This window comes from Aquarana catesbeiana, linkage group LG02 (genome assembly GCF_042186555.1).
Source record: "Aquarana catesbeiana isolate 2022-GZ linkage group LG02, ASM4218655v1, whole genome shotgun sequence".
NCBI classification, from domain to species: Eukaryota; Metazoa; Chordata; class Amphibia; order Anura; family Ranidae; genus Aquarana; species Aquarana catesbeiana.
The window spans coordinates 463,096,488-463,168,576 of record NC_133325.1 but is presented as its reverse complement, the minus strand read 5'-3'; the positions used below and the strand labels follow the sequence as shown (position 1 = coordinate 463,168,576).

Sequence of the window (72,089 nt, the reverse complement as noted above, 5' to 3'; positions counted from 1 at the left end):
GCCAACTTTATTAATATACAAAAATGGAATAAAAGTGTCTAGAGAGACAAGGCAAACATGTACAATCAATAATTGGTATCTATATAAAAAAGTATCAATGACATATAGAACATGAATAAATAGTGTCACCCAAAGCCAGCAACCCAAACTATCCACCTAAGTAAGGTAGATCTAGTAGGGGTGGGTGGCTATTGCAAAATTCCCAACATGTTTCGGAGAAGACCGTAGTCACATTGGTATATTCCTTCTTCAGGGGAATTGTTTTACATATAGATGGGTAGAATTTTTTCTTGTCTCTGGAACATAGATATAAACATCAATAAGTAACATAGCGAAAAAACGGAACCACATAGATGGTCTATTTTATAGCCATTTTTATATCACAAAAGATCATTGAAAAATCGTAGTACTTACATATATTCATGTCATGGAAAAAGAAAAAACAAAGGAAAATGTCAACATGCTGGTTGTAGGGGTCAACAGGTGACAGCGAGAAAGCCAGTGGTAATACGCAGAGCCGCGGGGGCACCTTCACAAGGTACGCCTAATCCACCCTGTAGCGAACAATGTCAGCATTAGGGGGAAAAAAACTGCACATGGAGAGAGGCCAGAAAGGGCATGTGATTATAGAAAATCCATAGATGTGTAAGGGCTGACCCTTTAGAGTGTTAGTTTAGTAAAGTGCACATAGTTCATACCTGAATCAGTATGGTACAACAGGGACATTTGTTGCTGACAGTCAAATATCTGTCAAGTCAAGAGGTTGAATCAGGGATCTCTGCTGCTGACAAACTGGTGTCTGCCACTGTATTGGCTTGAGACATCCGGAAGTAAGCCAAAACAAAAGCATATATATAGAGGAGTACTTGGCTAGAGAGGATTACTAAACACAGCGCAGCTGTGTGTAGACTCAGCTGGGGAGATTGAAATCAAAGGTGTGTGGAAAGGTGGCCAATCAGAGGCAAACCCAGGGGCTGTCCCAGCCGCCGCGTGATCACGCCTGGCAGGCGGGGACATTCCTCAAGGCGCGTACCCCAGGCACAGGGGCGCGCGGCGCAGCCGCACCCGTGCCTGGCGCGATGGCGTCACGCGTCAACGTGCCACCGGCGGGGAAGCTCCGCCGTTGTCATGGAGACGACGGTGAAGACATGTAAACGCTCCACCCCCCCGCAGCCAATCCAGGACGGGAAGAGAAAACCGTCACCGTCCTCGGCCGTGAGAGGGAGAGCCCACCCGCCGGGTGTCAGTGCACCAGCAGCACCACGGGGACCACACGCGTCCAAGCATGTCACCAAGTGGATAGGTGTAAAGGGAACAGCCAGAATGTTAAACAATCACAGTGTGTCATGTAAATCTGAACATGAGTGGTGAAGCGAACACTGTTAACAAGAATTGAAAATGAAAATAAAATTGGGGAATATGTACATAGTAAAAAATTAACAAAAAAGGGGGATACAGAGTACAATGTGGGAGGGAAAGGAAACACAATATCATAATAAATACATGAAAAATAAATAAATAATAAACGGATGTGCAAAATGGGGGGGGGGGGGGAGACAGGAAAAACAGAGCAGGGCAAAACTCCATAGCAATACATAGCAGGGAGACAATCGTGATGTAAAAAAAAAAAAAATTTTTTTGTAAATATAAAGTAAAGTAAAGGGGGAAATCAGGACCGGATCAGTGACCTACATATTAAGTTCACATACCCCTGATGAAAAACCTGGGAGGAAGGGTCTAAAATTGAAAGCCTCATTCAATCCTGGTGGAAAGGTGGCTCATAAACTGTAGATCCACTTGAGTTCACATTGAAGGAGGCTTTTGTTAAAATCACCACCTCGTGAACTAAAGTGGATGCGGTCCAATCCCAAGAAGTGAACTTTGGGGATCGAGTTGGGGTGTGCTTGGGCCATATGGCGGCCGATAGTTACATCAGGGTCATGCTTGGAAATGGTTGAGATATGTTGGTATATTCTCTTCCAAAGGAGATTGATGGTCTTTCCAATATAATAGCCTCCACACTCACACGAAAGCAAGTAAACAACCCCTGGGGTCTTACAGTTTATGAAGTGTCTTGGATGGAAAATCTGTCCATTAGGTAGGTGAATGTCCCTACGCCTGTCCATATACTGGCAGTAGGGACATCCACCACATGAGAAGGTACCCAGGGTTTTGCAAGTATCACCCCTGTGCGACCGGTACTCACTTTTAACTAACCGGTCAAAGGAATGTAGTCCGCTGCTCTGAACCCCATGAAAACTCAATGTTTTTCCTAGTGACATTATATATAGGCCTCAGGACCAGTCCAAGATGTGGGATGAATGATCTCTAGAATCCCACAACTCCAATGAACTTCTGTGCCACCTTTTTGGTATTAGGGGGCGACAACCCTTGGATAGTTTGCACAATTGTCTCTGGAATTTTCCTCTGTGACCCAGTCCACATCATTCCTAGGAATTTCACTTCTGTGGCAGGTCCTTGGACTTTGTCTCTGTTGCTAGCCCACCCTCTGTTCTCCATGTGCTGTATCAGCAGGTGCAGTGCCTCGGTTACATCTTCCTTTGTCCCAGAGATCACGATGTCATCAATGTAGTGAAACACAGTGACTTTCAAATTTAGGGTACTTAAATCTCGGGCAATCAGTCCATGAAATTCATTGGAGAATGAACATAATGTTCAGAAAGCATGGTGAAAGTATACTGGCGGTCGTCCCACACAAAGGCAAACTGGTTCTGACACTCTGGGGTTGATTTACTGAAGGCAAATAGACTGTGCACTTTGTAAAGTGCAGTTGCAGTCTGCAAGAGCAGTTGCTCCAGAGCTTAGTAAATGAGCAGAAGCTCACCTGACTTCCATCATCCAATCATGTGCAAGCAAAAATGCTTTTTATTTTTAATTTTCTTTGCATGTGATTGGGTGTGCTTTGTAAAGTGAACCTTTACCTCATTTACTAAGCTCTGGAGCAACTGCACTTGCAAAGTGAAACTGTACTTTGCAAAGTGCACAGTCTATTTGCCTTTAGTAAATCACTGGGTCTATCAAAATCAAAAAGAAAGCATTAGCCAGGTTTATCACAGCATGATATTCTCCTGCCTCTTTAACAATTTTCTCAACAATTGATATCATATCAGGTACAGCTGACTTCAATGGAGGTCCCACTTTGTTTAGACCTGTTTAATCCACAGTCATTCTATATGTTCCATCAAGTTTTTTTTACTGGGAACACTGGAGATGAGAAAGGACATATAGCAGGCCTAAGGATCCCTACTTTTAACAGTTCTTGAAAAGTCTCCCCAATTTTTTTGTGGCCTCCAAGAAGTCTGTACTGCTTGAGACAGACTGGCTTCTCTGGTGGAGGAATGTAGACAGGGGTCCATTTCCATGACCTCTGACCACAGCCTTCACCACCCTAACCAGATACACTTTTATAAGGATACCCAAATGTGAATATACCCCATTCAGTGTGAATAGACTGACCTTAAAGTGCATCCATCTCAAGAATATTTTTGGGTAACTCTAATACCAAAACATTTGTCCAAAACCCTGGTGCCTTGCCAATAGCCAATTTCACCCGTGTCCCAACTGCTGATGTGGTTTGCCCTCCCAAACCTTCTACATAAATCAATTCTCCTTTGTGATGGGAAGGATTTCCTTGCAAAAGTGTAACTTCAGCTCCAGTATCAACTAAAGCCATTACATGTGTAGGAGAAGATGGCTTCCCCCACCATACAGTGACAGGTGCATATGGGCGTCGGTCTCCTGCTGTCACTGTCCTTACTGCTATTACAGGAGACCCACCTTCCCTTCATAAAGGACAATGAACCTCTCAATCCCCTTTTCTGAGTATCTCTAACTCCTCCCTAGGATAAAGGGATTTGGGTTTGGGTTCATGTGCAGTGTTGGGAATTGGTTTGGGGCTAACAGGAGCAGTCAGTTCTATTTTCTCTAAGTCTAGGCTGATGTTATCTAGTGTCCTTAACCCTGACATTTTCCCCCACTAAATGTTTCCACCTCTTCAGCAATTCTGCAGTAGAAATCTCATCTATCTCATCTTTAGGTACTCCTGCCTTTATTAGGTCCACCCACATTTGTTTCCTAGCGATAACTAGCCTGGTTTTCTCTTCACACCCTGTCTTCTCTAGCCCATTCCTTTTCTTCTCTGTTCTTTTCTGCTTGTTTTCTTCCTGTCTGGCCTTGACCTTATCTAGTGCCCTGACAGGTTTTGTTTTAGTCTCCTCTAGTTTCCCCAATTTGTTTAAGAGGGTAGTGGCTTCATGAATCTTGCTGTTTAATCCCAGGCCTCCCAGCAGAAACAATAAAGGAGCCCTGAGATTAAATGGTGCAGACTTCATCAGCTTAGAGCGCAGAGAAGACGTAAAGGGTTCCCTATCCGGACCCATCCATTCTGGAAATGTATTTAATCCGGTTATACGACCCATCTCAAGTAACCTGGAAATACTCTCTCCTATTGTTCTCCATGAGTAGGTATTTTCCAGGTCATTAGGACTAGCGCATACCCGGACTATTCCATCTCTCACGAGATCTAAAAGTAAAAAATTCACACTAAACTCTTGGGCTTTTCGCATGGCCTGACATAATTGTGGATCATGGGTTAACACTCCCATAGCCATAGTTTCTCCAGCTCATGACATTCAGTTTGTGTAACCTCCTGTACTTCTTCAAATTCAACCATCTCTGGGGTTGCAATAATTCATCTCCACATCTGCCATATTCTCTCTATCATGTTGCCTTTTCCTATGTTTAGTAATGAGTGGTCTGGCATATTTTTTCTTCACAATCCCAGTTTTGGGATGTGACAATGGCACATACCCTGGCTTTACTAACAGGTTTATCGTCCTTCCTTTTCCTTAAGGCGTTAGGGCTGCACACTGCCTTTGCAAATCATCAGCCCGACTAGCAGTTGAACAAACACACTCTGAAGCAACTGCTAGCTGGTCTTTTAATGCCTTCATTTCTGCTTCTGCATTATCCCTTCTCTGTGATTCAGTATAGAGAGTATGAAGAAAGTACCAACCCACTGTGGACACTGTCCTCTTCTCTGCTTTACTTAAATCCAACCCCTTAAGGCTAAAATCTACAAAATGATCTGAGACTTTATCACCCCAAGTCTTATTAAAGGAAGAAGCATAATTTACAAATTCTTTAGCAAGAGGCTCCCACTCTATTGGGTTGATTTACTAAAGGCAAATAGACTGTGCACTTTTGAAAGTGCAGTTGCTCCAGATTAGTAAATGAGCAAAAGCTTTGCTGACTTCCATCATTCAATCATGTGCAAGAAAAAATTATGTTTTTTTTATTTTCCTTGCATGTGATTGGGTACTCTTTGCAAAGTGAAGCTTTACCTCATTTACTAAGCTCTGTAGCAACTGCTCTTGCTGAGTACACATGCACTTTCAAAAGTGCACAGTCTATTTGCCTTTAGTAAATCAGCCCCATTGTCTCTGGCCCAGATAGGTAAGCTGCACACTCCCCTCTGGACACCAGAACCCTCTGCTGCCTTGCTTTTCCTAAACAGCTTACACAGAATTTTTACCTAGCACAAGCTACACAACACACCACAGATACCCAATTTCCAACAACTGCTTAAGAAGCCTGAGTCCTAGTTGTCAATTGAGATCATGAACACGCAGTAACCAGAGTTAAGTTACTTTTAAGCTTATTTCTACTGTTTGCAGACCATAGTTTCTGCTTATTTGCTAGGCATCTTGCTTGATATACTGTATCTGTCAGTCTTGATCTGTATTCCTAATATTGTAATAGTTTTGTATGTACAGCATTTTTGTATAGCAAAAGCATATTTACATATTGCAGAGGTCTCAGTTTGTGTAGCCTTGCTAGATAGATGCAAGCAAAACACCCCCCAAACACATCACTGCCCCTTACAGCACTCCCCACACACACAGCACCCCCCCCCTTTACATCACCACCCAAACACACAGAACTACCCCCCTTTACATCACCCCCCAATACACACATCACTACCCCCCTTTACATTACCCCTGTCACACACATCACTGCCCCCTTTTCATCACCCCCCCACACACAGTACTGCCCCCTTTTACAACAACCCCAAACACACATTACAGGACAATTCTGGACTGAGAGCAGGAGGTTAACGTCTTATATTAACAAGATGGTGATTGGTTGCTATGACCATTCCCTGCATCCCCAATCACTTGCTGTTTAGCTTGGAAAGTTAACTCAGGCAGCTCCCACTCCTGCACTCCATCCAGTGCCCCCTGCCCCCAGTCCAGAATTGTCCTGCCTCCTGCTCTCCTCTCTGCACAGCTAATGACAGTGGTGGAGGCTGGGAGAAAAAAGTGGCTCCTAAATGACACAATCGCGGTGAGCTGGATGGGACAGTGGCACTTTACTCTTCACATCCCCCGCACAGCACTCCCCCCCTTACATCACTCACCCACACACATCCCTGCCCCCTTTACATCACCTCCTACACATGCCCTCATTTACATTACCCCCACACACACATCACTGCCACCCTTTACATCACCTCCCCATGCACATCACTGCCCCTCTTTACATCACCCCCAAAAACACACATCACTGCCCCTCTTTACATTACCCCCCCCACACACACACACACACACAGTACTGCTCCCTTTCACATCTCTCACATTGTACATTGTACCCCCCCACAGCACTGCCCCTCTTAAAAACACCCCCACCCCCTCATCCTTCACAGCTATGTCCTCTGCCTCACTCTCCTACCTTACACAGAGTGGATAGCAGAAGGTGGGACAATTCTGTACTGAGGGCAAGAGGCACAGCAGCACTAGATAGAGGGCAGGAGTTCTGGGGTTAACTTTTCATAGTAACAAGTTGGTGATTGGTTGCTAGGACTACCTCCTGCATACTTGCAACCAATCACCTGCTGTTTAATTTGAAGTTAACTCAGGCAGGTTCTGCTCCCACCCTCCATCCAGTGGTGCTCCTGCCCCCAGTCCGGAATTTTCCTGCCTCCCACTGTCCGCTCTGCTCTGTTAATGACAGTGGCAGAGGATATGGGAAACAGTGTCTCTTAATAAATTGTGGCGATCCAGATGTGGACCACAGTCCACCATTTAGAGTTGCTTACACTAGAAGCTGGACCTACTATAAATACACATATTTTTGTACAGTGACTTCACATCTTTAGACCACATACAAACCATACAAATGATCTCTGTTTAAATTATTATTATTAATTATCTGACTTTGGAAAAGAAATAGCAGCATCAGTGAAGATTTAGGTTTTATCATTTAAAAGGATGTGCATATTTACATAAATCTTGTTTTTTTTGTTTTTTTGTTTTTTTTTTTTTTTGGAATCAATTTAAATCACTTAGCAGAGATCTTTTTTTCACCTTGACTGTAACAAGTTTATTTCTGTTTATCTGTTTAAAAATTTTCGTAAGTGTAAAAAAAAGTACGATTCAATGTTTAATGACAATAAAAATGAAAACTTAAAGTGGTTGTTGAGCCACTTAGTAAATTACACACAGTCCCCTCTGTTAGAAAGAGCCATATGCTGCAGTGTATGCACTTTGTAAAAAATATCCCTATTTCTACCTGAATTCACAGCTCAGCGCTCATGTGACTCCTCACTGCTCCCTCTCCCAATCTGATAGCTAGAGCGGGAGGGGCCAAGAATACCCCACTGATGTCAGTCGGGAGGAGCGGAGGAGAGAAGAAGAGAGCCAAGATGTCAGCCGGGGAGGGTGGGAGCAGCGAAGAGTCAGGTGACACAGATAGCCTTTGTTCTTTTGTTCCTGTTCAATTTCAACATGTGGACAGGGTAGTTTTAGAAGGACTTTACATAAGCAACTAACAAATTAAAACCTAATTCCATCCAACATTTGTTAAGTTACAGAAACAGTTTGTATTTCCTTTTTGGATAAAGGTTTTACCTAAATAAATATAAGCTGCCAATTGTAAGCACCCCTTTCAGTGTTAAATGGTTTGCTTTAGTATGGGGGATGGACGCTGCCCTGGGGAACATGTACCAATGCAATAAAAAAATATAAAATACATCAATTCATCCACTTCAGTACTGGATACTTTCACCCCCTTCCTGACCAGGCCAATTTTCAGCGCTGTTACAGTTTAAATTTAAATTACTCAGTCATGCAACACTGTACCCAAATTCAATCTGTATTCTTTTTATATATATAGCTTTCTTTTGGTGTTATTTTGCAAATAAATAATCTTTCCTTATAAATGTATGCCAAAATGTATTCTGCTACATTTCTTTGGTAAAAATAACCCACATCAGTGTTATTTAAATTTTAGACTGTGAAAGTTATAGTCTACAAATTATGGTATATACAGTATCTCACAAAAGTGAGTACACCCCTCACATTTTTGTAAATATTTTATTATATATTTTCACGTGACAACACTGAACAAATGACAGTTTGCTACAATGTAAAGTAGTGTGTACAGCTTGAATAACAGTGTAAATTTTGTGTCCCCTCAAAATAACTCAACCGCTAACTCTAAACCACTGGCAACTCTAAACCACTGGCAACAAAAGTGTGTACACCCCTAAATGAAAATGTCCAAATTGGGCCCAATTAGCCATTTTCCCTCCCCCGGTGTCATGTGACTCATTAGTGTTACAAGGTCTCAGGTGTGAATGAGAAGCAGGTGTGTTAAATTTGCTCATATCGCTCTCACTCTCTCATACTGGTCACTGGAAGTTCAACATGGCACCTCGTGGCAAAGCACTCTCTGAGGGTCTGACAAAAATAATTGTTGCACTACATAAAGATGGCCTAGGCTAAAAGAAGATTGTCAAGACCCTGAAACTGAGCTGCAGCATGGTAGCCAAGACCATACAGCGGTTTAACAGGACAGGTTCCACTCAGAACAGGCCTTCTCAGGATGAGAAGTTGCGTGCATGTGCTCATTGTCATATGCAGAGGTTGTCTTGGGAAATAGACGTGTGAGTGCTGCAAGCATTGCTGCAGTGGTTGAAGGGCTGGGGGGTCAGCCTGTCAGTGCACAGACCATACGCCGCACACTGCATCAAGTTGGTCTGCATGGCTGTCGTCCCAGAAGGAAGCCTCTTCTAAAGATGATGCACAAGAAAGCAGGCAAACAGTTTGCTGAAGACAAGCAGACTAAGGACATGGATTAATGGAACCATGTCCTGTGGTCTGATGAGACCAAGATAATTATATTTGGTTCAGATGGTATCAAGCGTGTGTGGTGGAAACCCGGTGAGGAGTACAAAGACAAGTGTGTCTTGCCTACAGTCAAGCATGGTGGTGGAAGTATCATGGTCTGGGGCTGCATGAGTGCTTCCAGCACTGGGGAGCTACAGTTCATTGAGGGAACCATGAATGCCAACATGTACTGTGACATACTGAAGCAGAGCATGGTCATTATACTGCCCTAGGCCGCAGGGCAGTATAATGACCCCAAACACACCTCCAAGACGACCAATGCCTTGCTAAAGAAACTAAGGGTAAAGGTAATGGACTGGCCAAGCATGTCTCCAGACCTAAACCTTATTGAGCATCTGTGGGGTATCATCAAAATTTACTATTATTTTTTCTTTTTTAAATATTGTGACACTAACTATACTGCTCTGGGGAGGTGAACAGGATTTATTTTCACTATGATTGCTTGATACAGTGATGATCTGATCACTGTTATAGGCAATCATTTTTATGAATGGCATCCATTCATGTGCCATTGTGTATTATTGTAATAGCTGTGATTGGCCCCTGTACCATGTGATCACTGTGACCAACCACACAAATCACAATAGTATGCAATTAATGGCTATGAATGAAAGCCATTGTGTACTATTGGCTCGTGATTGCTGTGATTAGTACAATGATCTATCTTCCACTGGGGTTGATTTACTAAAACTGAAGAGTGCAAAATCTGATGCATCTGTGCATGGTAGCCAATCAGCTTCTAATTTCAACTTGTTCAATTAAGCTTTGCCAAAAAAAAAAACCTGGCAGCTGATTGGTTTCTATGCAGAGCTGCACCAGATTGTGCACGCTCCAGTTTTAGTAAATGAACCCCACTGTGTCTGGTGAAAAACAGGGTGACATATTACACTGCTCTGTGCCCCCTATGTCATATGACGGCCTCTCAGGATAATAGTGGAAGTGGTTAAATGGTGAAATATTAAAAATGTCCAAATCCTTTAAATGACATGCCTGGGGGGTGCCCTCATACAGCCTGTAACGGGGCAGATATCTGTGATATACAGAAAGTAGACACGTGCAATTTGTTTTGGTCTGAATATAAATTTGAATGAATTTTTAATTATTTGGAGATTCGTATGTATTCGTTGAAATTCGTTTAATTTCGTATATTCATTTTCTAAAGAATTCCAAATTTTCAGAACGATTCAAATTTGGATTAGTCAACAAATGATTGATTGATTTGAATTCCTTGTGAAGAATAGCTGGTTGTTAAGGAGAGGGCCAGGAATCCGGCCACCGTGTCCTTAGCAATCGATGACTCATCAGCTATCAGCTGGCTTCCCTGCTGACAGCTGAATGTAAATGTAGAATTGCCGGCAAATACAAATAAAAAAAAAAACAGGTGCATCCTTAACAGGCTCTTATCCAAGCATGCAATCTGGCAGGACAGGAAAAGGGGGGAAGTAGCAAACAGCCCCCTCTCTTGAACTATACCAGGCCACATGCCCTCAACGGGGGGGGGGTGCTTGATGAGGACAAGAGCCTCTTCCCCACAACTCTGGCCTGGTGGTTGTGGGGGTGAGGGGGGTTACTTATCAGAAACTGGAAGACCCCTTTAACAAAAAAAGTGTAAAAAGTAAATAAAGACACAAAAACTGTCCCCCGAAGTAGATCCAATGTCAGTCATGATGCCTGCCTTGTAATAGAGGACTTGTCAAAAACTGTTGTGTTTTTATTTACTTTTTACACTTTTTGGGTGAATGAGTAGGGGTACTATGTACCCCTACTCATTCACATGGGGGGGATCTGAGCCTCCGCACCCCCACAGCCATGGTTGTGGGGAAGAGGCCCTTGTCCATATCAACATGGGGACAAGGTGCTCTGGGGGGGAGAGCTCCCCTGCCCCAAAGCACCCCCCATGTTGAGGGCATGTGGCCTTGTCTGGTTTGGGAGGTGCTCGCTCATTCCCTCCTTTCCTGGCCTGCCAGGCTGCATGCTCGAATGCTGGTATGGACTGGGGGGACCCCATGCTGTTTTTTTTCAGAATTTTTATTTCCTGGCAATTCTGTTTACATTCAGGTGTCAGCAGAGAATCCTGTCATTGCCAGCTTTTATGTTTTTAAAAAACAGCACACAGACTCCTCCAAGGGTCTGCTATGTATTTTGGGGAATGTTTAGATAGGGTTGTGTGTTTTTTTTTTTTTTTTTATAGAAGTTGTCAATGTATGTAATTTGCTCACAATTTAAACTGTATCATTGTTTCTCAATTTTTTTAATGTCATTTTGCTGTAGCATATCTTACAGCACGAGTGAAAGAAATAGCATAGACTCTGCGCAAAAATACATACCAGTCATGCAAAAAAAATCCATATGTTGATGAGGACAAAGGTCTCTTCCCCACAATCCTTGCCTGGTGGTTGTGGGTGTCAGTGGGTGAGGGACACCTTACTCATTCACGAAAGAAGCTGTAACCTGTAACCTGAAGCTGTAACCTACACACATGATTTAAAAAAAGCAGAGTGGAACTATGAAAAAATTCTAAAAGTTTTTAACTTTATTCACAAAGCTTAAAAATGTTACCATACATAAAAAAGCTAACAATCAAATACATAAATGGTTATCTGCATCATACATATTTTCCATCAATAAAGACGTCTTTAATGGCAGTTTGAGAAACCTCAACGTGTTTCAACTTGTAAAGAGTCTTCATCAGAGAGAACAGTCTCTTCTGAAATGTAAATATACATGAGTACCAATATCAGATATTACAGTCATATACATGGCGGCCTGGCGGGACATTCATTGTTCTAGGTGGATGCTATATGACATCCTACTGGAATGCACCTTGCACATGCCTCACGGGCTGCGTTGCGGCACAGTCTATCGCTGGCTGTGTCCACCAGACACAGTCAATGACTGATCAGTGTACTGGCCCGCTGCTAGTACCATGTGATCGTTATGACCAATCACAGCAGATCACATGGCAATTGTAAACAATGAATGGCTTTGATTCATGCCATTCATTGTGTACAATTGTGTTGCTAGCTGTGATTGGTCACAGTGACCACATGGTACAGACTGGGCCATTCACAGCCCATCTGTACCACGTGATTAGTTGTGGCCAATCACAGCCAATCACAATACACACGGAATGAATCAATTTCATTCAGAAAAATGGTTTCTTAAACCAATGAAATTCACTGGTACAAGCTATCATAATGTGTAAAAAAAAATCCTCAAATTTTACAACAGAAACGACAACTAAATGTTTTTGTTTTTTTCTGTCTAATTTGGTTTATTTAGCAAAAAAAAAAAAAAACAAAACCCAGTGGTGAATAAATACCACCAAAAGAAGGTTCTATTTGTGTGAAAAAATAATTAAACTATTTCATATGGATAAAGCATGCCATGACCGCACAAGTGTGTGATTCCCACTATAAAATAAATATTTTCCTTGTGTAAAATAAATATTTTGTAAAATGTTTTGTTGCTTCTCTTGAAGACTTTGTCTCAAGTCACCATTTGTTGTTTAAAGAAATACCCTTGGTTATTGGCTGTCCTCTCTGAACTTGGTTTCCTGAACCTAGCGCATAGGGAAAATATGTGGCCACAATGTGGTGTGTGAAATTAAATCATATTAAAATGTAGGTCTTTCTACTTGTTCTTTCTTTTTTATGATCACAGTAAGAACTTGATGACCCATATGATATCACTAAGTCATTTTCAGCTCACCAAAAAAATGCTTTAAAGCAAAGTTGTGGATTACATTTGGTATACCTCATATATACTAGCAGCTTAATGCAAGCTGGGAAATATATAGTTAATTGCTGCTAATTGAATTTGTGGCACCCTGTCCTCCCATATTACCTGGAAAATGCATCCTTTCAGAAGGTTATGGATAGTGATGACCCCGATGTTCGAGTCAAATGTAAGTGTGACTCGAACATTGGGTGTTCACCCGTTTGCCAAATTTAGAACATTATGGGGCGTTCATGGGAAATTTGATCACCCATGGAACACCACACTTTAAGGGAACCCCGTGCCAAAATAAAAAAATGGCATGGGGGTCCACCCAAAATCCATACCAGGCCCTTTAGGTCTGGTATGGATTTTAAGGGGAACCCTGTGCCAAAATTTTAAAAAATGGCGTGGGGGTCCCCAAGATCCATACCAGACCCTTATCTGAGCACGCAACCTGGCAGGCCACAGAAAAAGGGAGGGACGAGAGAGTTCCCAATGGGAGGCTCCCGCCGACTGCAGCCTTTTTGCAATGACAGCTGTTATATACGAAAAAAAGGGGATGAATCGCGCTAGAAAAGATTGGTGATCATATACATCATCACTAAACCAAATATTTAGAACTAAGTGAAAAGTTCCCCTTTAGGGTATACATAGCACATATCAAATTAGTAATCAATCCAACAATTAAACGTACAAAGGTGATAATTGAAAGTCCATGTATAAAAATAAATCACCCAAATGATATAAAAGTATCTTAAAAAAGTTCCAAAAAACATAGGTTCTTGCTGTGAGAAAAAAAGAAGCGTGCTTGTTCCACCACCGTGAAATCAGACTGGCCGCTTACCAGAAACTCATGATCCCCCATTACAGAGGATCAGAGAAGGCTGTTTGTTAATACTGCTTCGGACCACGAACAATGAATCAGAGACCTTATATCAAGATGGGACATCAAAGACTGCAGGGTCAGGCTAAAGATGATCACACTGATAGGTACTCAGACATCAGCCCACAGCATTGCAGATGGAATCATAGAAGGAAAAAAAGGGCTCCATATAGTGTAAAATCATTGACTTTATTGGATAAGTAAAAGGTTAAACTCACATGTTAGCAGACAATAGTAGGCATGTAGTGTAGTCTGGAGCGCCGGCCGGAAGCTCACAGACAGCCCGTCCTATTGGAAATAATAGCAGCAATGGGAGGTGAAGAGAACACGGGCAGAGCGCCGTGTTCTCGTCACCTCCCATTGCTGCTGTTATTTCCAGTAGGAGAGGCTGTCTGTGAGCTTCCGGCTGGTGCTCCAGACTACACTACAAGCCTACTATTGTCTGCTAACATGGACTTTCAATTATCACCTTTGTACATTTAATTTTTGGATTGATTACTAATTTGATATGTGTTATGTATACCCTAAAGGGGAACTTTTCACTTAGTTCTAAATATTTGGTTTAGTGATGATGTATATGATCACCAATCTTTTCTAGCGCGATTCACCCCCCTTTTTTTCTTATTTAATTTCACTGTGTCTGTGTTGCATAGATGAATCACAGCTATAATTGTTATTGTTTATGTATTTCACTGTAGCGCAGTTATCCCCCCATTTTTCTTACAGCTGTTATATAGCTTAGGGCAGAGCCACCGGTGATGTAAATGGGTGACCCCGCCCCCCTGAAATGTTACATGACATCACATGTCATGTGTGACCCCGCCCATAGCTATATAAGAGCTGTCAGTGCAAAAAGGCTGCAGTCGGAGGGAGCCTCCCATTGAGGCGGAGTTTTTTTGTTTTTTTTCTCACGTCGTCGGCACTGTGATCAAAGATGAATGGACATTGCGGGACTTCTGGGTTCCAATAAGCCCCCCGCCCACAGACCCCCACAACCACTGGGCAAGGGTTGTAGGGAAGATGCCCTTGTCCCCATCAACATGGGACAAGGTGTTTTGGGGGGACACCCAAAACACCCTCTCCATGTTGAGGGCATGTGGTTTGGTACAGTTCAGGAGGGGGGCGCTCTCTCACCCCCCTCTTTTCCTGCAGCCTGCCAGGTTGCGTGCTCGGAATAAGGGTCTGGTATGGATTTGGAGGGACCCCACACCATTTTTTTTTAAATATTGGTGTGGGGTTCCCCTTAATATTCATACCAGACCCAAAGGGCCTGGTAATGGACTTGGGGGGACCTATGCCGTTTAAAAAAAAAAAAAATTTATCTATATTGCCGGGATCTGACAATCCAGCCTCGAGCAGTTTTAAATTACATTTTTTCCTTTGGAAATGTCATTTTGCTGTGGTACTGTTATAAGCACGGGAAAGATGTGCTACTTTACAGGCAGACTAAGGACACCCCCCAGGAGCGATATTTAAAGGAATATTTCATTTTTATTGTTCCATTTTAAGCATTATTAAAATCACTGCTCCTGAAAAAACATTTTTTTTTTTTTTTTTAATTTTTTTGCATTGATACGGTACATGTCCCCTGGGTCAGGACCAAGGTCCCCAAACACTTTTTATGGCAATAACATGCATATAAGTCTTTGAAATGAGCACTTTTGATTTTTCATGTTTGTGTCCCATAGACTTTAACCACTTGCCTACAAGGCACTTATACCCCCTTCCTGCCCAGGCCATCTTTCAGCGCTGTCGCACTTTGAATGACAATTGCACGGTCATGCTACACTGTACCCAGATTAAATTTTTATAATTTTCTTCACACAAATAGAGCTTTCTTTTGGTGGCATTAATCACTGCTGGGTTTCTTATTTTTTACAATAAAAAAGACCAAAAAATGTGAAAAACAAAATATTTTTACTTAGTTTCTGTCAGTAAATTTTGTAATTACGTAATTTTTCTCCTTCACTGATGTGCTCTGATGAGGTGGCACTGATGGGCACTGATGAGGAGGCACTTATGGGCACTAATTAGGTGACACTGATGAGGAGGCACTAATATGCCATACTTATGGGCACTGATAGGTGGCACTGATATGTGGCACTGATGAGCACTGATAGGCAGCACTGATGGGCACTGATGGGCACTAATAGGTGGCACTGATTGGCACTGATAGGCTGCACTGGTGGGCACTGATAGGTGGCACAGATAGGCGGTACTGATGGGCATTAATGGGTAGCACTGATGGGGGACACTGATGGACATTGATGGACAGCAGTGATGGGTATTGATGGGCAGCACTGATAGGCGGGACTGATAGCCAGTACAGACTGACATCACTAATGGGCACTGATTGGTGGCACTTGTGGGCAGTGGTGGGCACTGATTGCTGGCAGTGTTGGACACTGATTTTTGGCACTGGTGGGCACTCATCGCTGGCACTGATTTGTGGCACTGTGTCACTATTGTAATCAGGGCACTGATGACCAGTGACCTGATTACATAGGTAGATGTCTCCTGTGAGGAGATGCTGCTGATCGTCTCTCCTCGCCACACGCTCTGTCAGTGTAAAGCGAGGAGTGCCGATTACTGGCAGCTCCGTGTTTACATGTGACCGGCTGTGATTGGACACGGGGGGTGTTAGGCTTATCTCTAGTTATGGACCTTGTGCGATGTCATTACTTCATTTGATTTTTTCCCCATGTTTTTTCACTGTTCTAACTAACCAATCTATTCTTATTTCTGTTGTTGAGGTTGCAGTTTACATCTGTGACCACACCATGATGTTGCTTGTTATATTTTTTACATTGATCCTACTGTCCAATATTTATATTTGTTAAAAATTGTTTTTATTTAATGTTTAATAAGAGTAAAAACTACAACCTATAGATACACTAAATCATTTGAAAAACACACAGAAGGAATGGGTGGAAATATGAAAAAAATGCAATGGCAATCTCAATATTACAGGAATGATTTAGCAATGTGTTGTAAAAAAGGATGAGCCAAACACCCCCGGGTTCGGTTTGCACCAGAACTTGCGAACAGGCAAAAAATTCGGACAACCACACGAACACCGTTAAAATCTATGGGACACGAACATGAAAAATCAAAAGTGCTCATTTTAAAGGCTTATATGCAAGTTATTTTCATAAAAAGTGTTTGGGGACTCGGGTCCTGCCCCAGGGGACATGTATCAATGTCCCCTTACGTTTAAGTTTACCAGTCCATTGCCAGGCCCTTTGGGTCTGTTATGAACATTAAGGGGAACCCCGAACTAAGATGTAAAAAAAAATTTGCGCACCAGGCATGTGGCCTGGTACAGTTAAGGAGGGGGGGTGCTCGCTCATCTGCCCTCTTTTCCTGCGGCCTGCCAGGTTGCATGCTCAGATAAGGGTCTGGTATGGATTTTAGGGGGACCCCTACTCTGTTTTTTTTTTTTAACTTTGGCGCAGGGTTCCCTTTAAAATCCATACCAGACCTAAAGGGTCTGGTATGGATTTTGGGGAGACCCCTACGCCATTTTTTTTTACATTTTGGTTTGGAGTTCCCCTAATATTCATACCAGACCCAAATGGCCCGGCAATGGACTGGGGGGGAACCCATGCTGTATTTTTCAATGAGGTTTATCTTTATTGCCGAGACCCGACAATTCATTACAGCCACAATCAGCCACAATTTAAATGACTTTTTTCCTTTAGAAAAAGGAAAATTTATTATCAAATACTTACCGTAATTTTCCTTTTATGATGGACTCCATGGCAGCCTACGTGTGGGTTAACCCCGCCTCCTCTCCAATGCTATAGGACCCCCTACCCTATAAGATTGAGCTCACCTGTATAGACTGTGTTCCGTAACTAGCCTACTCTTTGACCGATGGGTGGGAACTCCATCTGCCATGGAGTCCATCAGGAAAGGAAAATTATGGTAAGTATTTGATAATAAATTTTCCTTTTTCCTGACAGACTCCATGGCAGCCATTCCACACGGGTGGGTATGCTGAACAGCAATAAATTTTATTTGACCCGTCAACCGACAGGATTTATAAACCAAAGATCACAGAGGCAAGCGAAGCAGGCTCAGAAAAGTAATGTGACATTAAGGTTTTAATAGGGGCCCATGAGGCTGCTTGCAGATAACGTCTGGATACACGTACCGGGCTGCTGCCCATGAAGCTGCTATATTCTTGGTGAAACGTGCCGTCATGCCTCCAGGGGAGTCAGGATCCTAGCTGTATAAAGCTGATGGATAAACTTGACAATCCAGGCCGCAGTCGTTCTGGTAGAGGCTTGAATCAGTTTGTTACTGCCAAAGTGCGGGGCGAACAGGCAGACAGAGTGTCTAAAGGAAGGAAGTAGCTTGCAGGTATACCTTCAGAATTTCGTCTACGTCCAGGGGATGAACTTTAGTGGACTCCTGGGTCCTGAATGTAGATAGGACGATTTCCTGGATCTTATGGAACCTTGAGGTAATTCTAGAATTTGAGCTGAGCATATGAATAAGGACCATCTGGTCCGGAAAGAGGACAGTGATTTTAGCTGAAAAGGTCTCCAATAGGAAGCGGGGAGGACCCCGTGTTACTAAGTTCAGACAGTGAGCCAATGACAAGGGGAAGGTCTAAATTGGGAAATCTTGGTCTCCTTTCTGAGGGCTAGGCTTTGACTGTCCATGGAACGACTGGTGGACTAAAGGGTGAACAGCCCACGAAGTTCCAGAGAAGGTCGACAAGGCTGAGACTTGGACTCTGAGAGAGCTGATTGATAGAGATAAATCTAGGCTGAAAAGCTGAAGATATCCTGAGCTTTGGATTTCTACATGACCTGCCCAAAGAATGAGAACTCAACAGACTTGGCCTGAATTCTCCTATCGACTTAATTCGCGCTCATCCCCGTAGAGTTCATGAGAGTGGCAAACATCCTTGAAGCGCACCTGAGCCGGACAAGGGTGCAGGACTGCCCATTGAGAAAGAAGGCCCAGCCCGAGAGGAAGAGACAACGGATCCCGGAAGCTGAGCTGACTCAGGAAGGGAAGTCAAGGCTCGTTTGGCCAGTAAGGAGCTACAGCCACCACTCTTGACTGCTTCTGCATGAGATCTTCGTAAGAATCTGAGGATTATTACGAGTGATGAAAGAGGCATATGCCCTCTTAAAGCTCAATCGATCTGTCAGGGCATCCACTCCAGAGGCCTAGCTGCAATGGCTCCGTGTTGTAACACCTCACAAGCTTAAAGTTGCGTGTGAATAAAAAAGATCCACTTTGGAATTGACTCCCAGGAACAGAATCCACTTGAATGTCTGCACACGAGAAGACCATTCGTTAGTGTCTGTGTGACAGGAATCCAATCAAACGATCTAGACTCCAGGGATATAGGCCACTGAAAAGCCGGTCAGGTTCTTCTGGGCCCAAGACATGATGGGCTTGAACTCCCGGAATAGTGTGGAGATTCGAGTGCCCCTATGACTCTTCACTCAGAAGATCGCCGTTGTAACATCCATTCTTATAATACTGACTCTCCCTCCCAGAGATGGGAGAAGAACTGAAGGGCACACTAGGCTGCCCGAAGATCCAGGACATTCTAGCCTGGTTCGAGAAGATGCGCACCCAACCTGCTTTAAGCAGGATCCAAACTGTAGAGGGCTCTCCAACCGGTACCGCTGGCATCGGTCGTGACCTTGACCCATGAGATGGGGCAACGGAGTGGCAAATGAGCAGGTTTTGCGCTGCAGACACCAGAAGAGGCTACTCCACGTCGTTGACGATATGTGAATAGGTTGACTGTTGCCCCTTGATTTCCCTTGCTGCAGAAAACCTGACGGGAGAGGATATAACCTCTGCAGGAACCACTTCACCATAGGGGTCGTGTAGACCGTCGAGCCGATAGTGCTTTTCTTTTTTTTTTTTTTTTCAGAAGACTTAGGTGAGGTTATCAGCCCGAAAAGGAGGAAGAAGAACTGTAGATGGTCTTGCCCAACTTGGAACCGGAGGTAAGCATCTTCAAGTTGATTGAGATTAGCCAATCCCCCAGCCATATAGAAGGACGACAGAGCCTTCTATTGTATGTACAATTTTTTTTTTTTATACTTGTATAGGTAAGTTGGATCTATTACTGGTCACCAAAACTGTTACTTTTGTATTGCGAAGAGGGGAAAGTATACCCCCTGGAATTTTTCGTCCCTTGGTACATGTACAGTAACGCCTGCTCCCGCTCTTCCGACCAAGTTAGCAGAGTGGAATAAATCTGGAGAAAGAAGTATTAGTGAAGGACCATGTGTGGCTCGATAAAATCATCTCGACAGCCCAGTAATCCGAGATGGGGGCCACCTAGACGTGCCGGAAGAGGAGCAGATGAGCTTCCCTGCCCGACCTGCCTGGGCGGGCGCAACCCAAAAGATTCAGCTGGTTCACAACCATCGGATGCCTAACTCTTAGCAGGTTCGGAAGGACACTCCAATTCTTTCTGAAGTCCCAGCCAGGCCTTTAAAAGCAAGCTTCTCACGAGCGTTCAGCACCTCCCGTACTGGGGACTCTTCCGACCGAGCAGACGCCTAACCTGGGGAAGGGGTAACTATAAGGCCCGATGAACCATGACCGAAGACCATTTAGTCCAAGCCAACAGGTGGATCAGATTGATGCCAGCTTCAGCTCCTTAACTGCTGAACTTGTGAAGAACTCCTCCAAAGCTCCCCTGAGTACGAAGACTACAATCATTGTCTAGACTTCCATAACCTTTAGACATACCTGCTAGATCCAGGGCAGGGTTATGAGCCATACCGGCAAACCCGTAAGCTTCCTTGAGATCTTGATCTAACATCTCTCAAGCCTGTCCTGCGAGACACGGCATCTTCTAAGTTAGAGTAACCTGTTTTGTCAGATGCCACAATGCTGCATCTATAAGGGAAGTGTTTCCCAGACACTTCACTTTTTCTGCCTTGAAGGTATACAATCTAGAGGTATTGATTGACATAGAAGTTTTCTTGTCCACTCAGTTGCACTCCTCATTCTTTTAATCCGTGAGGAGCAGAAAGAGAGAGAGAGCGTCCTTTCCCCCGGTATTTAGAACTACTTTGCTTAGCCGACGGGGGGTGGTGGAAGGGTCTACCTACTTAAGGGCTTACCTAATCACTTTGACTCGTGGAGGAACCAGAGATACGACAAGGCTTCTGACACATTCGTCACCTTCCAACTTGCTGTCTGAAGAATCCAGAAAGCAGCGAAGGGCTGGAAAGGACCCAAAAAAAAAAAAAAACCTCTGGGCTATGTCGGCCAAGAAGCCGGGTGGGATGGACAATTGGCTCTATGTGTAGGATGTGTCCCATTTGTTTAGAGATTATTACCTCACACATTTCACAAGCGACTCCATATTCTTGTTTCCCATCCCTTCTATCCCCAACCGCCCAGGCATAACAGTGGTCACATAACGACTTGCCCTCCAGGACTCGTGTCTCACATCTCCAGCAGGCTCTGCCGTCCGAGCGGCTGGTAGGGCGGTGGGTGCGGTGACAGGAGGAGGAATGGCAACATCTCCTCTAGATGGAGGAGAAATGGCAACATCTTCTCTAGATGGAGGAGGAATGGCAACATCTCCTCTAGATGGAGGAGGAATGGCAACATCTCCGCTAGTTGAAGGAGGAATGGCAACATCTTCTCAATTTGGAGGAGGAATGGCAACATCTCCTCTAGTTGGAGGAGGAATGGCAACATCTCCTCTAGTTGGAGGAGGAATGGCAACATCTCCTCTGGATGGAGGAGGAATGGTAACATCTCCTCTAGTTGAAGGAGGAATGGCAACATCTCCTCAATTTGCAGGAGGAATGGCCACATCTCCTCCAGTTGGAGGAGGAATGGCCACATCTCCTCCAGTTGGAGGAGGAATGGCCACATCTCCTCTAGTTAAAGGAGGAATAGCAACATCTCCTCAATTTGGAGGAGGAATGGCAACATCTCCTCAAGTTGGAGGAGGAATGGCAACATCTCCTCTAGTTGGAGGAGGAATGGCAACATCTCCTCTGGATGGAGGAGGAATGGCAACATCTCCTCTAGTTGAAGGAGGAATGGCAACATCTCCTCTGGATGGAGGAGGAATGGCAACATCTCCTCTGGATGGAGGAGGAATGGCAACATCTCCTCTGGATGGAGGAGGAATGGCAACATCTCCTCTGGATGGAGGAGGAATGGCAACATCTCCTCTAGTTGGAGGAGGAATGGCAACATCTCCTCTAGATGGAGGAGGAATGGCAACATCTCCTCTAGTTGGAGGAGGAATAGTAACATCTCCTCTTGTAGAAGTTTGTGGCCTGGCAAGGTCTCTGCCGTCCCGGACCACGACTTGCGGGTCCGATCTGAAAAGGGCTGAAAAAGATTGGGGGGGGAACACCAAAGGCAAGTCTCAAACCTTTGAGACTGCAACCTCGGCCCCTCTCCTCATCTGCACGTACCTTGTGCATGAGGGCTGGCTGTATAAAGGCAGTGACCTGTCCATAACCGCTGGACAGAACGTCATCATGACATGGATGGTCTGCAGATGACCCGGAAATGCTACACATACCGAGCCTATCAGAAAGATTACGTACCCAATATATGTATATATATACATATAACCTAAACTATAAATTATAACCTATATATAACCTACTGGAGTCAGGAAAATTGTTCAATAAAATTCTCTTTAATGTGTCTAAGAGATTTTATCTTCTGCACTCTCTGTGGGGATGGGATGAGTTCTGAGACCTTCCCCTTATAACGGTGGTCAAGGAGGGTTGCCAACCAGTAATCATCCTTCTCCTTTATGCCACGTATTCTTGGGTCCTTTCGCAAGCACAAGGTTGCCCATGTACCTCAAATTTGCAGAGGCTTGAGAAGCAGACTCCTCGGGGTCACTCAGGATGACAGCACCTGGAACCCCCTCCTCCCAGCCACATACTACTCCCAAGGGTCCTGAGGTTGGAAAGCCATCGCTTACAGATTGACACATAACCTTTTCTTTGAAGCGTATGAAAGTGCCAGAATCCTCCTCCTCATCCCCCTCCCTTCTCTCCTCATGTGTGTTCTGTGACATAGGAATGATGGTGTCTGGATAAAGTGGGCTTTGAGAGGAAAGGAAGTCCTCCTCTTCCTCCTGCTGCTCTACCTCCAGTGCCCTGTTCATAATGCCATGCAGAGTCTGCTCCAGCAGGAACACAACAGGGATTGTGTCACTGATGCATGCACTGTCATGGCTCACCATCCTTGTGGCCACCTAAATGGTGACATGGCTACAGACTCTTCTGGCCAGCTTTAGCACATCTTGCAACCCTGGGTACGTATTTAGGAAACACTGCACCACCAAATTGAGGACATGTGCCAGGCATGGCACATGTGTCAACTTTCCCTGTCTAAGGGCGGATAGGGGGTTTAAGCCATTATCGCACACCACCATTCCTGGCTTCAGCTGGCATGGTGTGAACCACCTCTGGACCTGTCCCTGCAGAGCTGCAAGAAACTGCTCCATTGTGGTTCCTGTCCCCTAAACACACCAGCTGAAGCACTGCATGGCACCTTTTAGCCTGACTCTGTAAATAGCCCTTTGAATGCTTAGGGGGTACCTGATGTTCATAGAACAATTCTGCAGAGGAGGGTATGGAGGTGGCAGAGGAGGAGGATGGGGTAGAGCTCCCAGGTCTGGCATCATCACCGCCAGCTGTATGGAGACGTGGGGGCACAACAAGCTGCAGAACCGAGCCCTGTCCTGCATCCTTTTGAGTTGCAAGCAGCGTTACCCAGTGTGCTGTGAACGAAATATATTGTCCCTGCCCATGCTTACAGGACCACCTGTCAGCAGTAAGGTGGATTTTACAGCTGACTGCCTTGCCCAATGATGCCAGAACATTCCCTTCCACCTGATGGTAGAGAGACGGAGCGGCCTTACGTGAAAAGTAGTAGCATCTGGGAACCTGCCATTGTGGTACAGCACATTGTGCAAATTCACGGAAGGGGGCAGAAGCCACCTGGCTGTAAGGCAGAAGTTGGAGAGCCAACAGCTTTGACAAGCTTGTATTTAGATGCTGGGCATGTGGGTGGCAGGGACTGTATTTTTTTTTCTGCTGCAGCAGATGGGGCAGAGAAATTTGCCGGCTACAGTCTACAGCTGGTAGTGTGCTGCTGGCAGATGTGCTGCTAGGACCTGGGACACCCTGTGCTATACCATCATCCCTGTCAGTGGAGGCTGCTGAGAGGTAATGACTCTGTATAGCAGGGGCAGACTGAAGTGGGTAAGGAGGAGGAGGAGTAGAAGGGACAGATTTGTGCCCCTTTTGTGTGGCTTTTAGGTGCTCTTGCCAACAAGCTGAGTGGTTGGACATTAAATGCCTTGCTAAGCATGTGATACCCAAATGGTTGGTGTTTTTGCCACGTTTGATGTGCCTGAGACACAGTTTGCAGATAGCAACAGTGTGATCTGCTGCAGATGTGCTGAAAAAGGCACAGACAGCTGAGCTTTGGGGAGTGGGCCGGGAGATAACAACTGCAGAATGTGATGGAATACAGTGGCTGCTCTCTACTCTTTCTTGATGTCAGCCTCCTTGGGGTTGTGCCGCCTCACCTTCAGTTTCCTCCCCTGCTCTATCTGGCTCCCAAGTTGCATCAGTGACCTCATCATAATCATCATCATCATATCCATGTCCTCTATTTTCATCATTATCACTAGAGACAACTTGGCAATACGCTGCGGCTTGGAAAACATGAATGCCAATTTGTCTACCAGTGATCCTCCCTCTCTCTAGGCTCATGTTCCTGTAATCCTCAACCTCAGAACCAACATCCGAATCCAGTAATGGCTGGGCATCATCAAGGAGCAAGTGGCTGATGCTGTGGTTAAATAACTTAGCTGACTCCTCAATGGCTGATGTTGGGGCTATGGCAGAAATAGATTTGGACAAGGAGGCAGGTTTATCCACTCTGGCAACTGCAGGGGACTGCACACTTGTCTCTGCTTGTGTGACAGAGGATGAGGAGGATGAGGAAGGTTTAGTAAGCCAGTCCACCACCTCCTCTGCATGCTGTGGCTGGATAGCATGGGCAAACTCACTAAACAGAGGAAATGATGCCCTGCCTGAGGACTGACCACCACATCCATCTTTGCCTGTGGACACATTTGTTGCTGGCCCCCTTACAGTGCTAAGGGAACATCTGCTTCTCCTTGTTGTCCTCCCAGACATTATTGGGAGGGAGGGGGCGGTGCTTATAAGCAAATGTAAAGAAAAAGTTGAAATCTGTACGTAAATGCACTTTAATCAATATAAAGAGGTGTTTGGTGCACTTTAATTTGAGTACTCACACTACACAGACACACTCCATGGATACACTATAATATACTGTAATATAATGTGCCAAACATACAGTGATGCACAGAACTATATGGAGTTAAACTGGCAGTAATGCACACAGAAGTAAATGGCATTAAACTGGCAGTAGTGCACAAAATTATATGGCGTTAAACTGGCAGTAACGCACACAGAATTATGTGATGTTAAACTGGCAGTAACGCACAAAACTATATGGCGTTAAACTGGCAGTAACGCACATAGAACTATATGGCGTTAAACTGGCAGTAACATACACAAGATGGGCTCTGCCCCTCCCTCCCCTTAGGGTTTTATTTATTTATTTATTTTTTATGTCTTTGTTGGGTTTTTTTTGTTGTAAATATAGAGATAAAAGAGAGTAAGACGCTTAAGGAAAATATCGATAGAACCCCCCAGGACGGAGTTGGAGATATATATTGATTAGTGACGGGAGAGGATCTCTGCCTTAATGCGTTTGGGGGATTGTAATGAGGTTTTGACTTTGTTGTAATTAGAGAGCATGGTCTTGGCTTTAGAAGAAAATTAATTTATTTGTATATTAGATTAGCATATAGACATGCATAATATGTTATATTTGATGTTGGTAAAGTGTATGCCTTTCTTCCTCTTAAATCAGTAATAAAAATATTAAATATGAAAAAAAAAAAAATTTGAGTACTCACACTACACAGACACTCTCCACGGATACACTATAATATACTGTAATATAATGCGCCAAACATACAGTGATGCACAGAACTATATGGAGTTAAACTGGCAGTAACGCACACAGAAGTAAATGGCATTAAACTGGCAGTAGTGCACAAAATTTAAGGCGTTAAACTGGCAGTAACGCACACAGAATTATATGATGTTAAACTGGCAGTAACGCACAAAACTATATGGCGTTAAACTGGCAGTAATGCACATAGAACTATATGGCGTTAAACTGGTAGTAACGTACACAAAACTATGTGGCGTTAAACTGGCAGTAACGCACACAGAACTATATGGTGTTAAACTGGCAGTAACGCACAAAATGATATTGTGTAAACTGGCAGTAACGCACACAGAACTATATGGTGTTAAACTGGCAGTAACGCACACAGAAGTAAATGGCGTTAACCTGACAGTAACGCACAAAACTATATGGCGTTAAACTGGCAGTAATGCACACATAAGTAAATGGCGTTAAACTGGCAGTAACGCACACAGAACTATATAGCGTTAAACTGGCAGTAACACACATAAAACTATATGGCGTTAAACTGGCAGTAATGCGCACAAAACTTTATAGTGTTAAACTGGCAGTAACGCACACAGAATTATATGGCGTTAAACTGGCAGTAATGCAGAAAACGATATGTCGTTAAACTGGCAGTAACGACACAGAACTATATGGCGTTAAACTGGCAGTAACGCACACAGAACTATATGGCGTTAAACTGGCAGTAACACACACAGAAGTAAATGGTGTTAAACTGGCAGTAACGCAATCAAATAGATGGTGTTCAACCGTCACTACATTGGCGCTATCTGAACTGTCCCTACTCTAGCTATACACTAATGTAAAGATTACTGACACGGTCTCACTACACTACACTGAAACTATATGAGCTGTCCCTACTCTACACTAATGTACAGTATGTATGAATGACACGGTCTCACTACACTACAGTGAAACTATCTGAGCTGTCCCTACTCTAGCTGCACACTATGCAAAGCTGAATGATGGTCTCCTCACTACGCTCACACTATCCCTAGACTGACACTAAACTAATATTCTACACTGAAAATTGAAGCAAAATAGCACAGTATAGCACACTAAATAACTAAAAGCACTGAACAAAGCCCTGTTCTATCTCTCTCCACTCCAAAATCACACCGAAAATGCCTGCCATTGAAATAATACTTTTATACTGTGGGGCGGGAATGAGCCATGATTGGATAAAGTCATGATGACAGTGTCCCATCATGACTCTGACAGTACTCTGTGTCCTGATTGGCTGAAGCTTTCACTTCTTCAGCCAATCAGGGCTTGCAATGCACTGTTCAGCGCTGCATTATGGTTGGTTCGGGGGCCAAACAAACGGTCGAATGACCTGTTTGTTTCAGATGTTCACCGAACGACCGAACAACGAAAGTTTGGCCCGAACTTATGCTCGGGCCGAAACGTTCGCCTATCCCTACTAACTGACACTGATGGCACTAGTGACACTAATACAGTGATCCATGATAATACTGTACACCGACACTGTACTATTGACATTACTGTAGCTGGGAAGGGGTTAATATCTATGGCCGATCAAAGGGTAAACTGTGTGCCTAACAATGCATAATGTGTGTAATATGTGCTGCTTTTACTTTCTGATCTGGCTGTTATTTTCTCCCTCCTTTTCAGGGAGAAGAAACAGCTAGATCCCCTTTCATAAATCTGTGTGTAATTGGACACAGTTTGTCAGTAGGTTTTACCTGAAATCATTGATTGAAATTGGCTGTCAATCTTGTGTCCAATCACAGCACGGGTTGGCACATGCCTCAAACTCAGATGAAGTCTGTCATGTATATGTATGTGATTGTGCCTGCACCTTCCTACCACTTGCAGTATATTTACTGTGAGTGGTCGGCAGGTGGTTAAGGTACTCCAAGCCTCTCATCCATTTACTGTAATAGGGGTAGATTTTAATCCAATTATGTCTGATTTAATGATCAATTTACTTTCTTTATTAGCAAAGTGTATTGCTTAAACCAAATAGTACACACGCTGCGCTTATCAAAATAAAAATGTAAGAAATTTCTACTAAAATATTAATAAAGTGATATTGTGCTCAACATACAAAGTATACAAAATCTATTAATACTATACATTCATGTGCAATAAACTTCAATGAATGAATAAATAGGTAAAAGCTTGTGCAATTTTTAAACATTAATAGATAATTCAAAACAAACATCCATGCGATTTAGTGTTGCATCCATGCGTTTTAGTGCTGCATCTATGCAATATGGTGTTAGTGCAATGTTCAAACAATAAAAAGTTAAAAAATACAAAAAAATGCTTCCATGCGATTTGGTGCTACATCCATGTGATTCTATGCAATTCAGTGCTTTGTTGCTGTGCAATAATCAAATTAACAGTCTGATTTAGTGTTGCATCCATGCATTTAAGTGCTGCATCTATGCAATATGGTGTTAGTGCAATGTTCAAACAATAAAAAATTTAAAAATACAAAAAAACGCATCCATGCGATTTGGTGCTGCATCCATGTGATTCTGTGCAATTCAGTGCTGTGTTGCTGTGCAATGATCAAATTAACAGTCCACAGATCTTCCACAATCCATTCATGTGTTATTGTGAACACAAACTAAAAGTGCTGTGTGCTCATACAAGTGCTCCCCCCCAGGTGATAGCCCCTCACCTTAGGGCGTGTGACCTTGTAATTAAGCTTGGTCCAAATGCGCCTTAGAACCTCTATGGGTTCGATGTTATATGCAGGGTCCTAGATAGATTTGCACTGGTGCCTCTGTTCCTCACAGCAGTCCCGTTTGCACCTCAATATATCAACACAAAAAGGACTTCATGGTGCAGTATGTACTAAATTTATTAAAATCATAAACAAATTCCGCAATTGGTACTCACAGTAACAAGGCGCTTGAGGGTGCCACACTAAAACAGCAGAAATGAACGGGCAACAGCGTCCGGTATGGGGTGGCGTGCTAATCTTTCCCAACAGGTTGTATAACGTTCCGTCCTGTCCCTCTTTATCAGGGGGTTTTAGCGTGGCGCCCTTAAGCGCCTTGTTACTGTGAGTACCCATTGCGGGATTTGTTTATGATTTTAATAAATTTAGTACATACTGCACCATGAAGTCCTTTTTGTGTTGATATATTGAGGTGCAAACGGGACTGCTGTGAGAAACAGAGACACCAGTGCAAATCTATCCAGGACCCTGCATATAACATCGAACCCATAGAGGTTCTAAGGCGCATTTGGACCAAGGTTAATTGCAAGGTCACACGCCCTAAGGTGAGGGGCTATCACCTGGGGGGGAGCACTTGTATGAGCACACAGAACTTTTAGTTTGTGTTCACAATAACACATTAATGGATTGTGGAAGATCTGTGGACTGTTAATTTGATCATTGCACAGCAACACAGCATCGAAATTGCATAGAATCACATGGATGCAGCACCAAATTGCATGGATGCGTTTTTTATTTTTTTAAATTTTTTATTGTTTGAACATTGCACTAACACCATATTGCATAGATGCAGCACGTAAATGCATGGATGCAACACTAAATCTGACTGTTAATTTGATTATTGCACAGCAACATAGCACTGAATTGCATAGAATCACATGGATGTAGCACCAAATCGCATGGATGCGTTTTTTGGTATTTTTTAACTTTTTATTCTTTGAACATTGCACTAACACCATATTGCATAGATGCAGCATTGAAATGCATGGATGCAACACTAAATCGCATGGATGTTTGTTTTGAATTATCTATTAATGTTTGAAAATTGCACAAGCTTTGTGGAATGTTTGCAATACACAGGCTGATTGGAGCACTTTTACCAGTTTATTCATTCATTGAAGTTTATTGCACATTAATGTATAGTATTAATAAACTTTGTATATTTTGTATGTTAAGCATGATATCACTATTAATATTTTAGTAGAAATTTCTTACATTTTTATTTTGATAAGCGCAGCGTGTGTACTATTTGGTTTAACTATTTTGCATGGTTATGAGACATGTGTAACGTTAGCAGCTGATCATTTGCAAATATACACTATTTTGGAGACCAGATTTGGTCAATTACCTGGAGGCTCACAGGACTACAAATTAGCATTCAAAGTGTATTGCTTGCCCCAGTACTAGAGGTACTAGTCAACACCAGAATTAGGTGGGCTTTACCAAAACCATTCTGATCAGATCCATAGGCCATTTATTTGATGCCTGGAGGGTCAAACATCCTTTACATTAACAGTTCACTTTTCATTCATAAAGTTGCCCATAAAGTTTACTACAGATTGGACCATCTATTCATTTCAGCCCCACCACCTAAAATGGTTCTAAAGGCTGTAGTTTTTTTTTTTACCATATTATGGTATACTTACACTTATAACACTTATGCCCTGTACACACGATCGGACATTGATTGGACATTCCGACAACAAAATCCATGGCTCAAACTTGTTTTGCATACACACGGTCGCACAAAGTTGTCAGAATTTCCGATCGCCAAGAACGCGGTCACGTACACCACGTACGACGAGACTAGAAAAGGGCAGTTCCGAACCAAGCGCGGCACCCTTTGGGCTCCTTTTGCTAATCTCGTGTTAGTAAAAGTTTGGTGAGAGATGATTCACGCTTTTTCAGACTCGTGGTTTTCAGATCATTTTCTGCTGTTCAGTTTGTGCTTGTGGGTTTGTATCTGGTCTTCATTGTGTGCAGCAAATACAATTGACTTGTTGTTGTGTTCGTGTTCGTTCGTTACTGATTTTCAGGTCGCTCTTCACAGGCCTTGCTCTTCTTCAGTGTGTTCTGTTACTTCGTTCTGAGCAGCCAACTATTTTCTATCCATGTTGTGTATACGTACTCTTCGTAGAATTCGTGCTGTGTGGGGGCTTGGTGTTGGGGTCCTTACCTTGACACAAGTCCAGTCCATGAACAGGGTGGGGAGGAGTTCATGGACCAAGAATTGGTTGCTCCAGCGTGACCAGTTCTGTCATATGCCTTTGCTCTGTGAGATCCGTGAGAATAATCCTGATGATTTCGGGAACTTTCTCCAGATGACGGACCCCATATTTCACAGTTTGTTGGCTTTGCTGACCCCCTATATCAGCAGGCAGGATATCTGCATGAGGCAAGCCATCACTCCAGAGCAGAGGCTAGTCGCCACCCTGCGGTACTTGGCGACGGGGAGAAGCCTGCAGGACCTCAAGTTCTCGACAGGCATCTCCCCCCAGGCTCTATATTACTTTTTTTTTTTTTTTTCCCTTGTTGTCAATCCATAGTACCACCCATAGTCCTTACACCTGGGGTGTTGTCAGTTGCTGGATACCCGCTCTAGGAGTCAGCTTATAGACAACCCTAATCCTCACATGACAATAGGTATGTACAATTAAATACTCATTAGAACCCCTTTCCTCAAATTCATTAGGGGGAACCTCATTTAATAAACTACTAAAGTATCTCTCTGGGACTATTGTTTCCCTTATACATACCCCCTCTTTTGTTCTTTAGCTGACTAGATAATTTACAACTTAGCTGACGGACGTGACGCCCTTTGTGTCCGGTCTTGATCTGCTGGCGGTCTTGGTCTCGCGGCAGCGGCGCTGTTACTCGGGTCTGGACCCCGGTGGCTAACCACTCTCCCTCCCCCCCTCCCCCTCGCCTAAACTGGATGCCATATGACGCCGATCCCGAAATAGCATGGTTAGAACATTTCTTTGTTACCATACCACATCTTTATCATGTAAATAGTTGTATATATGTATTATTTTTTGATATATAACATTTTCTACTGTGTGTTTTCTCTGTCTCTTTTCTACAATATTGCTCCTTAGACAGATATACACCTCACCTCCAGCCCCTGAAGAAGAGGTGGCAACCTCAAAACGTGTGGGGCCTGCACTGTCAATTAGCTCCTTGCTGATACAGCCTCTGTGGGGTTATGTGTAGCTCTGTCGACTTGTCGTGTATATCCTAGTTGTATTATCAATAATTGTAAATTTTGGCATCCATTTTTGCTTTTACGTATTTGTTCTTTATTTAATATATGTCACACTTTTAAACCTTTGATATAATAAAATTTTGATATTTTCTTATACTTCCTGTTATACTTCTTTGAAGACCTCCATCCTTGAAAATCCCACTTAAGAGGAAAAAATCTTTTAGTGTATATGAAAATAGGGATGTGGGCTGGCTGTCTTCTTCCATAAAGTTCGTGTCACCACCCTATTCCCCAGGCTCTAGGGATCATTATCCCAGAGACCTGTTCTGCCATCATCCAGGTCCTGCAGAAGGAGTATATTAAGGTAAGATTTTTATCCTTTAACAACCACATTTTATTGTATTTAATGTTTGATAATGTATTGTATTTCTTTCCTCATTCCCTAATTACCATGATTGTAATATGCTGTGAATGTCCCCTTTGTCCTCATGCATGCTGTTTTTTTTTTTTTTTTATCCTTCATACATATTTGCCTTCACTTACCTCCCCAGCATGCTCTCCTGGCCCTATATTCACCTCGTGTAGTCACTTAACAATGTATTTTGTCAGCTCCATAGTAGTGCTTTACCCCAAACACCCCCTAAAATGTGTAAAAATGTGATTTGTGCTTTAAATTCAGGCAGAGTGGCAGAGGCTTTTTTTTGGTGTCCCAAAATCATTTGGAACCCTCCCTCCCCCCAACTGATAACTCAGCTGATAACAATCCTGTATCTGCTGACTTTGCCAAACCCATACACACTATACCCACCTCTTTAGTGGTCAGATTTATGGATGAATTCCCCAAAGCATGTAGTGCAAGGGCCTGCCTGAATACTTTCAAATGGTACTGTTTAAAGTTTTTTTATCCTATTATTATCTTGATAGGTAATATCAGAATGTAAAAATGTGCTAAAATGTGTACAGTGTGGGGGCATTGCCTGATGCTAAATGGAGTAGGACGCTTACCGAGGAACTCGATCCATTGATCCTGAAATCCAAAGCATTCTGAGTCCTACAGACGACATCTAGATACCCCACTCACCTTATCTGACACCCTGGACTCTGGCCACCATGACTCCACAAAAAGCGCAAAAAATCTGCTGCAGCGAAGCTATCACACTACTGCCGACAGAACGGCGAGGAGCTGGAGGAAGATGGCGGCGCGGCACAGGCTGGGGAGGAGAGGACGGCAGGAGACACTGACAAGCTTCTGGAAGCAATCACATTCTGCCGAACATCCCTTACGGCTCAAATTGAGGAAGTGAAGGTAGATATATCTTTAATAATGCAGGATCTGCATAAACTGCGAGATCGTGTAAAATCCACTGAAACTTGTATCAGCGATATAGAGGACACTATCCCGCCCTTGCAAGCTGACTCAGGGCGCATGCAGCAACAGATTCAACAGCTCTTCTCCAAGCAGGATGAGATGGAGAACAGGCTCAGAAGATGTAACCTGCGGCTAATTGGCCTACCGGAGGGTGCTGAGGGTAGAGACCCCACCACATTTCTTGAACAGCTGTTAATCACAACTTATGGAAGAGAGGCCTTTTCCCCCATGCTGGCTGTGGAAAGAGCCCACCGCATGCCGGCTAGGCCACCGCTGCATGGTGCACCCCCCCGCACGTTTATAGCCAAGTTGCTAAACTATAAGGATAGAGATGCAGCGCTCAGATTAGCCAGAAAAAAGGGTAATATTCCCTTCGTTAATATAAAAGTCGCCGTTTTTCCTGATTTTTTGGCGGAGGTCCAGCGCCGCCGCCAGGGCTTTACGGAGGCAAAACGCAAGCTCAGAGAAAATCAATTCAAATACGCCATGTTGTTTCCCGCCAAACTTAGGGTGGAACACGATGGAAGAGCATCATTTTTTTGAAGATCCTAGAGAACTGATTGCCTGGCTTGAACGCCGCATAACCCCTCCAAAGGCGGACTGATCATAACGTGAGTACACCACATATCAACCTCTCCCCCTTTTTTGTTTTTCTCCTGCACATGAGGTCTTATGCTGTAATGTAAAGAGCACCCTGATCGGTTTCAACTCATTACCCCTCCGTTTACTGTTCCATGGGTAATGCTATTAAAGGAACCTTTACGTGCACAGACTGCTCATAACTTGTTACTTTACAACTACTTCACCCTAATGGTTTGAGCTGATATATCCTTCAAACCGAGATGGACCATGTGCAGTCCAGGAACTGGGTGCTATTATATTATGTCCTATCCAGGGACCCAAGAATTTGCATGACGATATTTTTTCTTAGGAGAAACTCAATTCTATCACACACCATTTTGATGGCCGGAACCTCAGGTCAACAACAGTCCTACTTGTTACATGTAAGGTGCAGCGTGACTTTGCCCCACGCACCTTTAGGGAAATCAGTCATCGAACCTGGAGTGAAGCTGTCCATGTACATCTGCATATTCATGTTTATCCCAGAGATTATACGCAATCATTTTCTATATACCTGCTCTTTTGGGAAACGTTTATCTGTGGTTTAAAAGCCCGATGGCTCCACCGGTTTTTTCTCCTACATAGGTTGCATCTGACTGTTTTTTCCTGGATTTCAACTACAGTTTTGTTTTGGGAGTGTGCCCGCACCAGTTGGGGACAGTGCAGGGCTGAGAGGGAGAGGGGGGGATGATTTTGAAGTTAACTTTAAAAATGCAAGATGTAATTTGTATACACATTTTCAGTCAATACAGGTCCTTGAACAAGGTTGAATGTTTTAATTTGCTCTTATATTTGACAGCACTGTACGTACCTAGGAAAACTTCTCGAATAGAGCTATTAGTGAGATGTACAATAGACATCTCAATGCCAAAATCAATCTTTGACAACCCAATATGGCGTCTATAAAATTTCTTACTTGGAACGTGAGGGGTCTGCGTGAACCAACTAAACGATCGGCAACTTTCACGTTCCTTAAGAAACAGAGGGCTGACATAGTAGCACTTGTGGAAACTCATGTAGAAGGCAGGCTACAGATGGCCCTTCGCCGCCCCTGGGTAGGATGGGCATGTCACTCGACATATACATCCCACTCTAGAGGTGTATCCATTTTAATTGCAAAATCAGTACACTTTGAGCTAGGAGAAGTATGCACAGACCCACAGGTTAGATATGTCTTTCTATCCTCTAAACTGTATGGAGAACCCTTCCTAATTCTGGCTTTCTATGTTCCCCCTCCATTCTCCATCACTATAATTCTTGAGGGTATTTCTTTTATGGCCAGACACCCGACAGTACAAGCAATATGAATGGGTGACTTCAATTTCACAATGAATGATACTCTAGACAGACTTCGTCCACCGACACTAGCTACGGGTAAGACTGGAGACACCAAGCTTTATAAATTAACTTCATCCATTCATCTAATTGACACATGGAGAAATAGATTTCCACATACACACGTTTACTCATGCTTTTCTTCCACGCACAACTCAATGTCCCGAATAGACTTTATTCTCATGTCTCAACAACTTTTACCCAGATTAATGACAGTGTCCTTTGGACCCAGACTGTTATCTGATCACAGTTTCTATTCCATCACTATTAGCGTACCCCTCAATAAACCAACGCGAACCTGGCGCTTGAATCCATTTTGGCTGTCCCTGCTGCCAGAGGATGATACACTTGCAATGGAATGGAATCGGTTCTTTAATGAAAATGACCATTCTGCCTCTGTGCCGGTGGTATGGGACATGTTCAAGCTTCATGCTCGCGCGACCCTGACCTCACGCATTAATCAGATTAAAACAAACTCTACAGAAGCCCTTGACAAAGCAATAGCAGAACTTTCCTCTTCAGAACAAACATATATGGCTGACCCATCTATATCAAATGCCAATACACTTAAACTGCAGACAAGAGTGGTATCCCAGATGCTATATGGAAAAGCCAGACAAAAATTGTTCTTTACTAGACAGAGGTGGTTCGAACATGAAGAAAAAGCTGGCAAATTGCTTGCATACCTAGTTCATAGTGAGGACAAACCCCCAATTGTCATAACTCTTCATGATCAGGACAGACAACCAATCACAGATCCTTATGTTGTATCCTCCAAGTTTAGAGACTTTTTTGCAGAACTATACTCATCAACAGTCTCAGAGGATACGACACCAATGGATCAGTTCCTGGGTAACATCTCACTTCCACAACTCTCGGAGAGCCAAGTGGAACTCCTTGAGGCACCCCTCACAGTGGAAGAAATAACAATTGCTATTGCGGATTTTGCCAGGTCCAAATCCCCGGGTTCAGATGGCTTACCCATAGATTTCTATGCACATTTCTCTGAGGTACTTACACCCAAACTGCTGGCTCTTTATAATGATATGTTTGAAAACCTGACACTACCGTCGTCTATGAGAGAGGCCACGATAGTCCTTATACCCAAACCAGGTAAAGATCTGGGATACACTGAGTCGTACTGCCTCATCTCTTTACTCCAAGTAGACGTCAAAATATTAGCTAATGTACTCTCCAAACGTTTAAATCAAGTAATACTTTTCCTGATACAATCAGACCAGGCGGGGTTTATGCCGGGCCGTAATACCTCCTTCAATCTAAGGAAGTTATTTATTAATCTTCAGGCCACACATGATAACGTGGGTACTAGGGTAATAGTAACATTGGATACGGCCAAGGCGTTTTATTCGGTTGAGTGGAGATATCTTTGGCGATGCATGGAGGGATACGGGTTTGGGCCCAAATTTATCTGATAGGTGCAGCTGTTGTACCAACACCCCACAGCTAGAGTGGTGGCCAATAGAAGCCCCTCTCGAGAGTTTGACCTAAGCAGAGGCACGAGGCAGGGCTGCCCGCTTTCTCCTCTGCTGTACGCTCTGGCGTCGGAGCCCCTGGCCATATCCATTCATGCCAACCAGGAGATAAAAGGATTGAGATACGGATCCCTCACCAAAAAAATCAGCCTTTATGCGGATGACACTCTACCTGGCAGACTCTGGCCCTTCCCTACACACAGCTCTTCTTGTGATTGAGCAATTTGGGATGTTCTTGGGCCTAAAGATTAATTGGGGAAAATCTCAGATATTACCAATTGATAGTTTCCCACCCACAGAATCACAAACCAACCTACCCCTCCAACGGGTTGATATAATAAAATACCTAGGTATAAATTTATCCAAAACTCCAGCAGATTATATCTCCCTAAATATTGAACCACTATTCTCCTTAATCAAATCTAAACTCCAAGTCTGGACCCGCCTGCCTCTAGGGATATGGGGCCATATCAATTTAATAAAGATGGTACTGTTGCCCAAGGTGCTGTATGTCCTATGACATACTCCAGTCTACCTATCCCTTAAGTACTTTAAATCTATAGAAGCCTTACTTAAACCATTTATATGGGGGAAGACCAGACACAAACGGGTGGAACAGCATTACCGGATTTTAATCACTACTATATTGCATTACAATTATCCCAACTATTCCACATTGACAAGACTGACAAAGAACGCTTTCTTACCCTCCTATGCCCACGTTGGGCTCAATACATTGGAGACCAGATAAACGTGATAACAGTGGGCATGGGGAGCATGCAGTCAAAAGACTATAGACATTCCTTACTCTATCACTATAGACGTATATGGGAACTGGCATCTTCTCAACTAGGAATACCAACACATAATGACTACACACCACTTTGGCATAATAACAGACTGCAGGAATTTAATTGCATCCAGAACTCAGATTTATGGGCTGCCAGGGGCATATATTATTTACACCATTTGTTCACTAACAGAACCCTCAAGATGTTTGATGCACTTAAAATGGAATTTCTGATTCCGAATCAAATGTTTTTTCGTTTCCTTCAGGTCCGACATGCGATCCAGACACAGTTTCCACAAAATGTTCCACAACCCACTCCTAATCCTATTATAGCTATAATCAAAGATACAGACCCAAAAAAGGCTTATTTCTTGTTTTTACAACATGCTCTCCACTCCTATCTCCGCAAAACTAGCTTACGCTTTAAAACCAACATGAGAGAGAGAGGTTGAGAAGTTAGAGGACGAGGAGTGGGAGGAAGGTCTGGAAACATGTAAGCTGGTGTCACCCAAGCTTTCAGACAGGCTGTCCCAAATTTGTATACTCCACTGAGCATACCTCACCCCTATCAGGGTTGCCAGATACAAAAGAAGTCAGCCTACCACATGCCCAATGTGTGGCACTGAAACAGGCACATTATTTCACCTTATATGGTCCTGTCACAAGATACAAGAAACAAATAGTCACCTTCTTACATGAGGACATGGGGTCTCCATTAACTCTTGACCCAAAGCAATGCCTTTTACAGGTTTTTCTAAATGTACTAGATAAATCCACTCTAATAATCCTACAAGAAAGTTTATTCTTGGCTAGGAAAATCATTGCCAGATAATGGATGAGACCTGAACCCCCTCATATAGTAGACTGGAAAAGGGACATAAACACGACCCTTCCATACAAAAAATTCCTTTATATTAATAGAGGTTGCCCAAATAAATACAGCACAATATGGCATAGACGGCTACAAGAATCTAAAACATGCACATAAACAGTGCTTATCCCAATACTTTATATGTATGCATATGGAAATTGTACAGATAACATCAGAATCTAAAATAACTAAATATGTAATTCCTTTATATGTAACGTGACCTTTTTATATGCAATACCTCCTGTATGATGGAAAATATGTGTATCAATACTTTATACATGTTATGTACGATCTTGCAAATAAAAAGTTTGTTATAACGTAAAAAAAAAAAAATGTGTACAGTGTGTATTTATCTCTTTGTATTATGACACTTCTTACCTGTCCAGTGGGCTGCCAATAGTGTAAAGTAATGAGGGGCTGGCCAAAGTAATACACATTATTTAGGCATTCATCTCTCAATGAAGTGGAGATGGTTACCTGTCCAAAACATCTCCCCCCCATAAAATTTTACAAATGGCCCATGGGGGGGGGGGGGGGGATCTGATAGATGGACCTTATACCTTGGTCTTAAATACTCCCTAAAATAAATGTTATACTGATGTTGGCCAAGAATGTTTGTGTCTAATCTGCTTTCCCTGTTTATGTGCAAAATGATTAATTTATTTTTCTTGTTTGACTCGACAGTTTCCTTCCAACCCACAGGAATGGCAGACTGTGGCCTCCCACTTTGCCCAGCGGTGGGACTTTCCTAACTGCGGAGGGGCAATTGATGGGAAACACGTCCACATCGTCCCACCGTCCCATCATTCCCAGAGATCAGGAGCAGCAGATGACATTTATGTCCCCAGGCTGTGGTACTATGACAGGCTGCATTTTCTGGCAGGTCAGACTGAACCCAGGCCTGCACTCTCCACTCTTCCTTCCACACTTCCTTCCCCCTCCAGCTGAGGCTTCTGACGTCCAACCTGGGCCTTCCAGGCAGCGACATGTGGAGGAGCCCAGCTTGAGCCAGGTATAGCATTCTTCTAAATATTTATGGTTGTCCAATCAATGATGTTAAATAGATGGTTGGTTTGGAGTACTAATTTATGATTGTGATTTAGGAATCAAAAACTAAAACGATGTCCCTTTTTCATACACAGGGAAGTCTCAGCCAGGAGGTGGCTGCCCAATACCCAGGTCCCTCCCCTCCGCCTTCAAAGAAAAAGTGTCAGGAAGAGGAGTAACCTGGAGGAGGCAGCAATAGGACTATTCTGGAAGGCTACTGAGGCCCTCAGAACACCCCACAGTGTGGAAGATGATTTTGCAGAGCTATCTGCATGCAAAATGATGCAGATGGAGGAGGGCCAACGACTCTTATGTGAGTTTGTAATTTTGGAAGCTCTAAATAAGGGGTTGAGGGGTCAACTCACATGCAAAACCCACATTTGTCAGCTCACCCATGGTCCTCCTCCTCCATGCCCTCCTCCTCCTCCTCCAGGTCCTACTCCTCCTCCTCCTCCTCCAAGTCCTACTCCTCCTCCTGCCACACCTCCAACACCAGAGCCACAGCCGCGAAGGAAGCGTGTAAGGAAGACCAGAGAGTGATGACCTGGGTTCACTCTGGTCTGACAAAAGATGCAGGCTCTTGTATGACCACAGCCTGGGAACATACATGTCATCTGCTGCTTTCATGATCTCTTGGACTTCTGGACCAGACTGCACTTCCTTAGCTATGGACTCCTCAGGCCACCAATTTTGCTGTAAAATAATTGATGTGTGCCCTGGGGGTCAAAGGCTTCGCCAATTTATGATGTTTCTCCAGCGTTGCCTTCCTCTTTGTTTGGTTCTGAACCCTTAATAAAGTTTTTTTTGTTTCAATTATACTCGCCTATGTGTGTTTTCCTTCAAAAAGGACAGTTTGTTTGTGAGGAGGCAGGTACATTTCAAAAATACAATGTGAAATTAACAAGAGACACCAATACCAAGCAATCTCCTTGAGATTAATTAATACAAGATAATAATGGTGTTGTGGTAACTTGACACACAAAACACACACAAAAAAGTAAAAGAGAATTAAAAAAAAAAAAAAAAAAACACGATCAGGCTTGAAAAAAATACAAACCCGGGGGGCAGGAGGCGGAGCCTAGCGGAGCAGACATGCATTGTTAGAGCTCCACACCGCTGAGGAGAGAAGAGAAGGACAAAGCGGAGCCTGCAGACTCAAAAGGTATCCATTTGAACCTTTTTGCCCCAGGGAACAAACTGTGAAAGTTTGGGCAGGAAATATGGTACTGGGAGGAAACCGTGGCAGAAATAAAAATCACCTCACAAAGAGCTCACAGGCACTCACTGCAGCTGAAGCAGCTCCAGTCACCTCACAAGATACAGCATCAGGGCGCTCTCACAGACAGAAAATGTCACAGCAAGACTCTCCATTTGAGTCAGATACAGAACAAATCCTCTCACAAACTTCTCCACAAGCCTCCTCAGTATCCCCAGTAATATTATTACAATTTGAAAAGATGCTTCATAAGGCTTTAAAACAAACCTCAGACCAAATAACAAAAAGCCTAACCAAAGAAATAAGAGAGCTGGGAAACCGCACCGCAGCCTTAGAAATAAAAATGGATGAAATTGAAATTACAACCCAAGAAAATATAACAGAATTGGAACAATTAAAAAAAGAGAATTTAATACTTCAAACTAAGCTCGAAGATTACGAAAATAGAGCCAGACGTTCAAACTTGCGCATAAGGGGAATACCTGAAACTGTGACGGACCTGCAATCTACTATTACTGCTCTATTACAAGAACTAAAGCCAGATATCCCTATTGAACGTTTAGAACTGGACAGAGTACACAGAGCCCTCACAGCCAAAAAGAAAGATGGACCCCCACGTGATATAATCACAAAATTTCATTATTACAGAACGAAAGAACAAATACTAATTGCTGCAAGAGAAAAAAAGGAACTTAATTTTCATGGACACAATTATCAAATTTTTGCTGACCTATCCCAACTTACTATTACTAAAAGACGATCCATGAAACCCCAACTAATGGAACTGCAACGCCACAACATTATGTATCAATGGGGCTTCCCCTTTTCAGTCAGATTTAACTACCAAGGTACAATTTACAGAAGCAGATCAGCAGATGAACTACAACAAACCCTTTTAAAATTAAATCTGACAGAACCCACAAGCAGCAACACTCCCACACGCAGAAAAATGGCATCATCTTCACCTTCAGGCAGCACTCAGAAAATTTCAGAACAAAATGGGAATCATCATTCTCACAAAAGAGGCCGTTATGCCACATCATCCATGGACCAAGAAGATTCAATGGACTGACATCCTAATTCCTGATATCTCTTCATTTATTATACTAAGAGATGGTTCTCTATAAAAAACCTGTATTTATAACTGAATGTAACTGCATTCTGATAGTCACACACTGTGTGGGATCATGTTACATTCCAGTTATATTTCTTATTACTTCTGATTCATATAGCCTTTGAATATATAAGTGAAATAAGGAAATTCTTGTTCAGTTATATATTATCAGGTAATAATAATAGATTTATTACTTTTTAGGACAAATATGTTCAATAATCCAGAAGTAATGGAAGCTTTTTCTTTCTTTTCTTAAAACAAATATATTATTACCTAACTAGTTCCTAGAATTATGTTTTTGTTTATTCTAATCTGAAGCAATACAACCTCAATTTTATGAGTTAACATATCTAAACAGTTACAGTAGGTGACCACGATATTGTGTCAATCTCGCCGCACTTCTCGGCGAGATTTGACACCTACGAGCCCCGTCGCAGGAGCCAGCGCCGAGATGGCTCGCTCATCGGGAAAGGAAAACGTTGTTTTCCTCCCGCGATGAGTGACAGGCAGCGCTGACAGCTGTCTAGTATGAATCCTGAGGCGGGAACACCGCGCCAAATTTTAAATGAAAAAAACGGCGTGGGTTCCCCCCTCGGGGGCATACCAGGCCCTTAGGTCTGGCATGGATTGTAAGGGGAACCCCCTATGCCGAAAAATCGGCATGGGGGTCCCCCCCAAATCCATACCAGACCCTTATCCGAGCACGCAGCCCGGCCGGCCAGGAAGGGGGGTGGGGACGAGCGAGCGCCCCCCCCCTCCTGAGCCGTACCAGGCCGCACGCCCTCAACATGGGGGGGTGGGTGCCTTGGGGGAGGGGGGCGCCCTGCGGTATCCTCACCCCAAAGCACATTGTCCCCATGTAGATGAGGACAAGGGCCTCTTCCTGACAACCCTGGCCGTTGGTTGTCGGGGTCTGCGGGCGGGGGGCTTATCGGAATCCGGGAGCCCCCTTTAATAAGGGGGCCCCCAGATCCCGGCCCCCCACCCTGTGTGAATGAGTTTGGGGTACATGGTACCCCTACCCATTCACCTAGGGAAAAGTGTCAATATAAAAAAAACACACTACACAGGTTTTAAGAGTAATTTATTAGTCAGCTCCGGGGTCTTCTTCCGACTTCGGGGGGTCTCCTTCCGACTTCTCCCGGTGTTCGGCCTCTTCTCCCGGGCCCCGCCGCTATCTTCTTCCAGCTCTATTGCCAGTGAGGGGCCCGGTCTGCTGCCGCTGTCTTGTCGCCGCTGTCTTGTCGCCGCTGTCTCGCCGCCGCCGCCGCTGTCTCTCCGCTTCTTCTCTTCTTCCCCGATGTTGACACGACGCTCTCTCCGGCTCGAATGCTGTGTGCGAGCTGCGGAGCCATTTATATAGGCGGTAACCCCGCCCCCTTACGACGTCATGGTCCCAGCATGCGCAGGGACTCTGGGGCCACGCCCCCTTATGACGCCAGAGTCCCTGCGCATGCTGGGACCATGACGTCATAAGGGGGCGGGGTTACCGCCTATATAAATGGCTCCGCAGCTCGCACACAGCATTCGAGCCGGAGAGAGCGTCGTGTCAACATCGGGGAAGAAGAGAAGAAGCGGAGAGACAGCGGCGGCGGCGGCGAGACAGCGGCGACAAGACAGCGGCGACAAGACAGCGGCAGCAGACCGGGCCCCTCGCTGGCAATAGAGCTGGAAGAAGATAGCGGCGGGGCCCGGGATAAGAGGCCGAACACCGGGAGAAGTCGGAAGGAGACCCCCCGAAGTCGGAAGAAGACCCCGGAGCTGACTAATAAATTATTCTTAAAACCTGTGTAGTGTGTTTTTTTTATATTGACACTTTTGCCTAGGTGAATGGGTAGGGGTACCATGTACCCCAAACTCATTCACACAGGGTGGGGGGCCGGGATCTGGGGGCCCCCTTATTAAGGGGGGCTCCCGGATTCCGATAAGCCCCCCGCCCGCAGACCCCGACAACCAACGGCCAGGGTTGTCGGGAAGAGGCCCTTGTCCTCATCAACATGGGGACAAGGTGCTTTGGGGTGGGGGGGCCGCAGGGCGCCCCCCTCCCCCAAGGCACCCACCCCCCCATGTTGAGGGCGTGCGGCCTGGTACGGCTCAGGAGGGGGGGGGCCGCTCGCTCGTCCCCGCCCCCCTTCCTGGCCGGCCGGGCTGCGTGCTCGGATAAGGGTCTGGTATGGATTTGGGGGGGACCCCCACGCCGATTTTTCGGCATAGGGGGTTCCCCTTACAATCCATGCCAGACCTAAGGGCCTGGTATGCCCCCGAGGGGGGAACCCACGCCGGTTTTTTCATTTAAAATTTGGCGCGGTGTTCCCGCCTCAGGATTCATACTAGACAGCTGTCAGCGCTGCCTGTCACTCATCGCGGGAGGAAAACAACGTTTTCCTTTCCCGATGAGCGAGCCAGCGCGACATTCACAGTACCCTGTCGCCGAGAACCAGCGCGATGGTATCGCGCTGGAAACACAATCTCGCGGTCAGGTACTGTACATATGAATAAAATATGTAATTATTTACTCTAAAAGGGTTAAAATCCCAAAATAATTGAAGCTATCTTCATCAATACCAAAGTTATTAACAGTACCTTTCTAACTGAATTATTTAGCCTAGGGCAAGACTAACCATATACAACCACCCTGGAATAAATAATTTCAACAAAAACTATATTCTGCACTCCAATTAATGAAACATCATTTTGATGTCTTTTGACATAGCACTTCTCTCCTGTAAGCGGAAGATCCGTGTACCCCCATTAGCCCTCCTCATTCTCCCAACCATATTATGTGGGAGTGTGATGAAGGCACTTATTCCCCTGAGAGAGAGATTTATTCTCTTTCACGGGTAAATTGTGATTACTTGCAAAAAATAATTTATACAATGTATCATCTAATCTCATATGTTTTTTGTTTACTCTTTACTCCAGAATTCACTGGTTTCTTTTCTATCTATTCATCTCTTCAGTCCACACAGGTTGATCTGCGCAGTCAGCTCTGCATAACAAAAAGTAAGTCAAAACTATTTGATCTATTGCCATGGCACCACTGAATATACTTTCCCTGAATGTTCAGGGAATAAATGTCCCTCAAAAAAGGACCAAAGCCTTCCGTACTTTCCATAACAAGAAGGCTCACATAGTATGCCTCCAAGAAACACACTTCACCAAAGATTCTACTCCAAAATATATTTCTCCTTTTTATCAACAAATTTACACGGCTTCTGCCTGTACCAAGCAAAGGGGAACTCTAATTGCATTTCACCAATCCACACCATTCACCTTATCATCAGAAATTAAAGACCCAGAAGGTAGATACCTGATACTCATGGGTTATATAATGGATACAGCAATCACGGTGATTTCCTACTACGCTCCTAACAAACAACCTACACCATTCCTCTCACATATATTACAAGTGATTAATACACACAAAATAGGAACAGTGATAATGTGTGGGGATTCGAACCAGGTCCTCCTCCCATTTCTAGATAAATCACCTTTTACACCATCCAAAATAACCTCTAGATTACCTTTTTCTCAACTTCTTTCTAAATACAATCTGGTAGATTCATGGAGAGAAAGTAACCCAATGAAAAAGAAATTCACTTATTTCTCGCACCCTCATCAAACCTTCACCAGAATAGATCATATTTTTCTAACAATAGGAATGATACCAGAAATTATTGCATCAGATATAATTCCGATTCCGTGGTCTGACCATAATGCAGTATACACTACTATAGCCTCAGCCATACCAAAAGCGCATGACCCAACGTGGTATTTACCGGACATAATGCTCAAACACCCACTACATCAGATGGCCATTGAACAAGCTTTAAAGGAATACATATCAATTAATAATACAACAGACATCTCCCCAATAACACTGTGGGAAGCTCATCAAAAAGGGGTCTGACCCGGAGTAGCGAACAGAAAAGGTATGCCACATCCCATAATATAGAAAAACGAACAATGGGTTCCCCAGAGGTGGGATTTTTAAGGCATTACCAAAAAACGTTCATAGTATGTATGAAAAAAGAAAATTTTATTACAGAATACACACACATAATACAAAAATATACCAAGTGACAAAATCAACTCAAGCATAAAAAATACATAGATACGAATGCATCAAGGACAGCATGTGGGGGACAGAAAATAATCACAATGGACAAACAGTTAAGCATAGGATGGGGTAGGTCTCACTAAACCGACGCGTTTCGGAAAGTCCTTCGTCAGGGTTTGACAAGTGAGGTTTATCATCTGTTTAATATTACAGAAGCAAAAAACATAGAGTAGTTAGCATTACATATACATGTAACATAATATGTCCCCCAAACCTCGTATGTGAGAGTGAACTCACTTACCCAATGCACGTGTTACAAAAAGATTCAAAGCAAATAATCAGCTCTGCTGTGGTATCCCAGGCCATGTGTAATTCCAGGTGATCCAATTATGAGTAGATGGAGTACTAGAAGAGGTTCATGTGGAGGACACCATTTCCCTAGATGCTGAGACACGTCACGTCCAAATTAGGGCGCAACGTCTGTGCATGGGCTGGGGTCCACAGAAATCTTCGGACCTAAGACCAAGCAAACAGTATCATGAGGAGTGGCAAAGAGTTGGGGGTGAACACCCCCATCAGACTGGTACAGAGAACCTGTCAATGTGTAAAGGCTAATGGTCAAAGAGAAACATACCTGGGATCTGGAGCCACAAATAACACCTACAAGGTGTACCGTAGGGGGAGGGGAGGAGGGCACGGAGGGTACCTTGCTGACCATCAGACAGACATCATAAAAGAGATCTGGTGTTGGGAGAGAGAGGGGGGTCTTTTTATTTTTTAAAAAAAAAAAAAAAAAAAAAGGGTAATGCAAAAAGTATATATATATATGGGTTGTGGTATATATAACCACATCACATATGAGCAAATAATCAAAAGGGTAAAAAGCTCCCCAAATAATCAGAGGAGTGAAAAGCTCCCCAGTAATACCCCCAGTCCAACAGGTAACTTACTTTAGCAGCTAGGAGCCCAGCATGAGTGCAGCATCCTCCTCCGATCACAAGATCCGAGTGGATGAGCTCAGCTATTTATCTCCACTGAAAGTGAGGCCAGCTGATTGCAACAGCAAGCAGCTGTGTGCATCGTGTCCACCCTGGACTCCCTCCTCCCATTCGGCTCCAGCTGACAGGGGATCCGCCCCTGGGCAGATCTCCTGTCATCCTGGTCCAATAGTGGGCCCCCTGGGAGTGGACCGCGCCACGCCCCCCCAAAGGAACGAATGACGCCGGTCCTGACCCCACACCGCGCACGCGCACCAGTAACACTGGAGCGCATCGTCGCGGCTGACGTCACGGCGCCGCGTCCCGGAGGCGCGCGCCGCCGTTCACTCCCACCAGCACGGGAAGCCAGGACCGGAGTCAGCTGACGCTGAACCCGATCTGGACAGGGGGAACGCGATCCGTTCCCCTAGTGTGTCCCGGAGGGGGACAGCCTTACCGTGCTGGGTCCACGCACAGTGACAGCAAGGGGCGGTGCCTGAAAAAAAGAACACACATGCCAACAACAATAAAAAAGGCTGCAGGCCTGCACTCTCATGCAAACCATGGTCGTACGAGCACACTGGATACCAACTAGTGCCACTAAGGCGTGGGAGAACACAGCAGAGCCCTAAAATGGGGAGAAAAACCAATGAAAAGAGCCTAGAGCTCTGGAGCAAATAAATAAATAAAAGGGGAACAAAACCCGATACTCCAGCGTGCCTGGGGCACGATAAACAGAGCAGGGGATAACCCCGATGTCCTGCCACACCCGAAACCTGGACATACAGGTAGGCCCCTATCACCTCGAGCCCCAAAGTGGGTTCCTACTTTGGACATAGCGTACGGGCAAATAAAGCCTAAAAGTTGTAAGGGCATAAATAGGGGCAGGTCAAGGGCCTAGAGTCAGATAACCTGCAAATCGTATGGCAGGACCTGGGGCGTGCAAACAGCCACGGACTCAAGAAAGGATCTATCTTTCCATACTCCCAGAGTCAAAACCCTCCAAGAAGGGCTTGAAACAAGTGGAGTCATTGAGTCCAGGGGGTCTGGTCGCCTGTAAATTGTAGATCCACCTCAGTTCGAGTTGGAGGAGATCCTTGTTCCAATCTCCTCCTCTCCAACCTGGGTGGACCCGATCCAAGATCAAAAATTTGATTCTTGGGAATTCTCCATGGTGAACCAGGGCCGTATGTCTCCCCAGTGGTAAGTCGGGGTCACATGTCTGCATGCTTCTGATGTGGCGGTATGCCCTATGCCAGAATTCCAATTTGGTTTTTCCGACATAGAAACATCCACAATCACACCAGAGCATGTAGACCACTCCCTTCGTCTTGCAGTTGGCGAAGTGTTTGGGCCTAAAAACGCTACCGTTGGGTAACGTGGGGTTTTTTGTAGTAAACATGAATCTACAGTATCCACAGGCTCCACACATGAAGGTGCCCCTATACTTACAATGCTGGGCAAACTTGGCATCCCTAAATTCGCTTCTCACCAGTCTGGAGGATAGAGAGGTGGCCCTCCTAAAGGTAAAGAGGGGGCTTTCAGGGAGAAGTCTCTGTAGGTTAGGGTCCATAGTGAGAATGTGCCAATACTTGGACACAATTCTCTTGATTTCAATATGTTGGTTACAATATTTGGTGATAATACGTAGAGACTTGTCCTGACTTTTGTTTTTTTGTGAGTAGATCAAGGTCTGCCTGGTGTGTGTAATGGCCCGTTTGTAGGCTTTTTTGAGGGAGGTGCGTGAGTAGCCTCTCTCAAGGAGTCTCGCACGCAGGTTATTGGCCTCTATCTTGAAAGTCGCTTCGTCGGTGCAGTTTCTACGCACCCTCAAATATTGGCTGTAGGGTATTGATTTAATGAGACTGGGTGGATGAAAGCTAGAGGCATGCAGGATGGTGTTCCCAGCAGTGGCCTTCCGAAAAAGGCCACTGCTGAGTCCACCATCCCCGTCCCTATAAACCATGACATCCAAGAATGCGATCTCCCTGCGACTTGATGCCATGGTAAAATTCAGATTGAAGCGATTTTTATTCATGTGCAGAAGGCATGATTGCAGCAGCTCTATAGGGCCGTCCCAAATGGTGAAAATGTCGTCGATGTATCTGAACCACAACAAGAAGTGGTTCGTATACATCGACGAGTCTTCATCACTGAGAAAGGTGGTTTCCCACTCCCCCAGGTACAGGTTGGCGTAGGATGGGGCACAACACGTCCCCATCGCCACCCCCTGCACCTGGAGGAAGTGGGAACCATCAAAAGAACAAACATTGTGGTATAAGATATATTCCAACAGTTTTAATATAAAGTAATTGTAGGTCCAGTCTCCATCCTGTCTCTGAAAGATAGCCTTTTTAACAGCTCTCAGTCCACCTGCATGGAGAATGGAGCTGTACAGAGCCTCTACGTCAATCGTCACTAAATATGCATTCTCTGGTATAGTAAGATTGTCTATGATCTTCAAAAAATGTATGGTGTCTTTTACATATGAGCGTAAACTCGTGACGTGAGGTTTGAGGTATTCGTCTATCAGACGACTTGCGTGTTCACTAATGGACCCTCTACCTGAGACAATTGGTCTCCCTGTGGGGTTCTGGCTGTCTTTATGGATTTTTGGTAGTGAATAGAAGGTTGGTACAATAGGGAATTTCACCCTAATGTACTCCCAAACCGTCTTGTTGATGACTTTGTTATTATATGCAGTGTCCACTAGAGAGTAATATTCCTGGTGGAACCTGTTGATAAGATCCCTGGAAATTTGTTTGTACCAGTTCTTGTTCATAAGTATTTTATGGCACATTGAGATGTATTGAGCATTGTCCATCAGGACAATGTTCCCCCCCTTGTCCGAGGGCTTGATGACTATAGATTTATTGTCCCCAAGTTGCTTGAGTGCCTGTCTGTCAGCCAGGTTAGTATTGGTCCGTCCAGGGGTGTGAATACGCAGCCTCTCAATATCTTTATGGACCAGTTTAAGGAACGTAGAGATGTTTGGGTTGGAACTAGGGGGTGGGAACTGGACTGATTTCTTTTTAAGTTTAGACCCCTGGGCCGACTTCTGAGCCGGCTCCTCCCTGTTGGATGAGGGAAGGGAAAGTACAGATGGTAAGTCAATACGGTCAATGAGATCAGTCGTGTCGCTCTCTTCCAAGAGCGACACCAGCTGCTCGATGGCCCGGTTTTCTTGGGGTGTGAGGTCTATGGATCCCTGGGGTTTGTGATACATGTTTTTTAACATTAATTTGCGTGCGAACAGTTCGAGGTCCTTGACGACCTCGAATCTGTCCATGTTCTCATTGGGGCAGAACCCCAGGCCCTTCTGGAGTATGCGTTCTTCCCCTTCTGTGAGGACATGGGAGGAGAGGTTGACAATGCTGAAAGACCTGTAAGGTCGACCAGCACCGTCCAACAAGCCCACCTCCCCAGCCCCGTCTAGGTTTTGTTTGTAGGTTTGCTCAAAAGTGTCTCTACTAAAGGGACGACATCCTGTCTGTCAGTTCCCTGATGAGTGGTTTTGGATCTAGTGACCGGGGGTGAATTGATATTGTTCGCCAGAGGTATAGGGGGGACAGTGGTGGGACAATCACTGATCCCTCCTACTGATCTACCTGCCATCAAGGATGTGTTTTTTGAACCATCCAATGTATTCGTGTTATGGGTCCTTGGTCCCTGAGGTCTACTTTCGCTTTGATTGGGACGTGTTCCCTTTTTGGTTTTAGAGGAGACCTGTGAGGAAACAGAGGAAACACTGGAAGAAGAATTAGAGATGGCAGAGTAATGATCCCTCCGGTTCCTAAATCTATTATAGTTATGGGACTGTGGTTGATTCCACCGATAGGCCCTATTTTCCTCAAAGGCACCACGGTCCCTACTAAATTTGTTTTCTTTTTTGATAAGGATATCTTTGTTAAAGTCCTCAAGATGTTTTTTAAGTTTGGTCTCCCTGTCTAAGTAGGTCTTATGAGTCTGGAGTGGTTGAAGTTTTAGACATATGGCCTGAATATCGCCATCCAGCGCATCAGACCGTTTGTGATATTCAGTAATAAGAAGTTCCATCATGTCTTTGGAACAGGTGCGTAGGATTTTTTCCCAGGCATTTTTGAACTCAGTGTCCAGGCCCTCTAAGTTGGGGAAGATCTGGACCCTGAGTCCCAATGGGTTCATATTGTCATTAATATAATCCCGAAAGGATCTGATGTGCCAGTACAGGGATGATTTTTTCTCAAGGAATTTAGTGAGTTTCAAAAAAAGACCTTTGATTTCTGATTCAATATGTTCATTCTTACCATACTCATTGAGATAGCCAGACATAAGATTGTCCCAATTGCTCCCCATGTAATTGGCCATGATCTACAAATATCTAATGAAACAATACACAAAGCAGATATGAAAATAGACCAGAAAACTGGTACAGCACAGTATAAACAATATGAGTATATTCAACGTATACGGGCAGAATAGCCCAAAATAATAATGTTAGTAGTTCACTACTGCGTGTCAGAAAAAACGGGGATTGGTATCTACTACCATGTGAAAACGCAGCAAAAAGGGGTCTGACCCGGAGTAGCGAACAGAAAAGGTATGCCACATCCCATAATATAGAAAAACGAACAATGGGTTCCCCAGAGGTGGGATTTTTAAGGCATTACCAAAAAACGTTCATAGTATGTATGAAAAAAGAAAATTTTATTACAGAATACACACACATAATACAAAAATATACCAAGTGACAAAATCAACTCAAGCATAAAAAATACATAGATACGAATGCATCAAGGACAGCATGTGGGGGACAGAAAATAATCACAATGGACAAACAGTTAAGCATAGGATGGGGTAGGTCTCACTAAACCGACGCGTTTCGGAAAGTCCTTCGTCAGGGTTTGACAAGTGAGGTTTATCATCTGTTTAATATTACAGAAGCAAAAAACATAGAGTAGTTAGCATTACATATACATGTAACATAATATGTCCCCCAAACCTCGTATGTGAGAGTGAACTCACTTACCCAATGCACGTGTTACAAAAAGATTCAAAGCAAATAATCAGCTCTGCTGTGGTATCCCAGGCCATGTGTAATTCCAGGTGATCCAATTATGAGTAGATGGAGTACTAGAAGAGGTTCATGTGGAGGACACCATTTCCCTAGATGCTGAGACACGTCACGTCCAAATTAGGGTGCAACGTCTGTGCATGGGCTGGGGTCCACAGAAATCTTCGGACCTAAGACCAAGCAAACAGTATCATGAGGAGTGGCAAAGAGTTGGGGGTGAACACCCCCATCAGACTGGTACAGAGAACCTGTCAATGTGTAAAGGCTAATGGTCAAAGAGAAACATACCTGGGATCTGGAGCCACAAATAACACCTACAAGGTGTACCGTAGGGGGAGGGGAGGAGGGCACGGAGGGTACCTTGCTGACCATCAGACAGACATCATAAAAGAGATCTGGTGTTGGGAGAGAGAGGGGGGTCTTTTTATTTTAAAAAAAAAAAAAAAAAAAAAGGGTAATGCAAAAAGTATATATATATGGGTTGTGGTATATATAACCACATCACATATGAGCAAATAATCAAAAGGGTAAAAAGCTCCCCAAATAATCAGAGGAGTGAAAAGCTCCCCAGTAATACCCCCAGTCCAACAGGTAACTTACTTTAGCAGCTAGGAGCCCAGCATGAGTGCAGCATCCTCCTCCGATCACAAGATCCGAGTGGATGAGCTCAGCTATTTATCTCCACTGAAAGTGAGGCCAGCTGATTGCAACAGCAAGCAGCTGTGTGCATCGTGTCCACCCTGGACTCCCTCCTCCCATTCGGCTCCAGCTGACAGGGGATCCGCCCCTGGGCAGATCTCCTGTCATCCTGGTCCAATAGTGGGCCCCCTGGGAGTGGACCGCGCCACGCCCCCCCAAAGGAACGAATGACGCCGGTCCTGACCCCACACCGCGCACGCGCACCAGTAACACTGGAGCGCATCGTCGCGGCTGACGTCACGGCGCCGCGTCCCGGAGGCGCGCGCCGCCGTTCACTCCCACCAGCACGGGAAGCCAGGACCGGAGTCAGCTGACGCTGAACCCGATCTGGACAGGGGGAACGCGATCCGTTCCCCTAGTGTGTCCCGGAGGGGGACAGCCTTACCGTGCTGGGTCCACGCACAGTGACAGCAAGGGGCGGTGCCTGAAAAAAAGAACACACATGCCAACAACAATAAAAAAGGCTGCAGGCCTGCACTCTCATGCAAACCATGGTCGTACGAGCACACTGGATACCAACTAGTGCCACTAAGGCGTGGGAGAACACAGCAGAGCCCTAAAATGGGGAGAAAAACCAATGAAAAGAGCCTAGAGCTCTGGAGCAAATAAATAAATAAAAGGGGAACAAAACCCGATACTCCAGCGTGCCTGGGGCACGATAAACAGAGCAGGGGATAACCCCGATGTCCTGCCACACCCGAAACCTGGACATACAGGTAGGCCCCTATCACCTCGAGCCCCAAAGTGGGTTCCTACTTTGGACATAGCGTACGGGCAAATAAAGCCTAAAAGTTGTAAGGGCATAAATAGGGGCAGGTCAAGGGCCTAGAGTCAGATAACCTGCAAATCGTATGGCAGGACCTGGGGCGTGCAAACAGCCACGGACTCAAGAAAGGATCTATCTTTCCATACTCCCAGAGTCAAAACCCTCCAAGAAGGGCTTGAAACAAGTGGAGTCATTGAGTCCAGGGGGTCTGGTCGCCTGTAAATTGTAGATCCACCTCAGTTCGAGTTGGAGGAGATCCTTGTTCCAATCTCCTCCTCTCCAACCTGGGTGGACCCGATCCAAGATCAAAAATTTGATTCTTGGGAATTCTCCCTGGTGAACCAGGGCCGTATGTCTCCCCAGTGGTAAGTCGGGGTCACATGTCTGCATGCTTCTGATGTGGCGGTATGCCCTATGCCAGAATTCCAATTTGGTTTTTCCGACATAGAAACATCCACAATCACACCAGAGCATGTAGACCACTCCCTTCGTCTTGCAGTTGGCGAAGTGTTTGGGCCTAAAAACGCTACCGTTGGGTAACGTGGGGTTTTTTGTAGTAAACATGAATCTACAGTATCCACAGGCTCCACACATGAAGGTGCCCCTATACTTACAATGCTGGGCAAACTTGGCATCCCTAAATTCGCTTCTCACCAGTCTGGAGGATAGAGAGGTGGCCCTCCTAAAGGTAAAGAGGGGGCTTTCAGGGAGAAGTCTCTGTAGGTTAGGGTCCATAGTGAGAATGTGCCAATACTTGGACACAATTCTCTTGATTTCAATATGTTGGTTACAATATTTGGTGATAATACGTAGAGACTTGTCCTGACTTTTGTTTTTTTGTGAGTAGATCAAGGTCTGCCTGGTGTGTGTAATGGCCCGTTTGTAGGCTTTTTTGAGGGAGGTGCGTGAGTAGCCTCTCTCAAGGAGTCTCGCACGCAGGTTATTGGCCTCTATCTTGAAAGTCGCTTCGTCGGTGCAGTTTCTACGCACCCTCAAATATTGGCTGTAGGGTATTGATTTAATGAGACTGGGTGGATGAAAGCTAGAGGCATGCAGGATGGTGTTCCCAGCAGTGGCCTTCCGAAAAAGGCCACTGCTGAGTCCACCATCCCCGTCCCTATAAACCATGACATCCAAGAATGCGATCTCCCTGCGACTTGATGCCATGGTAAAATTCAGATTGAAGCGATTTTTATTCATGTGCAGAAGGCATGATTGCAGCAGCTCTATAGGGCCGTCCCAAATGGTGAAAATGTCGTCGATGTATCTGAACCACAACAAGAAGTGGTTCGTATACATCGACGAGTCTTCATCACTGAGAAAGGTGGTTTCCCACTCCCCCAGGTACAGGTTGGCGTAGGATGGGGCACAACACGTCCCCATCGCCACCCCCTGCACCTGGAGGAAGTGGGAACCATCAAAAGAACAAACATTGTGGTATAAGATATATTCCAACAGTTTTAATATAAAGTCATTGTAGGTCCAGTCTCCATCCTGTCTCTGAAAGATAGCCTTTTTAACAGCTCTCAGTCCACCTGCATGGAGAATGGAGCTGTACAGAGCCTCTACGTCAATCGTCACTAAATATGCATTCTCTGGTATAGTAAGATTGTCTATGATCTTCAAAAAATGTATGGTGTCTTTTACATATGAGCGTAAACTCGTGACGTGAGGTTTGAGGTATTCGTCTATCAGACGACTTGCGTGTTCACTAATGGACCCTCTACCTGAGACAATTGGTCTCCCTGTGGGGTTCTGGCTGTCTTTATGGATTTTTGGTAGTGAATAGAAGGTTGGTACAATAGGGAATTTCACCCTAATGTACTCCCAAACCGTCTTGTTGATGACTTTGTTATTATATGCAGTGTCCACTAGAGAGTAATATTCCTGGTGGAACCTGTTGATAAGATCCCTGGAAATTTGTTTGTACCAGTTCTTGTTCATAAGTATTTTATGGCACATTGAGATGTATTGAGCATTGTCCATCAGGACAATGTTCCCCCCCTTGTCCGAGGGCTTGATGACTATAGATTTATTGTCCCCAAGTTGCTTGAGTGCCTGTCTGTCAGCCAGGTTAGTATTGGTCCGTCCAGGGGTGTGAATACGCAGCCTCTCAATATCTTTATGGACCAGTTTAAGGAACGTAGAGATGTTTGGGTTGGAACTAGGGGGTGGGAACTGGACTGATTTCTTTTTAAGTTTAGACCCCTGGGCCGACTTCTGAGCCGGCTCCTCCCTGTTGGATGAGGGAAGGGAAAGTACAGATGGTAAGTCAATACGGTCAATGAGATCAGTCGTGTCGCTCTCTTCCAAGAGCGACACCAGCTGCTCGATGGCCCGGTTTTCTTGGGGTGTGAGGTCTATGGATCCCTGGGGTTTGTGATACATGTTTTTTAACATTAATTTGCGTGCGAACAGTTCGAGGTCCTTGACGACCTCGAATCTGTCCATGTTCTCATTGGGGCAGAACCCCAGGCCCTTCTGGAGTATGCGTTCTTCCCCTTCTGTGAGGACATGGGAGGAGAGGTTGACAATGCTGAAAGACCTGTAAGGTCGACCAGCACCGTCCAACAAGCCCACCTCCCCAGCCCCGTCTAGGTTTTGTTTGTAGGTTTGCTCAAAAGTGTCTCTACTAAAGGGACGACATCCTGTCTGTCAGTTCCCTGATGAGTGGTTTTGGATCTAGTGACCGGGGGTGAATTGATATTGTTCGCCAGAGGTATAGGGGGGACAGTGGTGGGACAATCACTGATCCCTCCTACTGATCTACCTGCCATCAAGGATGTGTTTTTTGAACCATCCAATGTATTCGTGTTATGGGTCCTTGGTCCCTGAGGTCTACTTTCGCTTTGATTGGGACGTGTTCCCTTTTTGGTTTTAGAGGAGACCTGTGAGGAAACAGAGGAAACACTGGAAGAAGAATTAGAGATGGCAGAGTAATGATCCCTCCGGTTCCTAAATCTATTATAGTTATGGGACTGTGGTTGATTCCACCGATAGGCCCTATTTTCCTCAAAGGCACCACGGTCCCTACTAAATTTGTTTTCTTTTTTGATAAGGATATCTTTGTTAAAGTCCTCAAGATGTTTTTTAAGTTTGGTCTCCCTGTCTAAGTAGGTCTTATGAGTCTGGAGTGGTTGAAGTTTTAGACATATGGCCTGAATATCGCCATCCAGCGCATCAGACCGTTTGTGATATTCAGTAATAAGAAGTTCCATCATGTCTTTGGAACAGGTGCGTAGGATTTTTTCCCAGGCATTTTTGAACTCAGTGTCCAGGCCCTCTAAGTTGGGGAAGATCTGGACCCTGAGTCCCAATGGGTTCATATTGTCATTAATATAATCCCGAAAGGATCTGATGTGCCAGTACAGGGATGATTTTTTCTCAAGGAATTTAGTGAGTTTCAAAAAAAGACCTTTGATTTCTGATTCAATATGTTCATTCTTACCATACTCATTGAGATAGCCAGACATAAGATTGTCCCAATTGCTCCCCATGTAATTGGCCATGATCTACAAATATCTAATGAAACAATACACAAAGCAGATATGAAAATAGACCAGAAAACTGGTACAGCACAGTATAAACAATATGAGTATATTCAACGTATACGGGCAGAATAGCCCAAAATAATAATGTTAGTAGTTCACTACTGCGTGTCAGAAAAAACGGGGATTGGTATCTACTACCATGTGAAAACGCAGCAAAAAGGGGTCTGACCCGGAGTAGCGAACAGAAAAGGTATGCCACATCCCATAATATAGAAAAACGAACAATGGGTTCCCCAGAGGTGGGATTTTTAAGGCATTACCAAAAAACGTTCATAGTATGTATGAAAAAAGAAAATTTTATTACAGAATACACACACATAATACAAAAATATACCAAGTGACAAAATCAACTCAAGCATAAAAAATACATAGATACGAATGCATCAAGGACAGCATGTGGGGGACAGAAAATAATCACAATGGACAAACAGTTAAGCATAGGATGGGGTAGGTCTCACTAAACCGACGCGTTTCGGAAAGTCCTTCGTCAGGGTTTGACAAGTGAGGTTTATCATCTGTTTAATATTACAGAAGCAAAAAACATAGAGTAGTTAGCATTACATATACATGTAACATAATATGTCCCCCAAACCTCGTATGTGAGAGTGAACTCACTTACCCAATGCACGTGTTACAAAAAGATTCAAAGCAAATAATCAGCTCTGCTGTGGTATCCCAGGCCATGTGTAATTCCAGGTGATCCAATTATGAGTAGATGGAGTACTAGAAGAGGTTCATGTGGAGGACACCATTTCCCTAGATGCTGAGACACGTCACGTCCAAATTAGGGCGCAACGTCTGTGCATGGGCTGGGGTCCACAGAAATCTTCGGACCTAAGACCAAGCAAACAGTATCATGAGGAGTGGCAAAGAGTTGGGGGTGAACACCCCCATCAGACTGGTACAGAGAACCTGTCAATGTGTAAAGGCTAATGGTCAAAGAGAAACATACCTGGGATCTGGAGCCACAAATAACACCTACAAGGTGTACCGTAGGGGGAGGGGAGGAGGGCACGGAGGGTACCTTGCTGACCATCAGACAGACATCATAAAAGAGATCTGGTGTTGGGAGAGAGAGGGGGGTCTTTTTATTTTTAAAAAAAAAAAAAAAAAAAAGGGTAATGCAAAAAGTATATATATATATGGGTTGTGGTATATATAACCACATCACATATGAGCAAATAATCAAAAGGGTAAAAAGCTCCCCAAATAATCAGAGGAGTGAAAAGCTCCCCAGTAATACCCCCAGTCCAACAGGTAACTTACTTTAGCAGCTAGGAGCCCAGCATGAGTGCAGCATCCTCCTCCGATCACAAGATCCGAGTGGATGAGCTCAGCTATTTATCTCCACTGAAAGTGAGGCCAGCTGATTGCAACAGCAAGCAGCTGTGTGCATCGTGTCCACCCTGGACTCCCTCCTCCCATTCGGCTCCAGCTGACAGGGGATCCGCCCCTGGGCAGATCTCCTGTCATCCTGGTCCAATAGTGGGCCCCCTGGGAGTGGACCGCGCCACGCCCCCCCAAAGGAACGAATGACGCCGGTCCTGACCCCACACCGCGCACGCGCACCAGTAACACTGGAGCGCATCGTCGCGGCTGACGTCACGGCGCCGCGTCCCGGAGGCGCGCGCCGCCGTTCACTCCCACCAGCACGGGAAGCCAGGACCGGAGTCAGCTGACGCTGAACCCGATCTGGACAGGGGGAACGCGATCCGTTCCCCTAGTGTGTCCCGGAGGGGGACAGCCTTACCGTGCTGGGTCCACGCACAGTGACAGCAAGGGGCGGTGCCTGAAAAAAAGAACACACATGCCAACAACAATAAAAAAGGCTGCAGGCCTGCACTCTCATGCAAACCATGGTCGTACAAGCACACTGGATACCAACTAGTGCCACTAAGGCGTGGGAGAACACAGCAGAGCCCTAAAATGGGGAGAAAAACCAATGAAAAGAGCCTAGAGCTCTGGAGCAAATAAATAAATAAAAGGGGAACAAAACCCGATACTCCAGCGTGCCTGGGGCACGATAAACAGAGCAGGGGATAACCCCGATGTCCTGCCACACCCGAAACCTGGACATACAGGTAGGCCCCTATCACCTCGAGCCCCAAAGTGGGTTCCTACTTTGGACATAGCGTACGGGCAAATAAAGCCTAAAAGTTGTAAGGGCATAAATAGGGGCAGGTCAAGGGCCTAGAGTCAGATAACCTGCAAATCGTATGGCAGGACCTGGGGCGTGCAAACAGCCACGGACTCAAGAAAGGATCTATCTTTCCATACTCCCAGAGTCAAAACCCTCCAAGAAGGGCTTGAAACAAGTGGAGTCATTGAGTTACCCAACGTTACCCAACGGTAGCGTTTTTAGGCCCAAACACTTCGCCAACTGCAAGACGAAGGGAGTGGTCTACATGCTCTGGTGTGATTGTGGATGTTTCTATGTCGGAAAAACCAAATTGGAATTCTGGCATAGGGCATACCGCCACATCAGAAGCATGCAGACATGTGACCCCGACTTACCACTGGGGAGACATACGGCCCTGGTTCACCATGGAGAATTCCCAAGAATCAAATTTTTGATCTTGGATCGGGTCCACCCAGGTTGGAGAGGAGGAGATTGGAACAAGGATCTCCTCCAACTCGAACTGAGGTGGATCTACAATTTACAGGCGACCAGACCCCCTGGACTCAATGACTCCACTTGTTTCAAGCCCTTCTTGGAGGGTTTTGACTCTGGGAGTATGGAAAGATAGATCCTTTCTTGAGTCCGTGGCTGTTTGCACGCCCCAGGTCCTGCCATACGATTTGCAGGTTATCTGACTCTAGGCCCTTGACCTGCCCCTATTTATGCCCTTACAACTTTTAGGCTTTATTTGCCCGTACGCTATGTCCAAAGTAGGAACCCACTTTGGGGCTCGAGGTGATAGGGGCCTACCTGTATGTCCAGGTTTCGGGTGTGGCAGGACATCGGGGTTATCCCCTGCTCTGTTTATCGTGCCCCAGGCACGCTGGAGTATCGGGTTTTGTTCCCCTTTTATTTATTTATTTGCTCCAGAGCTCTAGGCTCTTTTCATTGGTTTTTCTCCCCATTTTAGGGCTCTGCTGTGTTCTCCCACGCCTTAGTGGCACTAGTTGGTATCCAGTGTGCTCGTACGACCATGGTTTGCATGAGAGTGCAGGCCTGCAGCCTTTTTTATTGTTGTTGGCATGTGTGTTCTTTTTTTCAGGCACCGCCCCTTGCTGTCACTGTGCGTGGACCCAGCACGGTAAGGCTGTCCCCCTCCGGGACACACTAGGGGAACGGATCGCGTTCCCCCTGTCCAGATCGGGTTCAGCGTCAGCTGACTCCGGTCCTGGCTTCCCGTGCTGGTGGGAGTGAACGGCGGCGCGCGCCTCCGGGACGCGGCGCCGTGACGTCAGCCGCGACGATGCGCTCCAGTGTTACTGGTGCGCGTGCGCGGTGTGGGGTCAGGACCGGCGTCATTCGTTCCTTTGGGGGGGCGTGGCGCGGTCCACTCCCAGGGGGCCCACTATTGGACCAGGATGACAGGAGATCTGCCCAGGGGCGGATCCCCTGTCAGCTGGAGCCGAATGGGAGGAGGGAGTCCAGGGTGGACACGATGCACACAGCTGCTTGCTGTTGCAATCAGCTGGCCTCACTTTCAGTGGAGATAAATAGCTGAGCTCATCCACTCGGATCTTGTGATCGGAGGAGGATGCTGCACTCATGCTGGGCTCCTAGCTGCTAAAGTAAGTTACCTGTTGGACTGGGGGTATTACTGGGGAGCTTTTCACTCCTCTGATTATTTGGGGAGCTTTTTACCCTTTTGATTATTTGCTCATATGTGATGTGGTTATATATACCACAACCCATATATATATACTTTTTGCATTACCCTTTTTTTTTTTTTTTTTTTTTTTTTTTTTTTTTTTTTTTAAAAATAAAAAGACCCCCCTCTCTCTCCCAACACCAGATCTCTTTTATGATGTCTGTCTGATGGTCAGCAAGGTACCCTCCGTGCCCTCCTCCCCTCCCCCTACGGTACACCTTGTAGGTGTTATTTGTGGCTCCAGATCCCAGGTATGTTTCTCTTTGACCATTAGCCTTTACACATTGACAGGTTCTCTGTACCAGTCTGATGGGGGTGTTCACCCCCAACTCTTTGCCACTCCTCATGATACTGTTTGCTTGGTCTTAGGTCCGAAGATTTCTGTGGACCCCAGCCCATGCACAGACGTTGCGCCCTAATTTGGACGTGACGTGTCTCAGCATCTAGGGAAATGGTGTCCTCCACATGAACCTCTTCTAGTACTCCATCTACTCATAATTGGATCACCTGGAATTACACATGGCCTGGGATACCACAGCAGAGCTGATTATTTGCTTTGAATCTTTTTGTAACACGTGCATTGGGTAAGTGAGTTCACTCTCACATACGAGGTTTGGGGGACATATTATGTTACATGTATATGTAATGCTAACTACTCTATGTTTTTTGCTTCTGTAATATTAAACAGATGATAAACCTCACTTGTCAAACCCTGACGAAGGACTTTCCGAAACGCGTCGGTTTAGTGAGACCTACCCCATCCTATGCTTAACTGTTTGTCCATTGTGATTATTTTCTGTCCCCCACATGCTGTCCTTGATGCATTCGTATCTATGTATTTTTTATGCTTGAGTTGATTTTGTCACTTGGTATATTTTTGTATTATGTGTGTGTATTCTGTAATAAAATTTTCTTTTTTCATACATACTATGAACGTTTTTTGGTAATGCCTTAAAAATCCCACCTCTGGGGAACCCATTGTTCGTTTTTCTATATTATGGGATGTGGCATACCTTTTCTGTTCGCTACTCCGGGTCAGACCCCTTTTTGCTGCGTTTTCACATGGTAGTAGATACCAATCCCCGTTTTTTCTGACACGCAGTAGTGAACTACTAACATTATTATTTTGGGCTATTCTGCCCGTATACGTTGAATATACTCATATTGTTTATACTGTGCTGTACCAGTTTTCTGGTCTATTTTCATATCTGCTTTGTGTATTGTTTCATTAGATATTTGTAGATCATGGCCAATTACATGGGGAGCAATTGGGACAATCTTATGTCTGGCTATCTCAATGAGTATGGTAAGAATGAACATATTGAATCAGAAATCAAAGGTCTTTTTTTGAAACTCACTAAATTCCTTGAGAAAAAATCATCCCTGTACTGGCACATCAGATCCTTTCGGGATTATATTAATGACAATATGAACCCATTGGGACTCAGGGTCCAGATCTTCCCCAACTTAGAGGGCCTGGACACTGAGTTCAAAAATGCCTGGGAAAAAATCCTACGCACCTGTTCCAAAGACATGATGGAACTTCTTATTACTGAATATCACAAACGGTCTGATGCGCTGGATGGCGATATTCAGGCCATATGTCTAAAACTTCAACCACTCCAGACTCATAAGACCTACTTAGACAGGGAGACCAAACTTAAAAAACATCTTGAGGACTTTAACAAAGATATCCTTATCAAAAAAGAAAACAAATTTAGTAGGGACCGTGGTGCCTTTGAGGAAAATAGGGCCTATCGGTGGAATCAACCACAGTCCCATAACTATAATAGATTTAGGAACCGGAGGGATCATTACTCTGCCATCTCTAATTCTTCTTCCAGTGTTTCCTCTGTTTCCTCACAGGTCTCCTCTAAAACCAAAAAGGGAACACGTCCCAATCAAAGCGAAAGTAGACCTCAGGGACCAAGGACCCATAACACGAATACATTGGATGGTTCAAAAAACACATCCTTGATGGCAGGTAGATCAGTAGGAGGGATCAGTGATTGTCCCACCACTGTCCCCCCTATACCTCTGGCGAACAATATCAATTCACCCCCGGTCACTAGATCCAAAACCACTCATCAGGGAACTGACAGACAGGATGTCGTCCCTTTAGTAGAGACACTTTTGAGCAAACCTACAAACAAAACCTAGACGGGGCTGGGGAGGTGGGCTTGTTGGACGGTGCTGGTCGACCTTACAGGTCTTTCAGCATTGTCAACCTCTCCTCCCATGTCCTCACAGAAGGGGAAGAACGCATACTCCAGAAGGGCCTGGGGTTCTGCCCCAATGAGAACATGGACAGATTCGAGGTCGTCAAGGACCTCGAACTGTTCGCACGCAAATTAATGTTAAAAAACATGTATCACAAACCCCAGGGATCCATAGACCTCACACCCCAAGAAAACCGGGCCATCGAGCAGCTGGTGTCGCTCTTGGAAGAGAGCGACACGACTGATCTCATTGACCGTATTGACTTACCATCTGTACTTTCCCTTCCCTCATCCAACAGGGAGGAGCCGGCTCAGAAGTCGGCCCAGGGGTCTAAACTTAAAAAGAAATCAGTCCAGTTCCCACCCCCTAGTTCCAACCCAAACATCTCTACGTTCCTTAAACTGGTCCATAAAGATATTGAGAGGCTGCGTATTCACACCCCTGGACGGACCAATACTAACCTGGCTGACAGACAGGCACTCAAGCAACTTGGGGACAATAAATCTATAGTCATCAAGCCCTCGGACAAGGGGGGGAACATTGTCCTGATGGACAATGCTCAATACATCTCAATGTGCCATAAAATACTTATGAACAAGAACTGGTACAAACAAATTTCCAGGGATCTTATCAACAGGTTCCACCAGGAATATTACTCTCTAGTGGACACTGCATATAATAACAAAGTCATCAACAAGACGGTTTGGGAGTACATTAGGGTGAAATTCCCTATTGTACCAACCTTCTATTCACTACCAAAAATCCATAAAGACAGCCAGAACCCCACAGGGAGACCAATTGTCTCAGGTAGAGGGTCCATTAGTGAACACGCAAGTCGTCTGATAGACGAATACCTCAAACCTCACGTCACGAGTTTACGCTCATATGTAAAAGACACCATACATTTTTTGAAGATCATAGACAATCTTACTATACCAGAGAATGCATATTTAGTGACGATTGACGTAGAGGCTCTGTACAGCTCCATTCTCCATGCAGGTGGACTGAGAGCTGTTAAAAAGGCTATCTTTCAGAGACAGGATGGAGACTGGACCTACAATGACTTTATATTAAAACTGTTGGAATATATCTTATACCACAATGTTTGTTCTTTTGATGGTTCCCACTTCCTCCAGGTGCAGGGGGTGGCGATGGGGACGTGTTGTGCCCCATCCTACGCCAACCTGTACCTGGGGGAGTGGGAAACCACCTTTCTCAGTGATGAAGACTCGTCGATGTATACGAACCACTTCTTGTTGTGGTTCAGATACATCGACGACATTTTCACCATTTGGGACGGCCCTATAGAGCTGCTGCAATCATGCCTTCTGCACATGAATAAAAATCGCTTCAATCTGAATTTTACCATGGCATCAAGTCGCAGGGAGATCGCATTCTTGGATGTCATGGTTTATAGGGACGGGGATGGTGGACTCAGCAGTGGCCTTTTTCGGAAGGCCACTGCTGGGAACACCATCCTGCATGCCTCTAGCTTTCATCCACCCAGTCTCATTAAATCAATACCCTACAGCCAATATTTGAGGGTGCGTAGAAACTGCACCGACGAAGCGACTTTCAAGATAGAGGCCAATAACCTGCGTGCGAGACTCCTTGAGAGAGGCTACTCACGCACCTCCCTCAAAAAAGCCTACAAACGGGCCATTACACACACCAGGCAGACCTTGATCTACTCACAAAAAAACAAAAGTCAGGACAAGTCTCTACGTATTATCACCAAATATTGTAACCAACATATTGAAATCAAGAGAATTGTGTCCAAGTATTGGCACATTCTCACTATGGACCCTAACCTACAGAGACTTCTCCCTGAAAGCCCCCTCTTTACCTTTAGGAGGGCCACCTCTCTATCCTCCAGACTGGTGAGAAGCGAATTTAGGGATGCCAAGTTTGCCCAGCATTGTAAGTATAGGGGCACCTTCATGTGTGGAGCCTGTGGATACTGTAGATTCATGTTTACTACAAAAAACCCCACGTTACCCAACGGTAGCGTTTTTAGGCCCAAACACTTCGCCAACTGCAAGACGAAGGGAGTGGTCTACATGCTCTGGTGTGATTGTGGATGTTTCTATGTCGGAAAAACCAAATTGGAATTCTGGCATAGGGCATACCGCCACATCAGAAGCATGCAGACATGTGACCCCGACTTACCACTGGGGAGACATACGGCCCTGGTTCACCAGGGAGAATTCCCAAGAATCAAATTTTTGATCTTGGATCGGGTCCACCCAGGTTGGAGAGGAGGAGATTGGAACAAGGATCTCCTCCAACTCGAACTGAGGTGGATCTACAATTTACAGGCGACCAGACCCCCTGGACTCAATGACTCCACTTGTTTCAAGCCCTTCTTGGAGGGTTTTGACTCTGGGAGTATGGAAAGATAGATCCTTTCTTGAGTCCGTGGCTGTTTGCACGCCCCAGGTCCTGCCATACGATTTGCAGGTTATCTGACTCTAGGCCCTTGACCTGCCCCTATTTATGCCCTTACAACTTTTAGGCTTTATTTGCCCGTACGCTATGTCCAAAGTAGGAACCCACTTTGGGGCTCGAGGTGATAGGGGCCTACCTGTATGTCCAGGTTTCGGGTGTGGCAGGACATCGGGGTTATCCCCTGCTCTGTTTATCGTGCCCCAGGCACGCTGGAGTATCGGGTTTTGTTCCCCTTTTATTTATTTATTTGCTCCAGAGCTCTAGGCTCTTTTCATTGGTTTTTCTCCCCATTTTAGGGCTCTGCTGTGTTCTCCCACGCCTTAGTGGCACTAGTTGGTATCCAGTGTGCTCGTACGACCATGGTTTGCATGAGAGTGCAGGCCTGCAGCCTTTTTTATTGTTGTTGGCATGTGTGTTCTTTTTTTCAGGCACCGCCCCTTGCTGTCACTGTGCGTGGACCCAGCACGGTAAGGCTGTCCCCCTCCGGGACACACTAGGGGAACGGATCGCGTTCCCCCTGTCCAGATCGGGTTCAGCGTCAGCTGACTCCGGTCCTGGCTTCCCGTGCTGGTGGGAGTGAACGGCGGCGCGCGCCTCCGGGACGCGGCGCCGTGACGTCAGCCGCGACGATGCGCTCCAGTGTTACTGGTGCGCGTGCGCGGTGTGGGGTCAGGACCGGCGTCATTCGTTCCTTTGGGGGGGCGTGGCGCGGTCCACTCCCAGGGGGCCCACTATTGGACCAGGATGACAGGAGATCTGCCCAGGGGCGGATCCCCTGTCAGCTGGAGCCGAATGGGAGGAGGGAGTCCAGGGTGGACACGATGCACACAGCTGCTTGCTGTTGCAATCAGCTGGCCTCACTTTCAGTGGAGATAAATAGCTGAGCTCATCCACTCGGATCTTGTGATCGGAGGAGGATGCTGCACTCATGCTGGGCTCCTAGCTGCTAAAGTAAGTTACCTGTTGGACTGGGGGTATTACTGGGGAGCTTTTCACTCCTCTGATTATTTGGGGAGCTTTTTACCCTTTTGATTATTTGCTCATATGTGATGTGGTTATATATACCACAACCCATATATATATACTTTTTGCATTACCCTTTTTTTTTTTTTTTTTTTTTAAAAATAAAAAGACCCCCCTCTCTCTCCCAACACCAGATCTCTTTTATGATGTCTGTCTGATGGTCAGCAAGGTACCCTCCGTGCCCTCCTCCCCTCCCCCTACGGTACACCTTGTAGGTGTTATTTGTGGCTCCAGATCCCAGGTATGTTTCTCTTTGACCATTAGCCTTTACACATTGACAGGTTCTCTGTACCAGTCTGATGGGGGTGTTCACCCCCAACTCTTTGCCACTCCTCATGATACTGTTTGCTTGGTCTTAGGTCCGAAGATTTCTGTGGACCCCAGCCCATGCACAGACGTTGCGCCCTAATTTGGACGTGACGTGTCTCAGCATCTAGGGAAATGGTGTCCTCCACATGAACCTCTTCTAGTACTCCATCTACTCATAATTGGATCACCTGGAATTACACATGGCCTGGGATACCACAGCAGAGCTGATTATTTGCTTTGAATCTTTTTGTAACACGTGCATTGGGTAAGTGAGTTCACTCTCACATACGAGGTTTGGGGGACATATTATGTTACATGTATATGTAATGCTAACTACTCTATGTTTTTTGCTTCTGTAATATTAAACAGATGATAAACCTCACTTGTCAAACCCTGACGAAGGACTTTCCGAAACGCGTCGGTTTAGTGAGACCTACCCCATCCTATGCTTAACTGTTTGTCCATTGTGATTATTTTCTGTCCCCCACATGCTGTCCTTGATGCATTCGTATCTATGTATTTTTTATGCTTGAGTTGATTTTGTCACTTGGTATATTTTTGTATTATGTGTGTGTATTCTGTAATAAAATTTTCTTTTTTCATACATACTATGAACGTTTTTTGGTAATGCCTTAAAAATCCCACCTCTGGGGAACCCATTGTTCGTTTTTCTGTGGGAAGCTCATAAGCCTGTCTTGCGTGGTACAATACAAAGACAAATGGCACTATTTAAACGGGAACGCAAAAATCTAGCAAAAAAACTAGAACTCAATTTTAATGCAGCCTACATATCATTTCAAGATAATCCATCTCAGAGTACAAAATCTCATCTGGAAAAATCTAGATTGGAATACGATCTATTTCTCACTGAGTCAGTTGATAAATCCCTCAAACGCTCCAAACACAATTTCTACATGAATACAAACAAACCAGGTACATATTTGGCTCGGGCATTAAATTCAACTAACAAATCTTTCAAACCAATACGTTTGAAATTATCAAAAAATGTTTACACTTGTAATCCAGTTAAAATAGTCCATAAATTTCACTCACATCTCGCAACTTTATACAAGACAAACAATGAATTTAATCCTACAGAGGCTGAATCCTTCTTCTCAAAAATAACCTTACCTGAGTTATCTCAGAATCAAAAAAGCAGTTTGGATGAGCCTATAACTATAGATGAAGTTGCTAACGCCATAAAAGACCTAAAACTTAACAAAAGACCAGGCCCAGACGGCTACTCGGCTTTATACTATAAAACATTCTCAGAAATACTCTCTCCCATTCTCACTAAAACTTTTAACAAACTTCTAGATGGACATTCTTTTCGGCAAGAAACACTAATGGCAATTGTTTGTATGATCCCAAAACCCCTTTCTGATGATACTTCCTGTGTGAATTATCGGCCTATCTCTCTGTTAAACCTCGATATTAAATTATTAGCAAAAATAATAGCAAAACGCCTCAATAGCATTATAGGAAAATTAATACATAGAGATCAAGTAGGCTTCATGCCAAATAGACAGGCAGGCGATAATATACGCAGGGCAGTGTTATTGGCACATATTGCTAAAAAACTGAAAATCCCTTTATGTTTTCTATCTCTCAATATTAAGAGGGCATTTGACACAGTATCCTGGCAATATATGCAATATTCATTACAAAAATGGGGTTTTGGACCCCACTTTTTAACATGGATCAAAGCATTATATAATAAACCCATAGCCTATATAAAATATGCTGGATACAAATCTGAAGCCTTTAATATCGAAAGAGGTACCCGACAGGGTTGCCCATTATCTCCCTTATTATTTTCCCTTATACTCGAACCCATGGCCCAATACATCAGAACAAACCAAACTATAACTGGCATTGAAGTAGGAGGTATTACACACAAATTATGTGTATTTGCAGACGATATATTACTTTTTCTATCATCACCACAGGTCTCTGGTCCTAACTTAATACCAGCTCTCGATGGATTTGCAGCCCTATCCGGCCTAATGATTAATCCTAAGAAATGCCTAGTGCTTAATATTTCACTCACAAACAAGGAATTGATCCCGGCTAGGGCTGCACTCCCATTCACATGGGCAGAAAAATCAATCCCATATCTTGGAATTCATTTAACAGCATCTCATTCTGACTTATTCTCAACCAATTATCCTCCTGTATTAAGACAGATAACAAATCTAATAAAACAATGGTCGCAACTTCCTTTATCCTGGATGGGGAAGATTAATGCAATCAAAATGACTATTCTACCCAAATTGCTTTATCTATTCAGAGTCCTCCCTATTCCAATTCCTTCCTATTTTTTGAGAATAGTACAAAAAAGAGCAACTTCGTTTATATGGGGCTCTTCTAAACCACGTATACCTATACACACACTACATCTTCCCAAAAATAAAGGAGGCCTGGGATACCCTAATTTTACTAACTACTACAGAGCAGCACATTTGGCCAGTCTGTCCAAATACCATGCAAAACAGGAAATCCCATTATGGGTATTTATAGAGGCTTCAGAAAATGACCCTCTATTAATATCAAATTTATTATGGCTTGATCCTAAAGACCGCTTTAAAATTCATAATCCCATAACTAAACACTTCTTATCTCTCTGGGATAAACTAAAAACCAAATATCAGTTACAATCTCCACACAATCCTCTCCTTTCTTTTATCAGAAATCCGGCCTTTTATCCGGCATGGATCTACCCAAATTCTTTTAAAGCTTGGACAACATCAGGCATTCAGACACTAAATGACTTCATAGCATCTAAATCATTCCTTTCATTCCCATCGCTTAGAGAAAAATATGATCTACCAAACTCTGAGATATTTAGATATCTCCAAATCAAAAATTTCTATACACAATTCCTAAAGGGGGATACACCATTATCCCAATTATCCATTTTTGAATCAATCTGTACAAAAGATCCATTTGCTAAAGGTACAATTTCATCACTTTATAATCAATTATATGGAGTAGCAAATCTTAATAGACCCTCTTACGTTCAGAGGTGGGAGGAGGACCTGGGACGAACTTTAGAAGACACGGACTGGTCTAACATATGGCTCACATCTAAGTCATCTTCACCCAACATCTTAGCACTGGAGACAAATTATAAAGTCCTAACTCGCTGGTACCTTGTACCCGCTAGAGTGGCAAAATATTCACCTAATACCTCAGCTCTTTGTTTTCGAGGATGCCCAGAAATAGGCACATATTTACACATATGGTGGACGTGCCCAGTAATCCAAACCTTCTGGAAGGAAGTCTTCGTGATTGCATCTAAAATATTTCAAAAAATAATACAACCAGATCCATATTTAACTTTACTTAATCTAAAACCGGAATGGTTAACACTCTCTCAATTCAAACTAATGATCCAACTAATAACGGCTGCAAAACAAACAGTGGCCAAGGCATGGAAATCTCCTACATTGGTACTAGCAGAAACAATTCACAGAATGAATAATACAATGTCCCATGCTAAGATGGTAGCCATCGATCAAAATCAAATTCCAAAATTTGAAAAACTTTGGCATCCTTGGATAAAACAACAGTTCCTGTCAAACTTCAATGACTCTGTCATGTTGCCATGGTAACAGATTAAATGACTTACAGAGACACCCATTCTAAGGCTTCAAAGAGAACTAAAAAGAATAATAAACTGACGAGCGGGACAACCTTGTGGACCATACCTCTACCTTTCAACCCTTTTTCTTCTTTCTCTTTCCTTTTCTCCACCTTACGATTAAAGCTCATTATCAGAATTTATTTGACCTATATACACTCTACTTGTAAACAATATGTATAGTAGGTATAAATCATTTAAATACCTACAAAAGTAACTAAGGAAATTATATATATCTTTAATTTAGGTTTACGTGAACCCAATGTTTAATATTTGAAATTTCATGATATTTACGTATATAAACCCTACTGTAAAACAATGAGCTTACTTTATAGATCCTTGTAAACTTACTTTATGTATCTTTATAACATTGTATACTTAATAAACTTATTTTGACAAGGAAAAAAAAAAAAAAAAAAAAAAAAGAAAAAATACAAACCCCCCCCAAGAAAACATATATTTTTTGTCAGATGTGACAAATCAAAATATATTGATGAAATCACGATAAATTTAAAAAAAAAAGAAGTTTGTGAGAAGTCTGTGTGAATATGAGCAGCAAAACAACTTCATTCTTCAAGCATTATAAAGAAGAACAGAGTGCGCTGCATTAAACAATTTTAAACATTGCAGCCTGACGAAAGTCCATTCCGGACGCTAATTTTACCAGACCGAGCTGTTCTGTCTCTGAATTTCTTCTGAGCATGCGTGGCACTTTGTGCGTCAGAATTGTCCACACATGGTCGGAATTGACGCAATCGGATTTTGTTGTCGGAAAATTTTATAGCCTGCTCTCAAACTTTGTGTGTCAGAAAATCCAATGGAAAAAGTCCAATGGAGCCCACACACGGTCGGAATTTCCGACAACAAGCTCCGATCGCACATTTTGTGTCGGAAAATCCGACCGTGTGTACAGGGCATTATACTTACTTGAGCCTGATCTCTTGGTATTGGCCTCAGCTGCTGTCAATACCATCCAGTGAGGAGGGAGTGGGGGCAGGCGCAAGTCTCAATTGGCACACAGAGTGCGGCTCAGAAGTGAGCCCACATGAGTGCCCCATAGCAATTGGTTTGCTATGGTGGGCATTCAGCAAAGGGGAGGAGCCAGGAGCACTGGCAGAAGAGGATCAGGGCAACTGTGACATGTTTGTTATAAAAAAAAAGTTATGAGTTTGAAATTACTTTAAAAAACTGGTAATTTTGGATATAGTTCAGACTACATGGTCTGAGCATTGCCCTATAATGCTGGATTCTCTGATTCCGAACTCTGGTTCCAAGACATGCCAATGGAAGCTTAAGATACTCTTCTTCGTGTTGAACATATTAGAGAACAACTTTCAGAAGATCTAATTACATTTTTTAAAATCAATACTGTTTATATTATGTTTAGAACCCCTTGCCAAGTAGTCCATCCACATTCATTCAGATATTCATGGTACAGTGCCTTGAAAAAGTAATCATACCCCTTGAAATTTTCCACATTTACTCATGTTACAAGCAAAAACTTAAATGTATTTTAATAGGATTTTATGTGATAGACCAACACAAAATGGCATATAATTGTGAAGTGGAAGAAAAATGATAAATGGTTCTCAACATTTTTTACACAAAAATATCTGAAAAGTGTGGCGTGCATTTGTATTCAGCCCCTTTACTCTGATACCCCTAACTAAAATCTAGTGGAACCAATTGCCTTCAGAAGTCACCTAATTAGTAAATAGATCCCACCTATGTGTAATTTAAACTCAGTATAAATACAGCTGTTCTGTGAAGCCCTCAGAGGTTTGTTAGAGAACCTTAGTGAGCAAACAGCATCATGAAGGCCAAGGAACACACCAGACAGGTC

General features: G+C 44.3%; 5 long non-coding RNA genes across 5 annotated transcripts; 2 read left to right on the top strand and 3 right to left on the bottom strand.

The window, feature by feature from the left end:
- Positions 1-45,697: 45,697 nt before the first annotated feature.
- On the bottom strand, positions 45,698-46,118 carry LOC141129972 (uncharacterized). Its single transcript, XR_012241928.1, has 2 exons — positions 46,035-46,118; positions 45,698-45,930 (listed from the first exon to the last, which is right to left on the bottom strand). It is a non-coding gene; the product is annotated as an uncharacterized lncRNA (long non-coding RNA).
- Positions 46,119-51,379: 5,261 nt separating this feature from the next.
- LOC141129971 (uncharacterized) lies at positions 51,380-51,891 on the bottom strand. The gene is made up of 2 exons (XR_012241927.1): positions 51,719-51,891; positions 51,380-51,614 (listed from the first exon to the last, which is right to left on the bottom strand). It is a non-coding gene; the product is annotated as an uncharacterized lncRNA (long non-coding RNA).
- Positions 51,892-57,059: 5,168 nt separating this feature from the next.
- Positions 57,060-57,482, bottom strand: LOC141129970 (uncharacterized). The gene is made up of 2 exons (XR_012241926.1): positions 57,399-57,482; positions 57,060-57,294 (listed from the first exon to the last, which is right to left on the bottom strand). It is a non-coding gene; the product is annotated as an uncharacterized lncRNA (long non-coding RNA).
- A 3,621-nt stretch (positions 57,483-61,103) lies between these two features.
- LOC141129969 (uncharacterized) lies at positions 61,104-61,526 on the top strand. Its single transcript, XR_012241925.1, has 2 exons — positions 61,104-61,187; positions 61,292-61,526. It is a non-coding gene; the product is annotated as an uncharacterized lncRNA (long non-coding RNA).
- A 5,258-nt stretch (positions 61,527-66,784) lies between these two features.
- On the top strand, positions 66,785-67,205 carry LOC141129968 (uncharacterized). The gene is made up of 2 exons (XR_012241924.1): positions 66,785-66,868; positions 66,973-67,205. It is a non-coding gene; the product is annotated as an uncharacterized lncRNA (long non-coding RNA).
- Positions 67,206-72,089: the final 4,884 nt, after the last annotated feature.